Source organism: Pollicipes pollicipes, unplaced genomic scaffold (genome assembly GCF_011947565.3).
Source record: "Pollicipes pollicipes isolate AB1234 unplaced genomic scaffold, Ppol_2.1 Scaffold_4404;HRSCAF=5182_pilon_pilon_pilon, whole genome shotgun sequence".
In the NCBI taxonomy this organism is placed as follows: domain Eukaryota; kingdom Metazoa; phylum Arthropoda; class Thecostraca; order Pollicipedomorpha; family Pollicipedidae; genus Pollicipes; species Pollicipes pollicipes.
Genome location: NW_023596484.1, coordinates 700 through 70473, shown reverse-complemented (window position 1 = coordinate 70473; position 69774 = coordinate 700). Strand labels below are relative to the sequence as shown.

The window sequence follows — 69774 nt, the reverse complement described above, 5'->3', positions numbered from 1 at the left end:
AGCACCACACGAATGCCAAACCACTTTCGAGCGGGAACGAGTCGTTTTCATAAGTTGTGGTGCCCCTGCTAAGGGTGATCCAGTAACTGTGACGCACTTTCTCGCCTCCAGAGTCGGTGTCTGCTCCTGCTCTTACAGAGCGGCGTCAACCCACATGTCCCTGCCGCATCTATGCCAGCCAAGAGTCTGGTCAAACGCCCCTGGTCGTCATAACAATTACGGTAAGTTCGCTCATGGAACATAAACAGAGTCTTAATGACCGGACTATGGGTGTGGCTATCTCTGGACGACGTGCGCCACATGGCCAGTGACGCACGACTGAAGGAGTAGTCAAATAATTTACCGATAATTAGCACCTTGGATACTTCCGCAAGTGTTAACCAGTTCATGAATAGTGTCGAGGTGAGGACCACTGGCTTGTGTGCGTGCGTGCGTGCGTGTGTGCGTGGTGTGCGGTGTGGCGTGCGTGCGTGCGTGCGTGCGTGCGTGTGCGTGTGTGTGTGTTGGTGTTGTGTGGTGTGTGTGTGTGCGTGCGTGGGTGGTGCGTGGGGTGTGTGTGTGCGTGCGTGCGTGCGTGCGTGGGTGGGTGTGTCATGGGCTTTACGACGCACTCATCTGCTGAGGCTGTATGGCGTCGCCTGCCTCTCGCCCAATTTTGGTGAGCATGGCGGTAACTCTACCTTTTCTACCTGTCCATTCAAGGTCCCTGGCCCTGCAGGCATTCCATTGCACCTTGTACTTTGAACACCTAATGATCTGGTTCTGTTGCGCATGAGCGAGGTAAGCCACGCAGTTGTGATTCCAAAGTCCATTCGCGACATTCGGTGTTCGGTCCGTTTCCCGTCAAGGGTGTTTTCACGTGGGGCTTGTTCTCTTATTTCCCCCCTATGGACTCATATGTGCACTGATCTGATATCCCAGCGAGTCACTTCAGTATCTCCGGCGATTACACCTAGGGTAGTCAATTAGCGTGCGACAATGCCGCTCGCTCTTCCTGCTCAGGCGCCAGTGCCGTCACCTCCGCCCCGTTTCGGTCGGCGGTGGCCCAGTCCACCGCCTGGTTCCGTCGCGGCTAACGCCAGCCCTTGTTCCGCCCCCAGCGTCAGTGGCACGGCCATCACGCGCTGGGCGTGTTCGCACGAGAGGACGCGGCGAGCCTGCGGTGCCTGGCCGCGGCCCTGCGCGCCCCGGGCCTCCAGCTCTGGGGCACGCCCTTCACCGCCGACGGCGTGCCCCTGCACGTGGCACACGTGCTGAGGACGGCCGCCGAGGAACGAGGCCTCACGTGGGACGGGCTCGCGCCGTTTGACCTCTTCGTGCAGGAGAGTTGCCAGCCGCCGGAGCACGTGCTTGAATGGTAGGTCAGGTGTGGTCATAGCGGGACACAGGCGGCCTCCCGCACTCAGAACGGGCACGTGGGAGTGGCTAGGGTCTTCCACCGGGGAATCTGGCCACGGGGAAGCGAGTGGGAAGTGGCTGGCGTCAGGATTTTGGTGTCATTTCTTGGGCCGAAGGTAAGAGTTTGGGATGTAACCAGGACTTTCGTGGGATGGGATGGGATGTAATCAGTAACCAGGATGTAAGAGTTTGGGATGTAGCCAGTAAGCAGGACTCCCAGATGCTCCAATACACATTATATTCCGGGAGGCTGGCTGGCTGAAGCATGGGTCGGCCCGCCGGGCATGCGCATACGCAGGCTTACCCTTTCCTCCCGGACAGCTGGCTTGATCCGCCGCTGTGTGTAAGACAAGGGTCCCGTTATTCATCCGTGTCCGTATTCCGTTATCCAAATGGTATGTCAAGTTCCATGCGTCCACCTTTAGTCTTACGAATATGTGCATTATGTTGGGGAGACTGAACGAGCAGGAATAACCGAAGCCGAGCAACATACATATCTGAGTTCTACGGGAAGTGGGTTCTGGGTAGAGAACGCTTAAGTTTGCCTCAAAATAAGCTCACACCGCTCGCTGTTTTTGATGGCATAAGATGTTGTCATAGCTATTCAGACTATAAACGAAGGCATGCAATTATGCTATGAAGAAGTCTCGTTCTGCACGGATTGCGACTGATGGCTGGTAGATGGGGTGAAACGTCAGGCATGTTTTCTAGAGCTTAAAAGTAAGACAAACTACCCCTACACTGCTGCCTTGGCTCTGGGGGCGTGTAGCTAGCTCCACTGCTTTCCCTTCCGTTTCTACCCGCTTCTACTGTTGTGATGTGTTCGTTTTGAGGGCAGCTGTGATGTTTTACGCCGTCTTTTGGTGCGGTTATCAGTAGAACACGAGCTAAGTTATCAGCACAAAACAGCTCTCGAAACCACGATGCCATCCGCTGCGCCCACCCTCTGCCGACAGCCCAGCCGGTGTCGTCATCCGCCCGCTCAATGAGGGACATGTGGACCAAGTGAAGCGCTTCTGGGAGTACTCCGACCACGTCCCGGGCGTCGACGGCATCATCAGAGACGGCGTTTTACGGGGCCTTTCCGCCGGTGCGTTCAGCCACGGGGCATCGCCTCCGCCATCGTCAACAGCATCAGCTTCGGCAGTCGCGCCGATCTCGTCACAGACCTCCCCTCCGGTCTTGCCGTCAGCTTTGCCCTCTGCATCGCATCCAGCATCGCCTTCAGCATCGTCTTCAGCATCGTCGTCGGCAACATCTTCATTGTCGTCACTTGATAACGAGCGGCTGATGTCCTGGGCTGTGGTAGACAGGAACGGCGGCATCGGCTTCCTGCACACGCTGGCGACGCAGCGGCGGCGCGGCCTGGGCCGGCTAGTGCTAGCGCACCTGACACAGCTCTGCCTGCAGCACGGTCTGCCCTGTGTTGTGTGCACGAGACCCGTGAACACGGGCGTCATGCGCGCCCTGGCTGCGCTGCGGTATGAGCGTGCGTATTCGGCCGTGTGGGCCGACGTCGGTGGTCGAGGGTAGCCCCGACAGATGGGGCTGAGAGCGGTGACGTCGCGAGGTAGACTCGTCGCTGTGGGCGTGGTGGGAAATGTACGGTTAGCCTTGCTAGAGAATTCACAGGGTTATTCTAGTTTATTCTAGTTCAAGGCTTCTGATTCTAGTGGGGACATTGGTGACCGCTTGGAAAGGTGTTCGTAGTGCAGTTGTATGCGCCCTGCGCCCCTGCTGGGACGGGGCGCGGCACGTGGTCAGGTTCGCAGGCCGGCTCCGGCCGCGCGGCAGACGCGCGCCGCCGCCGCAGTTCGCACGGCCCCGGCTCGCGGCCCCCGCTGTCGGAGAGTCGCCGTTCGGAGAGCAGCGAATGCAGGTGCTTGCAGCCCTGACGGTGCGATACTAAAATACAGAGAAGATGTGGTGAAACACTTGGCGCCTCATTACAGAAGGGACGATACGAAGAGCGATTAGGCGTTGGATAATGGTGCGTAGTAGATACGCCAGTCAGGGCGTAAGAAAGGTATGTAGCTCAGGTCTGTCATTTCGACATTATACTGAAGTGCCGTGACACACATAACGCTGGTCATTGTTCTTGCGGGGGCTCTGCGTTCTTTCTGTAATATAGTCGCTGCCCACAGAAAGGACCTTTGCTTCAAAAGCGGGTTCCCGATGACACAAGTATTTTGATTGACTTGTGAGAGCGTGCATGATGCTCCAGAAAAATGTTTGTTCAAGTGACAAGTATATGACTAGCGTGTATTGCTTGTTGCCTAGTCTGTTGTTGGTTCTCCTGCTTGCATGCCAGCTTTTTATAGAATATCTGCTGACGTTTTACATGATATCTGCTTGCTCAATCAATGGCTAATAAAACACGCAGCAGAGTTGGTAGGGCTTTGCCACATTTGCCACGCTGTTGCAAAATAAGAAACACGCGCCGTTTTGTCCGTGATGTGGGTCAGGAACGGCCAAACAATTGCTAAATTTAGTAGCTTGGCTTTCCCTTTACCAGCAAAGAGTGAATCCAAATACGTGTGGTCCTCACATCATTGGACAATGCTGACAACTTGCGTAAATAACTGTATTCGCAACTACAGACTGGAATCTGGAAGACAGTTTTGAGACAAAGGAACCAGAGGTCGTAGACGTTAATTCAATTAATTTAATTTTACGCGGTCATTGAAATGGGTATGCGCAAGAGTGAGGTGTGTTATTCATCTGATACCCGTCCATTCGGCCCGGTCACGCGCGGACCAATGGGAATCAATAGGCAGTGCACTTTCACAGACGGTTGCGAATTGTCTAATCACGTATGCGATTGAGAGGCCGGAAGATAGAGTCAGCACTTTCTCGAACTGGAGAAGGCATGTCGTTTTTCCTCCACGTGGACTTCGCGCAGCCTCACGCCTCTAAACGTAGTCTCATTGACGTACGCAATATCTTGGCAAAACATCACTGAGGCACTGTAATTTTGGATAAAGCGATGGTGCACACTAAACGTTATGGGGACCAATACGTGCCATCAGTCGCATCTGCGCCATCCTAATCTCATTCTGCCGGCGCCCAGCAAACAAAGTTGAAGGTTCCGTGCAGATGTTCACCTCTCAGTCGCCGTTGCCGTTGACGATAACGTGCTTCAGCTGCTCCTTCGTCGGCCGGCCACCCGCTTAGTGAGCGTACTTCGTCGGTCGTCAGGCCTCCGGTATTCCCCGCTGCTGCTGCTCAGGCCGATGAATGCCGGCCGACCGCCAGTAACGCCACATCCCGGTTAGCTGCCTCGTCGGGCGCGAGTCTCACGCTGCCTCTCCGCACCACGCCCCGGCACAGGATAGTGACAATGCCATGATCGGAGGTGGCGCTCTCCGTCCTGAGGGAGGACATGCCGGACACCGTCGCGCCTGCCGGGGAGAGGCGCGCAGTACCCGCTCCCACAGCAGCGACGGAAGAGTGGCTACCAGGTCAGCGCATGGCTGCGACGGTGAATGGAACAATAGCGCGACTTTCGCGATGTCGCGCCACCCGCCACGATGTGGATGATCGCGCCACGATGTGGATGATCACGCCGCGATGTGGGTGATCGCGCCACGATGTGAGAGGGGAACCAGGACAATTCGAACGGAGGGAGGCTGGTCAGAGGCGTGTGCCGTGGAATGTCAGCGCCGACGCCACACGTGGGCGTCTTCGTCAAAACGGTCGGAGAACTTTGAACGCATGGGAGTGCGACAGTTGTGCCAACACGGATATATACTGATATCGCGCTGTGAACAAGTCTGTTTACATAACATGTAAAATTGTGATGTGCTTGTGGTCTGGAAATTTTTAGAGGCTGCCTTCGCTCAACCCACACTCTAATCTCCCAATAATTCACAGTAAGAAATTATTTAAGAGCTTTTTTGTTGCTAAATTTTCTCAGCCCCGTTTATTCAGGTGTGAACTCGAACATTTACTTCCTGACTATCTCACTCGCATATTTCTCAAGTTTATTTGCTTATCCACATCCCGAGACAAGAACACGACTGGCAAACCGCTCGTGCGTGTTCAGACGTCTCCCTCGGCCTGTGACGGCGACAGCTGACGCCGGGTGGCTCCGCCGACCCCCCGCGCAGTGGTCCCTCCGAAAGTGGACGATTCTCTCGGGATGTTCGCAACGGTCGCCTGTCTGTTGCTGCTGCTTTCGACGGGCGGAGCAAGTGCCGCGTGTCCAACAGACGCGCCCGTCGTGCACGGGCTCTGCTACTGGCGCAAGCTGTTCCCCACGAGTCACGAGGAGGCGGTGGTCTGGTGCGAGGTGGCTGCTCAGGACGCGCGCCTCGCACTCGTCCGAGACGCCGCCGCCAACAGAGCCGTGACGTCACTGACCTACGGCACGCCGGCCTTCATCGGCCTGACCCGCGACGGCGACATATATAGGTGGGCCGACGGAGGTGCCCTGGAGTACGCCCACTGGGCGGCTGGGCAGCCGGCGGACGGGTGGCTCGGCTGTGTCGTGACCAACGCCGACGGCAACGGCGGCTGGGGCACGGCCAACTGCACCGAAACACTCGACTTTGTGTGCTCGGCTCCAGCAAAGTCGACGCTGGACAACGTCAACTCTACATAGGAGTGGATAAACTCGGTCCGGGGAGACAGACCCGGGGATTAGCTGTTTGTTGATGTCTCTGAGATGGTAGAATACAATTGTTGCCGGACATTTTTGCAACACAAACTGCGCACTGCTGGTGTGCTGCGAGGGCATTATTAGGTATATGTTTTCGATAGTGCATCGCAACAAAAAAGAGGTGCAGATGGTTCATAAGTTTATGTATGCCAACAAGCAGAGTATAATGTGTGTATGAGGAGGGCTATGCAGATATTCCCCAGGTGTCTAAAAGTGAAGAAAATAACGGTTCACACACGAAGATAACATGAGCCCCATGGACTGCGCCTCTCAGATGCGGACACAGAATTTTGCCCTGCATAGAATGTTTCTTGAAACGGGTCACCTGTACTCTGAGGACACCCAGGAGGCACCATTGGCCATTAACAGATACACATGCGCATACATGCAAACATACATACATGTATATATATAGGTATCGATATAGATATAGATATAGATATAGATATAGATTAGATTATATATATATATATGTATATATATATATATATATATATATATATATATATATATATATATATATATATATACATATATAAGCAGTAAACATTTGATGGTCGGGATGGCAGCCGCTATCATTTTTTGATTCGTCGACGTTCCCATACAATTTTGAGTCATGATCCGGACACAAGGGCACGAAGCCACAGGAAAATAACAGTACATTTAACAGGCATAGCTGGACAGAGTAATGGCCGTAGGTAACATAATTATACTTAACTTTTCTGCCCGTGCAGCCCAAAAAAGTACGATTGGTTCACAAGGCTACAATTGCTATCCATCAGGGTGTTAAAATTGCGCGCAAATAAGTCGTGTTGAATTGTGTTAGTTATGACTGCTACCATTTATAGCGATGCATGTTAAATGTGCCTTTATTTCGTAGTACATTTGTACCCTTGTGTCCTGAAGGTGATGTGCCATTGTATCGAAACGTTGGTGAATTATATGAATGATAATGACTGTTGTCCTGGCCATTAAGTTTTCTACGGTTTCTTCCTATCTGAGAATTTGCCAGATGTGTGAACACACACACACACACACACACACAGACACACACACACACACACACACACACACACAACACACACACACACACACACACACACACACACACAACACACACACACACACACACACACACGCACACACACACACACACACACACACACACACACACACACACACACAACACACACACACACACACACACACACACACGCACACACACACACACCACACGCACACACACACACACACACACATATATATATATATACACACATATATATATATATATATATATATATATATATATATATATATATATATGTATAATGTATATATATAAACATATATATACGTGTATGTGTATGTGTGTATGTGTTATGTATGATTTTTTATTTTCCGTACGTTGCCTTAAACATTGTCTATTAGGTATAAAAGTAATTGGCCAAGAAAGCCGATAAACATGTGTACCTTTACGTATACTCTTGGCTATGAATCGTTTTGAATACATTGTAATAAATTCCCAAAAAAACACTACCAGGGATGAGTTTCTCAGAGTAACTTGACACCTAGCACTACGTAGTTTTTCGGTTCATGTCGGCAATCGATAAACTTCAAATCTTAACATAAAACACAAGCATGCCCCACAAGCTACAGCACCAGCAACACAACGTTCTTCTCATTGGGTAATGCTCACCACATTTGTCTTGATGCAAATATATTAATACACTGTATGTTGTATGTAACATGCATATGTAATATGTTAAACATAATACTGCCACCTTGATTTCAGTTACACAGGCAGAACTTATGATCCCCGTAGGAACTGCAAACGCCGACGCGTTGCCTAGATGACAGTTAGTCAGACCGATCCGACTATTGCAAGCTGTCTTCGTGTTTACACTGTCATTTTCTGAACTTTTAGACACCTGAGACATATTATTATGCCCCTCCCCACCCCATATACACACAACGCCTTGGTTGATAGCGTTTGTGACCTATTTAACATTTAGCATTTTAGCATTTGCGAGCTAACAAACCATCGGTACAACCTTATAGTTGCGATACATTGTCGAGGACGTATGTTTAGCCCTGTCCTCACGCCACACCGATAATGCGCAGCGTGTGCAATGAAAAAATGTCGAGCAAACATTTTGTTTTCCCAATCCAGAAAATTCAACAAGCACCTGAACCCGAGCTGGTATTTGTTCACTCCTACGTAGAGTCGACGTCGTCCAGCGTCGAATTCGCTGGAGCCGAGCACACAAAGTCGAGCGTCTCTGTGCAGTTGGCCGTGCCCCAGCCGCCGTTGCCGTCGGCGTTGGTCACGACACAACCAAGCCACCCGTCCGCCGGCTGCCCAGCCGCCCAGTGGGCGTACTCCAGGGCACCTCCGTCGGCCCACCTATATTTGTCGCCGTCGCGCGTCAAGCCGATGAAGGCCGGCGCGCCGTAGGTCAGTGACGTCACGGCTCTGTTGGCGGCGGCGTCTCGGACGAGGGCGAGGTGCGCGTCCTGAGCAGCCACCTCGCACGAAATCACGGCCGCCTCGTGGCCCGCGGGGAACAGCTCGCGCCAGTAGCAGAGCCCGTGCACGGCGGCCGCGTCCCTTGGACACGCGGCACTCACTTCGCCCGCCGCCAGTAGCAGCAACAGACAGGCGACGGTTGCGAACATCGCGAGAGAATCGTCCACTTTCGGAGGAACTACTGGGCGGTGGGTTGGCGGAGGCACCCGGCGTCAGCTGTCTCCGCCACCGGCCGAGGGAGACGTCTAAACACGCACGAGCGGTTTGCCAGTCGCGCGCTTGTCTCGCGATGTGGATAAGCAAATATACTTTCGCGGATAAGATAGATAGCGAGTAAATGATTGAGTTCGCACTGGGCAGACCAAAGCTGGGAATGAATAGCATGGACGACAAAAGCTCGGTTCCTCGTCGATCTGAGCCCAGGGGCCATTTCCCAAGCAAGGACGAAGTAGGGGCCCGCAATTTACATTGGGTACGGCCCATGCAATAGTGGCGGACCCTGTGTTAGTCAGGAGCCCACATCGCCTGACTGTGCCTGTAAGGTGTCCAAAGTCAGCTATGGGAACATTTACTGAAGCGGGAGGGGGGACCGGACCACGAATGTCGGAGGCCTATTTCGTTGGTCGGGGTCCCCTGAAAAAGAAAGGCGATGAGAGCTTATGATGACAGCCCGTCATGAGACAGTGGAAGGCCCTGTGTCAGTCAGAGCCTCCAGTACGGAAGGGGCCCCATGTCAGCTAAGGACATGTGAAGCCATATTAGAGTATCTGTGGCAAGTATGGGATCACCCACGCTCAAGGCTTCCAAATGATGTTTTTCCCCGATACCGCCCGGTCCCATGTAGTCCAGTCTGGTCCGGTTATGTGGTCGTCTTACAAATGCTTGAGCACCAGGCTTCCCTGTCCGTTGTAGCCGCAGCTGGATCCATTCGAACATTGTCGAGCCCCTCCCGTTCTTTTTCGATCGGATTCTACCCCGGCATTTCCCTCAGCGTAAAAAGATGTTCATGCGGCGCGTGATGCCACCCACTTATGCTCTTTTTAACATTTTGCCTGTGTTTGGCATGTCGGTTACATTGATTACAGTTTTTGAGTGATTTCATTCATACATGTGGGTTGTATCGCCCGCGACTTGATCATCCGCGGGACTAGCGGCCTCAGTGAACCCCATACCTCCAATCACGTTTCAAAATGCAGCAACTTGGAAAGCACAGCACGAAAGTGAAGTTTCCATTTCAGCTGAGCGAGGGAAGGGGGCGGGAGCTTCAAGCCCTTAACTTAAGATCCAGCCCTTCCGACCGTAGGAGGAAAAAGTTGTGGAAAGGGATAAAACTTCTAAAATTTCCTCCAAAGTTCAAAAGAAGTCCACTTTGAGGCGAATCATAGAGGTTAGGTTTCATCTGGTTTCACGATCCGCACTTACTTTGAGAAACTACGCCCCTGGCACGGTACTTTTTCGTTACTCCGGCGGTACGCGGTACAGTACTTTTCGGAACATTCATTTCCGCTTATTTGGTACCCCAGTAATATCATTAACGCAGAACGTCATACAAAAAAGGGTAACCAAACCCACGTAGTCGAAACAGCCGAAAGCAATGGCCTGCAGCGAACTGCAGTTCGTTTGGCAATCACGTCATCATCAGCTACCACGTACATAATTCACCTACACTTCCTAGAGAAGCCGTATCCCATTCATCAACACTGGCGTTGAAAAAACGGGGTTTTTGGGCGGACGCTAGTAGTACCGGTATGTGGCAGTATATGAGCTGGGTGATGGTAGGGATAGTATGATTTTCTGAACTAACGTCCTTGGAGCAACGCATTGTCCAATTTTCAAGAAAATCGTGTCATTGGAACCCATTTTTGGAAGGCCTGAAAAGTAAGTGACGTCTACTTATATAGCACCGCCGCTTCTCCATCAACCACCAGCTTCGACCCATCAGCGGTCCGTAAAAACTCATTGAAAAGACGAATTCTGGCTTTGATCCGCCGGGAATGGGATGGTCATGATACATCAGCTGTGTCAGTCTGGACATCAGTGTGGTGTCATCAACTTAACAAATTAACAGTGCCGCAGGCCAACGGTTGCCGTCGTTGCGTAATTAATGTCTTTGAGGTAAGATGATAACATGGCTTTTAGATGTCTCTGTTTTATGCTCATTTATGGCATTTCAAGTCTTAAACATCAATTGACCTACAATGTATTCTTGCAGTATGAAGTGTAAGTGTTGATGACTGCAGATCTTGTTTTTGTTGTCACTCACAGCTAATTCTATGAATTTGGTTTTGAATATTTTGAGCCAAAGTTGTGCTAGTTAATTCATGCAAATAACAACTCAAAATTATTGGTGAGCCAACTCAAGAATCTGGAACAAACTGCAGTTTTACATAGCCCTGTAGTATTATTGGCACCTCACGCTTTTCATTGTTTACAGGTCAAAGCCGAATCAATGCACCGATTCAGGAGCTGATGACAAGAATTGATTATCAAAATGCTGAAGTCAGGCTGGCTGCTCACCTGTGTGGTGCTAGGGACAAGCATTTGGATGACCTTTGGCAAGACCTGTGTAAAGGTTCCAGGCCATGTTTGCACCTGCAAGCTGGAAAATGGAACACTTATTAGCTTGGATGCCATCAGTGGATCAAAAAGCCCAGTGTATGTACATCTTCATGAATGCATTCAGATATGTGTATTATTTGATACATACTGGCCTAACAATGTGTAAATTGCATTTCCTTCTCAGGGTCTTCAGTCATTTCAGTCATTGTTTATGTGTTTATAACCTGTTGGAACAAGTGACCTTGATTGAAGTAAAAACCTGGTGGGAAAATTTGTAGGGATAATTACTTATGTTTTTCTGCTGTCTGTAAACTCCCGCTTTAGTACACTCTGGCCTTTTCACTCCTTCCAACCTTGAGACCCAACCACCATGCACAGGTTCCAGGCCAGGGCACATGCATGATGGTGATGTAACCCTTGTGTAACATAATTCATCAGACATGGTTTGATTTCCTTCTTTTGTGTGTATAACAAGCACAGGGGCTGCTCATAACTTTACAAACTTATTTTTGTCTATTTTCAACCATTCTTTCCCCTGTTTGCATACTGCTTATGTTGCAGAAAATGCTCTTCCTCCCAGGTTACTCAGCATCATTTTGTGTGAAGTGGAACACCTTAATAAGGTTATATTTGTTCAACTCCTAATTGAGCTATAAGTGGGAAGAGAAGCATGTTTTGCTTGCATGCCACAATGCCTGCAATACCTGACTTCAATGTCATGCAACATTTTATAAAACCTGAGCATGATTCACATCCACGCTTGACCATAATGTTGCGCTGCCACTGTCAAACTTATGTTGAGCTGCTATTGAAGATGGCCATGTTGTAGGCCCGACAGGTCTGTGGAGGTCGCACACAAGTTCAGTTTTCCTTCACCTGTGGAGGCTTGTCGACACTCCACGTGATCCATTTGTCATCGCCTTTTCACGGATATTGCATCATGTTCACGCTCACTAGTCTGCCAGTACCAGGCTACGCCACTCTGGAAACACTTTTTTACATTTCAGATCCCCTTCCCTGAATGACAAATGGAGCATACTTCGGATGATCATAACGGATTGCCTCGCTAACATGGTTTCTGCGAATGACGCCCAGTTGTGAGCCTCTCGCAAAACTGCAGTTTCAAACAAGGTTGAAATGGAAAAAACATTTTTCCGTTCAATAATATGTTGTGGAACAGTTTCTTATTTTGAAAATAAGAACCTGACAGCGGAAACCCACATTTAAGCGGTCAAAATCCGAGGAGGAATCACGTTTTAGGGGTAGGTTTGGTCAACGTAATGAGCTGAGCTCTCGGACGCTGGATATGAGGAACCGTGCAAGCTCGGCTGGAGTTCCAGGAGCCCAGACGTTAGCTCATCGCCAAGATGGAGGAGGGGCGGGGGGTTCGAGCCCCTTCCTCCCCACCTCACCGGCGGTCCCATGATCCCACTGGACGCGACGTGATCCCTGGACGTGAAACGATCCTAACCTTGTCGGCACGCCCGTAAACCCCAATCATCATCGTCACGTCCATGCTCCGCTCATGGTTATGGTTGTAGGCGCTATGGCTCGTGGTGCCCGCCCTTCCTGCCAGGGTGAGAGGCAGCGACGCTGTATAGCCTGAGCAGCTGAGGGCGTCGTAAAGCCCCTGTGGCGACGCAGATCGCTAGGTCCACATTTAGCTCGTGGTGCTGGCCACTGCGCGTGAGATAATCTGTTGAATAATTTTTGGAGCATGCGTGTTGGTTATGGCCAAGTGTGCATCGTACCCTTCCATCGAGTTAAAGTCTGTGACTAAGGGGGCGTAATGGCCGATTAGTTTGCTTAGACTTCCACGTGAGGCCTGGCTTCGAATCTCGGTTACACCATGCCCCTGAGCGCTGTTACGGCCAGTGCAGTCGCTGCGGCTTCATGAAAGGAGCGTGACGACGTGCGTTGTGCCCCTTTTGTAAGAAGCATGTGACCTAATGGTTCATATCATAGTGCAGGTTTACCATCAATTTCTGGCTTATTGCCTGACTTTCTGTGTTCATTGCTTGGTGTCGTCGTCCTCCCCCCGCCTTAAGTTCGAGGCGATCGTTCAACTGGCCGCCATACGCCAAATTCTCCACCGCCGCCACGCTCGCGACGCCATTGGCCAGCCTTTCCGTAACGTCATCGTCTGCCTGCCGTGCTCCAGGTTCGCGGACGTCGAGGAGGTGAATCACACCAGCGCCGACGGCCGGCAGTACCTGTACTACTACGACCCGTGTCGCAGCTTCGCCCTGCCGCAAGCCAACGGCGTCTGCACCGGAGTCTCGGTAAGAGCCGCAGCGTCTAGAGACGTCCCGTCGTGGCGGGGCGACTTGCGACCGGAAGGTCTCGGGTTCGGTTCCGGATCGCTGCATATTTCACGGGCGTTTAAACGTTCCACGGCGCGATTGCGACGTCAGATCATACGTGTCGTGTTGATCTCTGTCGCATGGGCTAGGCGGGTGTTGACGCACGTTCCCCGATCCTGTAGTTCAGAGGGTCAAACAGGGGGCAGGAGCAGATTAGGTTTATTTGTACCTTGAGCCTGATAAAAGTTCCCATTGTAATACTGTGAACCAAACAGTGTGGTACCTTAATTTTATGAGGCAATGATGGCTGTTGATAGTTACCGTCCCTTCAGTCCTGTGCATTGAGCATGCGCAATAGGACAAAGGTTCACCAGATGCTTTGAATTATTCAAGGCAAAAGGTACTGTATGAAAGCCTTATGGGGGCGTCCGTCCCCATAACTCAGGCGATTGGAGCGCCTGCCTGGCCAATCCAACCACCCGCGGCGGGGGGTATAGTCGGGTCACTCCAGAGGCTCGCCATTTTCCCTGCGACTGGAATGACCTACAGCCAGCGACAGAGGTCGCGCTAAGGGTCAGGTGATGGCAGAGGTTGACGCGGACCGTGTTGGGCATCACGGCGCGTTTGCCCTTGGCGGATAAACTCTGCTGTTGACGCCGTAATTTCACAGTCTGGGATGGGGTTGCGACTGCACACAAGGAACACTGCTCAGCGCGGGCAATGGTCCCTTAAAACCATCCGTTCAAAAGTGCGGACAAAAAACTGCCTTGCAACACACTGTGAGGAAAAGTCCGTGAGCGGAGGCCATGCGGCGGCCGGCGACGCGCGCGGCCGGGCTGGCGTGGGGTTGGTGATGGACACGAGACGTTCGCTTGTGGTTTGAAACAGCGGTCACTGGATGTGGGCGGACCCTGACTCGGTGTAGAGCGGTTCGTTGTGTTGTGCGTCTCAGAAAAGTCTGACATCTTAAAGGGGCGTGCTGCCGACCAAACACCAAACCGAAAACGGTCCCGGAGATCCAACCTTCGCCTCCGCCTCAGGTGTGTCAGAAGGACGTCGCCAGCAACGCCTACTACAACCTGGGCGAGCTGGGGCGACACCAAGTTCGGCTGGGACGAGACGCGCGATCTGTTCTACATCAGCTACAGAGGGCTGTGACGGCCAGGACTGCAGGTCTGATGCCGCTGACGGTCGTCAGCAGCTCCGCTGACGGTCGTCAGCAGCTCCGCTGACGGTCGTCAGCAGCTCCGCTGACGTCGTCAGCAGCTCGCTACGGTCGTCAGGCAGCTCCGCTGACGGTCGTCAGCAGCTCCGCTGACGGTCGTCAGGCAAGCTCCGCTGACGGTCGTCAGCAGCTCCGCTGACGGTCGTCAGGCAGCTCCGTTGACGGTCGTCAGCAGCTCCGCTGACGGTCGTCAGCAGCTCCTCCGCTGACGGCCGTCGGCCGAGTCCCCCGCCCACCGGGGGAGCATGTTTAAGACGCAGTGTGCATTGTTAGCAGATGTGTCTTCTCCTATGAACGCCTGATGGCGCAACGTGCCTTGCAGTTTTCCCACGCTGTGATGCGTAAATGACCTACGTGATTGACAGTTGTTTTCTGGTTGTGTTTTGACCATAACGCGCGCACTACTTCGGAAACAATAGTTTATATGGTGAAACGCGGCGAAATGCGTGTCATTCGCTGCATGCATGAGTCTAAAAACCTGTCATGTCTCGTCTGTCGGTTGCATATATTGTTTCAGTTTAATTAAAGTGCCGTTCGTGTTGCAGACGCACCAACGTGTCCTTGCGGTGCGACTGGTCGCGCGGCGATCCCATGCTGGAGGTGTTCCGGCAAAACGGGGGCACCCCTCTGGAATACGTGAGTGGATCGAGTTAGATCGTTGCGTGATGACCACTGATGCGGCTATTTCACTTCCTTTAACGACATGTTAGGGGGAGGGGGGGGGGGGGGGGGCGCTGCGAGGCGAGCCAGTTGTCCACGCTGCTGCCGCCGTGTTCCATCACGGGGTGGCAGGAGTTGCGCTCACACCACCATCCAGATCCATTCCCTTCATTGTGTTCATATGGCCGTGCTCGGCATCGTTTTCCGGGTAGACGTGGGCACCGGCAGAAGTCATCTTCAGGCCACTGATCAGTCCGCGGCCCTATAACGCTGTCTTTGTCGCTAGGACCGCTACTGCTTGCTTCCCTCCCACAGGGCAGTGCGAGGTCCTAAAATGCCGCTTTAATTGCTAGTGACGCTATCACGTATGGGCGTGCCCTAAAACCGTGCTCATTTCTCACAAGTCTCACAAGTCGTCATCATCGTGCCCACAAATCATAATCGATATACAGCACCTCTGCACGTCCGACTTCGTTTGTGTGGGCTCGCTCTTCCTGAGAAGTGTTAACACTTGCGCCGACGGTGTGGAGCACGTCAAGAAGTGTCCTTCAGGCGCCGACGCCCGCCAGGAGGCACGGACGCCGCCCATCACCCCCTCTCACCCCCCCCCCCCCCCCCCCCCCACCCGGTGGCAGAACATGACGCTGACGTCGCGCTGCGCGTGCCCGGCCGGCTGTGCCGAGGAGCGACACCCGACCCGACTGAGCGGCGGCGCCGTGTTCCTCATCGTGCTGGTGGCTGGCGCCGGCTTCTACCTGCTGGTCGGCGTCGCCTACCGCAGGATCGTGGTGGGCGCCACCGGCTGGGAGGCGCTGCCGAACAGGAGGTTCTGGGCCAGCCTGCCCGGCCTGGTCCGGGTGAGTGGGGGTGGTCGCCCCCCCTCCCTTCAGGGAGGGATGGCCGGATGTGACGTGGAGTCCGTCTGGCGCTGCGGTGTGCTGGCACAGGGTTGTCAGGTTGAGTGATGTGGTGAGTGGAACACTCTTCGGGGTGGAGTCTGAAAGGAAGACCTTGAGCGGACGACATGACATGAAGGCGAAAATGACTCTATTGCCAGCTCATAGTGACATGGCGTATGCACGCGCTTCTCATCTGGTGTAAATACTCTGTCCTGCCCACCCGACCCCTTCCTTTCACAGAAGGAGACCCTGTCGCCCCCCCCCCCCCCTCCCCCTCTTTCCCAAGGGAACGGTTGTGGCCGTGGAGCCACACGTTTTTGCAGGACGCTGTCGGGTACCGCATCACGTGTCCAAGGACTGACCTGGCGTGAGATCAGATCAGGTCTACGATCAGATTACATCAGATCACACCAGATCAGATCAATCAATCAGATAAGATCAGATCAGATCAGATCAGATCGGGGCCGCCAGTTGGCACGGGGTTAGCATCTGCACAACCAGTCATCATTGCCGATGCTTCTTAGGAGGGGTCACTGTTTCCGCTTGAGAGAAGTCATGCAAGCCTTTGCGAGGGGAGTGGAGGCGTGATGGGAGGGTGTCTTGGTCTTAGAGTAGGGCAGGTGAACCTGGGAATTATGGATGTCGGTGAGAGGGGAAAGAAAGTAGATGGAGCTGCACCGGAGGGCGCGAACGAATGAGTATGGGACGGGTGGTGAAGGACGGGGAGAGGGGAGGAAGAGGAGCGTGGTGTGAGATGGGACCGAAGAGGAGAGACCAGGGAGGACGAGAGAGAGGGAGAGGCAGGAGGGAGTTCAGAGAGGAGGCTCGGTAAGACGTAGCCACGGATGTAAGCCGAGGGGGTCGGGTGGGCAGGGCGTAGTATCAACCCTGGATTCGGGAGGATGTGTGTACGCCATGTCACCTGCAGCTGATAATCGGGCCATGTTGGGCCATCATTCATTATACACCGCTGTCGTATCAACCCTGGATGCGGGAGGACGTGTGTACGCCATGTCACCTGCAGCTGATAATCGGGCCATGTTGGGCCATCATTCATTATACACTGCTGTCGTATCAACCCTGGATTCGGGAGGATGTGTGTACGCCAGGTCACCTGCAGCTGATAATCGGGCCATGTTGGGCCTTCATTCATTATACACTGCTGTCGTATCAACCCTGGATTCGGGAGGGTGTGTGCACGCCAGGTCAGCTGCAGCTGATAATCGGGCCATGTTGGGCCTTTATTCATTATACACTGCTGTCGTATCAACCCTGGATTCGGGAGGACGCGTGTAACGCCAGGTCACCTGCAGCCGACAATCAGGGCCATGTTGGGCCTTCATTCATTATACACTGCTGTCGTATCAACCCTGGATGAGGGAGGACGTGTGTACGCCAGGTCACCCTGCAGCTGACAATCGGGCCATGCTGGGCCTTCATTCGTTATACACCGCTGTCTTCATCATGGACCTCAAGTAGCTTGGCACGCCGACCGTTTTCAGTCCTCGCATCCAACGCTCTCGTCACCGCAGCAGACTGTTTTCCCAGGACGGCGTCACGTTCTGCATCACCTGCCGAAGGGCCGACACCACCTACGATCAGATCTGAAGGCACCGGCCGGCAGGCCCTCAGCATCGGCGCCTCCAGTCACCGCTGCCGACGCGCCGGCGCGGCGGTGCTTCCGCTGCCGGTGCCGGACGACCAGATGGTCGGAATGGCCCACCTGTGCAACCAGTCAACCGCTTTACGGCATCAGCGAGGAGCGTGACAGCGCGGGAAGCTTCGACGTCGGCGGTCTTGAGAAAGTGCCTTCGGGAGTCACCGGATGTGTAGGTTATGTTGGTAATGCTGTGGGGCACGTCGGGCGCGAGTCTGGGTTCATATGCGTTGGGATGGGCTCCACCCTCCTCTTATGTGCGGTACGGCCACGTGATATCTGCTCGTGATGAAGCGTGCGGCTTAGTCCATCCTATGGGACAACCGGTATGGGGAGTGCGCGTGAGCCGTTGGAACTCACTGGGCCGCCAGTGTTGTGTGCGGCCCTCGGCCGGTTGGGTGTGAGTTACGTCGCTGAACGCGGGCTGCCGCGTCGCCAAGATGTACGGTGAGACGCGGCCTGCGCCTCGAAGGCGATGGACGAGGACTGGACGCCAGCTCAGGAGATGCTCCGCGCCTCGGAGAAATCGCACGCCGTTGTCGAGGGCGTAAAGGGAAGCAAATGCCCGGTCGCATGTAATCGCCGCACGTATGTGTAGTGCGGAGGTGGGCACTGACGTTTTCCGTGCGGGGGTCGCGTCGCTGAGCGTGACAGCTGACGGCCACAGGTGAAACAGTCGGACTCGCAGCTCCCTCGCGGGAAGCCTATAACTTGTCTTCGTTGGCCGGATGTTGATTGGGGGATTTATGGGGCGACTCGTTGCCGTGACGTTCGTGGGATGTGCTGGCGGAGCGACCTTGACCTCCAACGGCTTTCCTGTGTGGCGCGAGTCTGGTGTTCGTAGCGTTCATCAGTACCGAGGCTTGTTGAGTGCCTTGCAACGACACTGTGATGGCGTTGTTATTCGCAGCATGGACGCGAGGCTTTAATAACTGCGAGCATTCCAAGCGAGGGAAACCGTCTCAAAAACATCCATCACATAATCTCTGTTTTATGAGGCTCAAATTGCAAATAAGATGCAACCCTTGTGACGATCTCTATGCTAGCAATGAGTGCACAGAGTTATGCACCCAAGACAATAAATATGGCTTGGCAAAACAATAAATATACCGGTGTGGCACCATGTAGGATGATGTGCCCTGTGTCCGCCTGATGGCGCAGTTTATGTGGCTTCCTGAGAGTGGTAGCGTTTGTTCCGTGGGATTATCGCCTGACGGCTCGCGAAATGTGGGTCTTCCTGCTGACGTCACTGATCTGAATTGCAGTACGCATGCGTAATCTCCGTGCTCTCAAATGGGAATGTTCGTGAGGTGGTGATTTGCGAATGCGGCCTGCTGTTTTGTGTAGTTCTGGCGGTATTCTGCGCGTACCATACAAGCGTTTATTACAATTTCGTCTTCGTGTTTTGTTTTTGTGTTGGCACCCTCTTGGCGAATGAGTAGTCACCAGGCACCCTAGCCCTAACCCCTCCCGCGAGGACGCCACCATTCCTGCGTGGCGTTGTTAAGAGCTCCTTTGATCCTGTGGGCGCATCTCGAGGAGTCTATTTGGAAAGATTACTGAGCTGGGCATAGTTAATGAGAAGTTGTCATATTTGGACCAGCTTGTTTGCATGGAATGGTATATTTCTGGGTCACCTATAGCCCTTCCTCAGCCTTGGTCAGACGGTGGTATGAGGATCGCAGGCAGGCACGCGTGGAAAGGTGTGCTGCTGGCGTGAAGCCAACGGAGGGTATACGAAATTGAGTAAGCCCGGACGCAGTCGGCGGATCTGGGCCAAATCTGAGTCGTGCATGCAGGTAACCATGTCCGGTTCAACACATGACGTTTCGTTGCATTGCCTGTTACGTATGTCGAAACATCGTACAACTACCGTGAAAAATGTCGCAAATAACTCGGAATATTGCACTTTTCAGTTACCGAAGAGATATACAACATCCGGGTTTTATGTTGATTTGGAGTCATGGACCGCTGAGGGATTTTTTTTGGCTTTAAATCTCACGGTATTTGCAATGTTGCAATTGCAGCATTGCTAATTACATCGTATAACGCGTCGTTGAAACACGAAGCTGGAGGAATTGATACCACAAAACTGCCCAGAAAACTATTTTTAATGCGATACCTGTCAAACAGCAAACGCTGAACATACCGGGTGCTTGTAATTTTGATATCTGTAACCGCGTTGTTGGAGTGCACTGAAACGTCCAACAGATGTCTCCAGTGTTCGCACGTAGGCAGAAAATCTCCCCTCCGAGGTTTGACACGGGGTGCGGACAAGAGCGTGGTGCGACGCTGACGTGGGCCTGTTTTTTATCCGGAGCTTATCGCAGGGCCAGGCGCGCCCGTGCCTCGTGAGCCAACTCCAAACCGAGACATTACACATGGCCTCGAGAACAGCAGGGGCGGAGTGGACATGATGCCTATCATCGCTGCCAGACCATACGCTGCGGGCAGAGCTGATCAACTGGAGGGCGTACAGGAACGTTCGGGGTGGCTGTCTGTTTAGCATACCACGCTGGGCTATGCCAAGTAAGAAACTAGCTAGAGTTGAGCTCACCACAGGGTACCATTTTGGCGAGCAAGAAACTAGCTTAAGTTGAACGAACTAGAATGCATGATTTTTTAGAACTTTAGGCTAGTTTCCGGTATTTGCTCCATCATCCCATTTTTTAACATAAAGGTAGAATGGTCGTTCGTCTTCACCGCCTCCCACCCCGCCCCCCCCCCCTCACCCACTATTTTAAGGCAGGTCCTTTGCAAAGGACAGGGGTCGTTACAAGCTTGATGTACAAGAATATACCGTGCGTATTGGATTAATGTTAAGGATACGTGTACCGCATTGAATTATTCAAAGACTGGAGTGACTACATTGGATGTACCTAACACTACAGCGCAGGACGTACGTGAGATTGCGATTAGTGACCCCGCACGCCGCACAATCCGCACTAGATGGGACGTGCGAGCACCACGGGCCAGTCTTTCAGCATCCGCCATTCAACGCACGTCGCACCAGCGGCGTACTCGGACGAACTTGACCCGGACCACTGACCTTGAAGGTCAAAATCGTGCTCAAAGACGGGGAACTCCATGCCACCAGAAAATTACCGGCCAGTTTTAGACTTCGCAGAGCCAGAATATTCACCACATCACAGTTGCCGAGCAGATATTTACCATCCCTTGCATAACCTTTTTACTCGGAGAACTGATAATTGCAAAATTACGCAGGCACGTGACACTTAAAGGCTTCTTGACTACAAATCATGCAGTGAGCGGGCTCGTTGTCGTGTGAGGCAGGATACGCTGAGAGACGTAAAATGAAAATGGTGTCAATGGTACCTTGCCGGCGAAGAGAGATCTCTAAGGGCCGGCCGAAAAACGGCGAGGCACCGCCTCCGAAATTTCTCCATGTGTGCAAAATGAACTCGTCCAAGCGATCACGACGCTAGCGATTTAGCCGGACAGCCAATGAGCGAGCCCTCATGGGTTCTTAATGCCGAAAAGATAATGACGCCGACGGCACGGCTGGGGCTCACTGGTGTTCCGATGTCTGGATAACACCTCCGTGGTCTAGGGGAAAGATGCTGGACTCGTAATCCAGCGGCACTGGGTACGAGTCCCAGAGTGGGCGCATTGTTTGACCCGACTGAAATGGAAGGGCCAGCTGGCAAGTGGCCAACGAGGTTCAACTCAAACCCGAGGCGGCCGTGTCGCAGCATTGTGCGGCACGTAGAACCCTCCGCATTCCTGTCTGGCCAAAGGGCGGAGGCAAAGTCAGCTGTTGAACTGGACGGCATGCTTGGGTGGTGGGTTCGGGTACACGCACCAAGCTATGCTTAGCAGGTACTCTGAATCCGAAGTCACCCATACAAACCATTTGGGATGAATTTAAAAAACACAAAAAAGCACAAAAAAACGCCGATACCTCAGAATCCGCCTCTGTCCTCGCGGGGCCGCCGTGCAGCAGACCCGGAAACGTCTGGTTGACGGCCGAAGGGTCGATGGTCCGGAGAGCGTGGCGCCAGATGTTGGTTACAGCGTCGACAGTAACGGCTGACAAAAACGCTGGCGGCGAGCTCGGCGCTTCGAAGTCAATGAGAGAAAACGGAGGGAGCCACGGCGAGGCGGCTGGCCGCAGGCAGAGCCAGGGGGCGGCGCCTACAGAGAAGAGCAAAACCAGCGCGACCGCAGCGTGGCGAGATGGAACTAGCTTGGCATGTGCCCTCGCCAGCGCACTCTTGCCGGCTCTCGGTGGACGGCGGCGACCGACCATCTTCAGTCAACACATTAATAAATTAACAGCGAATCGAAGAACAGAACAGTTGAACAGTCAAAGTCTGCCCTCTTCTGGCCGTATCTCTTCACCATCCCCCCATCCCCCAAAGTACACCCGCTTCTTCCCGTGGCGCAACCTGTCTGATCGTGACCCCGGCGCTTGGCGCGATGCCAAATCACCCCTTAGTGAACCTCAATGACGATAATCATACTTACATAAAAGTGCGATTATTTCATTACACCTGATGCTTGTTTCTATATTTTCACATGTGCAGCATTCCCCTTAAGCCATATACGCGCCACAGGCTCCATTCTTTCGTTAGCATTGCTGCGAATCATCGAACCAGGGACTTCTAACAGAACCTAGTGCTCTTCCAACTGAGCAAACCGGATATGACTTGCCTCCTCCTTGTCCTTTCCAGTTAGTTCAGCTTGCCAAGCACTGGACTCCCAATCAAATTTCCTTTGTTAAAATCCCAGCAATTCCAAGGACACAATCAGTCCTAATTAGGACTGTGACGCGTACATGGCTGAAAAGCAAACGCCATTCTCAGGATTCGACAACAGCTTACGATTGCAGGAGAGTTAAACGGCCGAAACTTTGCGAAAATACTAACACGACATTCCACTAGGCAGGCACAGTAGTCCGAACAACTACTCACCCCGTGGTGCTGATAGCTCGTCTCAATCCCTCCATGAAGGTCTACAGTTGGGGATAAAATCCTAACCTTCCCGCATCGCTAATCCTGGTGCCCTCACCTTCCGTCCCAAACTCTGGCTGCGCCCCTGGCGTGAATAGATGGCCCAGTGCGTCAGATTTCTGCCTTCTAATCTTTACTTTGCAGTTCGCACGGCAATTTCATCGTGATGGCACGTGGTTGGCGATAGTCTTCTAGACGTGTGATAGTCTCCTAGACGATAGACTGATGCGATAGATAGATGGACTGATGTGACTGATGGGCGTGAATAGTGTGTTAGATACAAGGTATCGCGAGCGGAGTTGTATACACGTGAAGTTCCCACCAAAAGCACGAGGGCTCTTGCTTGGATATCGTAAATTAAACGGCATCCCTTGAATAAGGTTTGCTGTAGCCGCTACCAGGATGAACAGGGGACACATTAAAACGGTGGACGTTGGACACTGAGGCTTGCAATGTCCTCACAGGTTTTCAGTGTTGACATTTACAAACTTAAAGTTAGGGTTAATTAAAGTCAAGTTGCCAACCAGATATTTATCAAACTCTGCATGACGTATTTCATTTGAAATGCTGATACATGGTAAAATTACGATCACATGTAATACTGCTTGGCACTGGATTACAAATCATGGATTGAGCAAGCTTGTCTTGTTTGAGGCAGGGTAAGCAGGTAGTCATAAGGACCCCGACGCCAAATGGAAGCGCCATCAACGGCTCCCCGCTGGAGAAAAGAGACGGCAAAGGTCCGGCCGAAAGCCGGCCATATATCGTTTCCAAAACTCCCATATTTTTTGCATGGACTCGTCCATGCGATCAGAACGTTGGTGGCTGATCCGTTCAGCCAGTGAGCAGGTTTTCATGACTTCCTAGTGCTGAGAAAAAAAATCACGATAAGGCATGATTTAATACCGCGCATTGAAGTCTCCCTATCAGTGACGTCATCCTACTGTCAAGGTACGATGATTTGAGAATCACCGAGAGATTTTACTTCTGGGCCGCGGCTTCGGCCGCAGCTGGCGTAAGCACGAATGTGCTTCGTTGGGGGTTGGGTGTGAGGGTGGCGGGTGTAAGGTAAAAAGCTGTTTTCGTTATATTGTATGGCATATAAAGCTGATTGATAGTACTAGAGTCGTTCATAAACGCCTGTTGGAGCTACTGATATCATTTTTGTACTGTTTTTGTGCTAAATTTTGTTGATCTAGGCAGTTTTATGCAGTGCGAGGCCCAAGGGTTTCGACATGGTTTGGGCGAAGGTTTCTGACGGGGGCTGTGCCGGCGGCAGGTGGGGGGCGAGGCGGGCCTGCGCCGGCGTACACCGTTGATGCTGACGAGGTCCGACCAGCTAGGTGTGTAACAGGTGTGAGGTAAATAGTTTTTATTGCCATTGTATGGCACTTAGAGTTGTATTGAGGTTCCAAATAGACTTGTAACTGTCTTGCATTTTTTCTTATACCAATGTTGTAGGAGCCTTGCACCCAGTTCAAGTGGTTAAGGCATCAAGGAAGTAGGAAGTTTGTACAAGTAAAGGCTCATTGTGCACCTAGTTTAGCATGCCTCTGGAAAACAGAGCTGGTTTCCAGCATGAGTTTAAAGTTTCAGTGATGTTCATGAGTGTCATCAGTGTGAATATTAGAATTGAGTGAATGTTTTGTTATCACAAAGAGGAAAACTATCTTTCATTGAAGTGGGCTCAGGTTAGATATGGCCCAAGTGTTGGGTTAACTGCCAATAAGTCATTCTAATATTTCATGTTGCACAAGTTTTGAGTTGTCTGCTATCCTCACCTCTCTTTAACACTTGCTGGGAGGCAGGTCAATTCCCCCCCCCCAAGATAGGTTGTATGTAGTAAATTTTAAACAGCACCCATGTCAAACTTAACTTAGCTTTAGACAGTTTAATAGCAGATTGGATACAATCAGAAATCAGATGCACCATGTAAGTTTGATGGCCTTTGGCAGGTCAATGTCAGGCTGTGTCTTACAGCAAAGGCAGTTTCAAGGGAATCATTCAATTTGTTGTGACAGCTGTCTGCTAGTGTTAGATAAAATCATGTGTTTCTGAGGTAGTTTCTTCAGGAAAGATGAAAATTACATGCAGGATTGTAACAAATGTGATTTACCTTGGGCCAGGAATGAAAGCCAGACTGGGGTCTGAACCAGCCTATTTTTTTCTTGAGAGTCTGCAGAATGGGTAGTTTCAGGTGCTCACTTCAGATTTATGACTAGCAAATACTGAAACATACCTCTTCCATGGACTTATTTAAGGTCAGAGTAGGTCAGTTACATAAAGTAACCAGGTTAACATTTTGCTCAGGAACACACAGCTTGGTGTAATCCTTGAGGCTCATTCAAATGCACAAACTATAACATTATATTATGATATGGGTTACCATAACCCTCTATAGGTCAAACAAGGCCACTTACCTTAAATGGACACAAGTGACTGTTTGCTTGAAATAGGTATCAAAGCTCAGGATGGCTACATGAGGAAGTATGGGGGTACTGCATGTCAATCTCAAGTTTGACCTTGTTTGACCTTATTTGACCTCAAGGTCACACTAAAAACTAATAGAGTTAGAGACATCAAAATCACAGTGTAGGTTCCAAGGAATGTCAAGTTATTTCACAAGTGAGCTGATATAGATGCCAGCCTACACTGTGACCTTGGTGTCTCCAACTCTATTAGTTTTTTAGTCTCAGGAGGTGTCAACTTGACCCTAATCTGAGTGAAGAGTATTCAAGTGGCCATGCTGGCATGTGTTAATCCATGGGATGTGCTCACTGCAACCTGCTACACCTTCATTATGTTCCAGGTATCCAAAGAAATGAAACGTAGCTCTAAATGGTTCCTGCTTACCTTTGTTGTTGCTTGCAGCCTTCTGTTTGTTTCCAGAACTGGAATGGAGGACAGGTGAGTTAAAGAATATGGCTTTCATGTACATACATATGGATACATGCACACGCACACGCGTACGCATACGCACGCGCACGCGCACGCGCACGTGCACATGCACATGCACATGCACATGCGCACGCGCACGCGCATGTGCACATGTACATGCACATGCACACGCGCACGCACACGCGCACGCACACGCGCACGCACGCGCACGCGCACGCACACGCGCACGCACACGCACACGCGCACGCGCACACACGCACACCGCACACACGCACACACGCACACACGCACACACGCACACACGCACAACACACACACACACACACACACACACACACACACACACACACACACACACACACACACACACACACACACACACACACACACACACACACACATATATATATATATATATATATATATATATATATATATATATATATATATATATATATATATATATATATATATATATATATATACAAAATGGTGGTGACCAGCACAGTAAGATAGTTGCAGAAATTAGACCGCATATGCAAAATATGAGCATGTTATGATGTGGACAGTTTCAATTGCATCAGTGCAGACCTTAAGGTGGACTGCAGAATGAAATGCATACAGATGATGGCGCTGGTCATCTCCACCGCAGGCAAACATGTAACTATAGGTATAAAGACACTGACCTCTCCCGTGATCGAGCCACACACATACTGATGGTGGTGATGAGATCACCCATGGTATAAGCTGTGTCTGTGCCTGCAGGTGACGTGGGTCATGTCCTGGCCTCCGCCCCCAGTCCTGCCCTCTCCTTCACCCCCATCCCCGATCCGCACTCTGACCCCGCCTGTGACCGGGTCTTCAGCCTGTCCGACTCGCGCCCCTTCTGGGAGGCGGCGGACGCGGTGCTGCCGGGCTGCGGCGCCTCCGGGCTGGGCGCCAGCGGCGCGCGCGCCTGCCTGCGGCGCCTCGCCGGCACGCGGCACCGGCCGGCGCACCTCGTCCTGGTCGGCGACTCGCGCGCGCGGTCGCTGTTCGAGCAGCTGTCCGCGGAGCTGGAGCTGCGGCCCGAGGGCCGTCCGGTGGCTGGAGCTGTTTCCGGACGTGGTCAACGCCTCGCACCAAGTCGTCGGCAACCCGGTGCTCTGCACCGAGGGCTTCAAGCTGTTCGACTCGACGGGCACGCGCTGGCGGAAGCTCGCCTGCAGCCTGGTGGCGGCCAGCCCCCTCATGCGCGTGGAGTTCTTCTGGCGCGCGCACGTGGACGACGCCTTTTTACACTTGCTGCGCACGCAGGCCGACAGGTGCGGCGGCGGCGGCGCCTGCCCGGACCTCGTGGTGCTGACGAACGGCTACTGGTACGCAAAGCCGTTCTTAGACCTGGAGCGCGCGCCGCTGCAGGAGCGCGTGCAGCGCTTCCTGCGCGACGTGCGGCCGCTGGTGCTGCGCGTCCGGGCGCTGACGGCCCTCACCAAGGTGGTGTGGAAGCTGGACGGGCCGGAGATGACCGAGAGCGGCGGCAAGAAGTCGCTCATCGGCGGCGTCGTCCTGACACTGAACGCCATCGTGCTGGAGCTGCTCAGCCAGGTAGGCGGTCCTCCCCCGGGGTCGTCCTGGCACTGAACGCCGTCGTGCTGGAGCTGCTCAGCCAGGTAGGTGGTCCTCTCCCGGGGTCGTCCTGGCACTGAACGCCATCGTGCTGGAGCTGCTCAGCCAGGTAGGTGGTCCTCCCCCCGGGGTCGTCCTGGCACTGAACGTCGTCGTGCTGGAGCTGCTCAGCCAGGTAGGTGGTCCTCCTCCCCCCCCCCCCTCGGGGTCGTCCTGGCACTGAGCGCCGTCGTGCTGGAGCTGCTCAACCAGGTAGGCAGCCCCCTCCCCCCGGAGCGGGTACCGAGCATCAGATCCTTGGAGGCGGTGAGAGCAGACGCGTTTGTTGTCACTGCTTCGTGTGCTACGCCAGTGGGATTATTTTAGCTTTTGTCAGAGCAGGCGAAGGTACTCCCCCCTCCCCCGCCGCCATCCCGTCTTCCATGACGTAGGCGAGCTTGAGGATGGGACCTAGGATAGCTAGCGTGGAGAACCATGACCCCCAGGAGAGTAAAAGAAACGTATTCCGGCATTTGCACCTCAGGCTGGCGGGAAAAATTCGTGTTTCCTGACAGGAAACACGTGACGGCATGCTGGATCCTCCATGTTTCCTGTCATAACCGCACGCTGGAGCTACCCTTGTCGTGTTGGCCGTTCAGTGGTTCTGATGGAGCAGATCTTGCTATGCGTCCGTGCTATCATGACTACATGCATCCTGCAGTTGGTTTGTGCTCGGTGCGCCCCGAATGCGAACCCCCGAATCCATTTTCTAGTTAACGGTTTTCTGACGTGTGCTTGGCTGCGAATGCGCGTTCCGTCGTATCCGATTCATTCATCTGCTTTTGTGCTGGCCCAGACTGCGGCGACAGGCAGATACTTCTCCGGCACCGCCCGACCCCGACCCTGACCTTGACCTTGACCTTGACCTTGACCTCGACCTCGACCTCACTGCGCCACACCCGTTTCTGAGCAATGCTGCTTTCGGAGGACAGCTGTGCACGTAAAAAGGCAGTCGCGGCAGAACATATGTAAAAAGACAGTCGCGTAAGAAGTGGGTAAACACAACCAGGGCCTGTGGTTTTGGAGCGCTCATGTGGCTGAGCCTTGTGCCGCTCCGAGCGTCATTCCCCGTCCTTGGCGCACGTGGTGTTGCGTCCACGTGTGAAACGCTAGGCCATAAACTAGATTATATGCCAAACGTAGCGCAAAGTGAGCCTCCTAGATGAGCCTCTTGCTGGCCTGTGCTGCAACGTGTCCATTGCTAAACAAAAGGCCGCACCAACTTCCTCTGCAATAGCTTCTGCATTGACGCGATGTTAGCGCGTTAAAGGTGCATTTCATGTCGGTGGTGATCTGAAAAGGAGGCCCTGTAACACATAAGACTTGAACTGATATTACGCTGTTGGCATCAAGTTGTCATACATCCTACGGTGGCAGTTTACTCGATATGGCCTCATTTGAAGACGTCATGTTATCACAGTTGTCATAGCCCTGCGCGTGCATGGCATGTTGGTGACGAGCTAATGACAAGATCGTGATATTTCATTAGATGACCCGACATGACCCTTCCCCATCCGTGTGACCCCAATTGGCAGTGAGATGTAGTGAGATGTAATGAGATGTAATACCATAAGGTGCTACGGTGCCCTCATCACGAGCTTAAACCCTGCTGAGACCTTAGACCCCAGACTTGAGAGCTGAGACCTGAGACCTGATGTCGATCTGCACGCTTCCGCTTTCAGGGCCTCCAGCTTTGGAATCGTTAAGATATTACAGTACCGCTAACGCGAGCTGCATTACGTGGCCTACTGATTCTGAAGTTTTGAAATGATTGATAACAACGTCGCTAAGTCCTGTACCTCGTCTCACCTGCGCGGGTTAAATGTGCGGGAGCCGCAGCTCAGTTTTAGAGTTGGCCCACGGTCGTTTACAGGCAGCGCTGGTTCGAGCTTGGTCACCGACCCCGCCTTGAGCTTGGTCACCGACCCCGGGTTCGAACTTGGTCACCGACCCTGGGTGCGAGCTAGGTCACCGACCTCGGGTGCGAGCTTGGTCACCGACCCCGCGTGCGGGCTTGGCCGCCGGGCAGGGCGCCGTGATGCCATGGGATAGTGAATGTCATGATGGTGCTTGTATAAGCAGCTTATCGCCATAAGATAGTTACGCCTTTGCTGACCGTGGCGAGAAGGCCATGCCTCTGCGTGGGGAAAATGACACCAAATGACCTGACATGTTGGAGGCGTCATTAATTCCCCGATATTACCACCCTTGACAACGTGAAAGGTCGTCTAGGTCAAGATCGCCTCGGGTCAGATCTGCAAACTTCCACGTCATGTGACGGCAATCTTCTTACATCTGTTTGAGATGATCGATGCCCCCAACAGCACGCGCCGCCGTGACTCTGGTATTTTCTTTCCATGCACCACCTATTACCGTGCATGTATGTGCTATTGCGCTGATGGATGCTTTTCCAGGGCCAAATTGCCGTCCTGCCCCGAAATGACAGCGCGGGTACCGCTGTCCACGCGCACGCTGCACGTCCTGATGCCCAGCCCGCCTGACCTGCTGCAGGTACCCGGTGTGCAGCCATGGACGTCCGCCCTGCCGGATACCCTGCACTTCTACCACTCGGTCTGCCTGCCGCTGGCGGCGCAGCGCGCGCTCAACACGCAGCCCGTGCGCCACGAGTGCCTCGACGAGAACCACGTGGGCGCCTCGGTGCGCGCCGCCGCGTGCGACGTCTTGCTCAGCTTCGTGTGCCGCCAGGCGCACGAGCGCCGGCCGGGGCACTGCTGTGGGGCGGCGGCGCCGGAGCTGGGCGGCTCGTCGCCGCCGCCGCCGCCGCCGCCGCCGACGCCGCGCCGGCCCGGGCTGGGGACCCGCTGACCGGTCACTCAGTCTCGGCGTACAGCGCGGGCAGGACGGCCGGCGGGCGTCGGCGCCTCCGTCCTCCCTCGCGGTTCACCACGAGTGGGATTGAGTACCCCTTGGCGGGGCTCCGCCCGAGCGCCCGCACAACCCCGGAAGGGGTCTTCGTGGAGGGCTAATGGTTGGTGGAGGGCTCCCAGGTGCAGGTAGTTTTGCCTTTTCACCCTCCGCTCTCCTTCATCTGGCAGCCCTGAAAGGGTCTTGAATGGCGGAAGAGGCTTTGATCCATACCAAAGAAGAAAAAACGGACAGGGAAACATGGGCAGGGATCGTCGGATCGACGTTAGTCACATTGTCGCCGTCGGCGACAATGTGACTAACTAATGTGCCAATGTAACTAATCGGGGGTCGTGCCTTCGACAGGTCGACCATCGTGTTCTCCTCACAAAGCTGCAGTGCTATGGCGTTGTTCACCTCACGTACCGCTGTATGCCAGCCTGTCGCCGGGGCGCCCCGGACAGCGTCAGGCGCCTTTGGGGCTGCCAGCTTTCCGCCTGTCGGTGGAGGACCACGGTCTTGTCGCGTCATGAGTTGTTATCCAGGAGTCGTCCATCGTCGTCCGTCACTGCTCGGCACAACTGCAGGAAATTGACTGTGAAAGTCAGGGTGTTTACAGGGTATTGTAATGACATTGTTTGGCAGGTGATGTTTCATATTTTTGGAAGTGTTCTGCTGTGGCGGCGTTGTTATTAAAAGGAGTTTGTCCATCGCCGTCCGTCACTGCTCGGCACAACTGCAGGAAATTGACTGTGAAAGTCAGGGTGTTTACAGGGAGTTTGTAATGACATTGTTTGGCAGGTGATGTTTCATATTTTTGGAAGTGTTCTGCTGTGGCGGCGTTGTTATTAAAAGGAGTTTGTCCATCGCCGTCCGTCACTGCTCGGCACAACTGCAGGGAATTGACTGAGAAAGTCGGGGAATTTACAGGGAGTTTGTTATGACATTGTTTGGCGTATGATGTTTTATATTTTTGGAAGTGTTCTGCTGTGGTGGCGTTGTTATTAAAATAAGTGCACGGCTGTGGTTGCGTTGTTGTTTTTTTAACTTTTGTACGGTCGATTTGTATCGAATCAAGCGATAATCCACCTCTTTGGATGACTCGTCAATAAAATGATCTAAACTGAACTACGTATGATGGACCTCAAGCCAGAGTCGTTGAAACCACGTGATAACGCTTATCGCGCCCAGGTTGATGCTGTCTGCGTGATGCTGCCTTAACGCTTTTTCAGACACAACACGAATATTTCATGCCGACATGAACATTTCGCAGTTTGCGGCAGATGCCAAACGTATGACATCCGAATGGAACACGCGTAAGCTAAGAAATATTTGTATCGCGGTGTTTTAAGATGCGAAAATTATTGTGGAAGCCTGAACCTGCTCGTAATTTTTACTTCCAGCCACATTTGTTCGATATGGTACTCAGGTCACGGCGTTGGCTAGGATGGATTCGGCCTCGGCTGTGGCTCGATGTCCTCCAACTTTCCTCGGAGTGCCCTGTCCTCACGGGCGGGCGGCCGCTCATCAGAGCACTGCCCCACCGGTCGGGCCGGGCCGGGTTGGTCTGGAATGTGAGTCCGCCGGTGCCCGGGCGGAGCCTGGTCCGGTGGTCCGGTGGTCTTGGTCCTGGTCCGTCGGTGCCTGGTCCGGCGGCTTGGTGGGTGGTGCGTCGACCTACCTAAGCCGGTCGCGGGTTGAAATTGCCGTGTTGCGTCGCCCCGGCTGGGCTTCCTCACGTCCACGAGGTTCTGATATTCCACTAGCCAGACTGTGTGGAACGTGCCGGGGCCACGTGGGCCACTTTGGAACGCCTGGTCCGGGCTCTGTATCAAAGCTACTGAGGTCAAGGCGAGAGTCGTCTCCGACTGTGTACTTGATGCTGGCTTTGGAAACACCGCGTCGACCACTGTGGTTCGCAATTGGGACATCGCAAGCGGTCCGGCCAAGCTCAGTGGGGACATCCAGGTCAGTGATCTGGGACGGTTTCATCTCCAGGGTGGCCTGGCTCGAAGAACGTTAACAGCCGCGGCTGGATTGCACATAAGCCAGCCACGGCAAAGGTGCGAGAACGGTTAGCCTGGCTTGCTGTATTGGCATCATCGCTGATAGATCCCACTTGGTGCGAATGATGAGCTCGCACTCTGAGTCAAGGTTTCCGAATCCACACCGAGGCCCCGTTTTGATAAAATAACGTGTGTCGAAAACGTAGGCGTAAATAAAAAAACAGTAGATATTCAGTCTTAAATTAACGTGTAGTAGCCAAGGCGGCTGAAACCAGCAGGCGAGCAATGGAAAATCACGAGACGCGGGGGGCCACGCGAGGCGCATGCTGGATGGAAGTCTCCAATGACGTCACGTCAACGCTGAGCAGACGTGGCGCTAAAACTGCCGGACAATCCTACTTCCTTATACCGCCTTGATCCGGCCAGATACGGCGTCGTCCTGCTTGAGCACGTGCTGCGGGTTGGGGCCGTGGGGCGTGCGTCCGTGGATCTGATTTTCTAGTGAACCTGTAATACACTGCAGCGTCTTCGAAACGACTAGGTATGTGCTTAGTCTATGTCTTTGCCTTAATATTTACGAGACAGATTGCTGTTCGTACGGTTTTATTCAGTCGTAGCTTTTGAGGGTTACATTCTAGGTGTCGCCGGCCCAGGCCTCTCTTCTTAAAACGTCCTAAATCAACTACGTCTAGCTTGTAACTCGTACAAAATGGACAGCATTGGATGAAACAGGCATTGATGAGTACCTCCTGGTACCCTCATAAAGCTACATGTGCCATAAATGACAGTAAATAACTTTTTCCCTTTTGTCTGTTGCCATTCACGTGGCTATGTGGTGCCGAGTAAAGGTGATAAGAGCTGTTCTGAAAGGGTCTGCTGCAACTTCTGATACCACTGTTGAATAATTTGCATATTAGGTGTAGTTGGTTAAGACTATCACACTTGTCACACTGCTGCTTACCATGCTATAAGTAGATAGACTAAAGTAAAGTTAAATGTTAGTGAAAAAGAAGGCTAAGCTAGAAACTCTCCTGTGCTCTTGCTGGTGTGCTGTTCTGACTGCCAAAATGATGACAACAGCTCAAACAGAGCCTATGAAATTTTACCTTTCCTGCAATATTTTCAGTACTTTTTGAGAGGGTTGTGGCATTGTCTGTTTAGTGCAGCCATGTAAGTCCAGCCTGAAAAAAAATAATCCTCTGCATTGTATGCACTTTAGTGATATGGGCTTATTGATCCAGGAATATGTCTGGCAAAATGAGATAGTGCAATGTCTAGCTGGATTTTTTCACTTTGCTTAAAAAATGTTCTGGTTAGTTATCCTGGATTTGCACAAGCAACATCATACTATATGTTGAACATCATGTTGTTCTTTGTGCCCTAAGACAGTACTTATTATATGCCAAAATAGTAGCAATTATGAATTAAATGAAGGCTCTCAGATTTATGGCTTGCATGTCCTGGAATTGTTGCATAGACAATTTATTATGCTTGACATGTTAGCATTAGGGGCAATTTACTGGTTTATTTTATACCTACAATCCATTACACAATCTGTAATGTCAGACCTGATTTTGTCTGAGAGTGAGGGGTCAAATCATCAGAGGTCAAGTGCTGGCAAACAGGTCCAATGGTTTATACTGTGTCTGACCTGTGACATATGTGCTGGCAGCAGGTATTTATTTAAAGTGATCATGCATCAATTTGACAAACATCATTATCCTGTGGAAAAAAATTGTGTAATCATTTGTAGTGAATTTCTTAAGTCAAGATCACACCAGGTCAGGTAACCATGCCTGACCACTGCCAGACACATTACTCATTATTACTATTACTCCTGGATGACCTGAGCACAAAGGTTCTTATCATTACTGTAAACCAATATCCAAGTTTAAAAGTGGTAATTATTGATAGTTTATTGCCTTATATACAATATTGCATAGTTCAATGGGGTTAGATATTACCTGAGTGGCACCTTGCCCATACCCTTTTAACACATGTTTCCAAAAGAGACAGAATCTGAAGAAAGCTACATTTGCAACTTAAATTTTAGTTTTAACCTGGATGCCCTTTTTAGCCTTTAATTTTAGGATCAAAAGAAAAACATGTCACTCATACCAGTAGTTAGTCAGCTACTTACCATGATATAAACACCACTTCTGGTTAAATTCTGTCCCTGTCTTGTAGTAAGCCTAACCTTTGGGTTGCAGGTACACATACAACTCATATCTGGAGAAATCAGTCTCAGAGAGACAGCATGCTGCTCTTGCAGCATGCTAGTGAGATGCCTGGAGCAGTTCAGTTAGATGCTGACCTGGCTTGTGTCATATGCATGGGTCATTGTGGGTTCATCAAACTGCTATGCTCATAGGCATGCTACAGTTCCACTCACCATATGGGAGCAAGTGGGAAAACATGTCATGACAAATCTCACACCCAAGGCCAAGGACCGGTTGCAGCACCTCCAAGCCGCGACGTCCGCGTGTCTGCATCTGATCAGATCGTGATCGTGATCAGATATCTGATCAGATCGTGACTGTGATCAGATATATGATGAGATCGTGATCAGATATCTGATCAGATCGTGATCGTGATCAGATATCTGATCAGATCGTGACCGTGATCAGATATATGATGAGATCGTGATCAGATATGTGATGAGATCGTGATCAGATATATGATGAGATCATGATCGTGATCAGGCATCTGATGAGATCATGATCGTGATCAGGCATCTGGTGAGATCGTGAACGTGATCAGATATCCGATGAGACCGTGATCGTGATCAGACTATCTGATCAGATCGTGACCGTGATCAGATATCCGTCCATAGTCTGTGACCCATGTCCGCTCTTATCTCCAGACGTTCGTCCCCGCCCCGGGCGTGCTGCACACGGCGACCTCGCCGCAGGAGCTGCTTATCTAGAGGAGCACCGGTGCCCTGCGGTCTGCACGCGCGGCCCGGCGACATGGCGGCGACGTTCGGGATCACATCGGGGCGACGACCATTCGATTGCCGTGAGCGCCGGCGGCCGGGTGGAGGTGCTGGCCAACCCGTCCGGCGAGCGGTCACGCCCGCCGTGGTGCGCTACATGGAGAATGAGGAGGTGAGATGCGGTGTGGGGGAAGGTGAGATGCTGTGTGTGAGGGGGTAAGATGCTGTATGGGAGGGGATGATGTCCTGTGTGGTAGGAAGTGAGATGCTGTGTGGGATGAAGCAAGATGCCATGTGGGAGGAGGCAAGATGCTGTGTGGGTGGATGTGATTTGTTGTGTTTGTGAGGGGTGTGGCTGTATGTGGAGGGGGTGGGGCTGTGTGGGGGACGGTGGTGTGGTTGTGTGGTGTGTGAGGGGTGTGGCTGTATGTGGAGGGGGTGGGGCTGTGTGGGGGACGGTGGTGTGGTTGTGTGTGTGTGTGTGTGTGTGTGTGTGTGTGTGTGTGTGTGTGTGTGTGTGTGTGTGTGTTGTGTGTGTGTGTGTGTGTGCGTGTGCGTGTGCGTGTGCGTGTGCGTGTGCGTGTGCGTGTGCGTGTGCGTGTGCGTGTGCGCGTGCGCGTGCGCGTGTGTGTGTGTGTGTAGGGGATGGGCTGTGGTTGTGTGGCTGTAAGTCGGAGGCGTGTGACTGTGTGTGAGAACAGATGAGGATGCATGGGTGGATGTGAGGCTGTAAGTCGGAGGCGTGTGACTGTGTGTGAGAACAGATGAGGATGCATGGGTGGATGTGAGGCTGTGTGAGGTGATGAGCTTGCGATGGGAGTCACGACTGTAGGCGAGTGGCCGAGAACAAGTCTGTGATGAAATAAAACCATTTGTTTAAGAGAGTGCGACTGCAAGGACACTGCACCACAAGCCACCGCATCTGTCCATGCTGCCACACTGAGGTGGGCGAGGCGCTGGCAGCTCCGCCGTAACTGGCTCTCCGGCCGCCAGGTGGTGGGCACGGCAGCCAAGCAGGGCTCGGTGCGGCACGCGGCCGTGACGGCGGCGCGCGCCCGCTGCCTGCTGTCGGCGGACGACCGCCAGGCGGCGCTGCAGTCGCGCCTCTGTCCGGCGGACGCGGAGCGCGGCTTCCTGGTGCGCCGCGAGGAGGGCGCCGAGCAGGTGCACTCGGCCACGGACGTGCTGGTCACCCTGCTGAAGCACCTGCACGACGTGGCGCAGCGACAGGTGGGGGCAGGCCCTGTTGTGCCCAGTCTCACGTACCGACGGGGCGTTTCCCCGTCTGGTGGGATTGAACCCCACAGCAACTTCGCTTCTGGGCCTCTGCCCTCCTGCTTCACACTGCCTGTTAACTCTCACAGTGTTCACTTTCTGCTCTAACCCCCCCCCCCCCCCCGGCTCTTCAACACCACCATTGCATTGTGGTCCCCGTCTTCCGCCGGGGAAGTTGGCGGGAGAGGTTCGGACGCTGAATGATCTAGTTTGTTGGTTGCATCGCCGCTTAACCTCAATAACGGCGATGCCCACACGCGGCCAGTGGAGTGCGACCTTCGGCGCCGGCAGCCCGCTGACCGCCGGCTCCCGACGACCGCCAGGTGGGCCTGGACCAGACCCAGTTCGACTCGGTGCTGGCCGTGCCGGCGTACTTCTCGGCCGACGAGCGGCGCGCGCTGCGCGAGGCGACCGAGGCGGCTGGCTTCCACGTGCGCCAGCTGGTACTAGAGCCGGTGGCGGCGCTGCTGGCGCACGGCGTCGGCCAGGCGCCGGACGAGGCCGGCGTCAGCGTGTGTCTGGTGGTGCGCGCCGGCGGCGCCACCTCCGACGCCAGCGTCCTCCGCTCGTCGTCAGGCATGTACTCGCTGCTGGAGACCGTGCACCGGGCCGACCTCGGCGGCGACGCGCTCACCGACCTCGTGGCCGACTTCCTGGCCGCCGAGTGCACGGCCAAGTGGAAGACGGACCCGCGCGAGTCGCGCAAGGCGCTCGCCAAGCTCCGCTCGGCCGCCGAGGTGGCCAAGCACGTGCTCTCGTCGATGGCGACGGGCGCAGTGCTACGTCGAGTCGCTGCTGGACGGCGTCGACTTTGGTTGTCAGGTGACGCGCGCGCGGCTGGAGAGCGTACTGGCGCCGGCGCTGCAGCAGTGGGTGGAGCTGGCGCGTGCCGCCGTCGCCGGCGCCGGCGTCGACGCCGTCGACCGGCTGGTGCTGGCCGGCGGCGCGGCGCGCGTGCCGCGCCTGCAGCGGCTGCTGGCGGCCGCCTTCCCGGCGGCGCGGCTGCTGGCGGTGCCGGCGCTGGACGAGCTGCTGGCCGAGGGCGCCGCGCGCCAGGCGGCGCTGCTCGGCCAGCAGCCGCCGGACGAGCGGCCACAGACGGTGGCCGTCGCCGCGCGGCCGCTGTTCGTCCGGTTCGGCGCGGCGGCCGGCGGGCTGCTGGCCGTGCCGGCCGGCGCTCCCGTGCCGTCCGTGCACACCGTGGAGCACGTGACCGAGGCGGCCGGACCGCTCCAGGTGATGCTGGAGGAGGGCGCGCCCGAGGGCGAGCGCACGCCGCTGGCCAAGATGACGGTGAGCCGGCCGGCCGGCGCCCGCCTGCTGGCCACGCTGGTGCTCCGCCGTCAGCAGGGGCTCAGGCTGCGGCTGGCCGACGCCCAGACCGGCCAGGCGCTCGTGGCTGACGTGCCCGCCTGCGGGTGACGTCACGGGTCGCGGCGTGGACAGTGACGCGGAGGGTGACGTCACAGTTGCGAAGGGCGAGCTAGGCGACGGCGGTGTTGGACGTCTCGGTCATTGGCGGTTGCGTCGCGGCGACGTGGCGTGGTGTCGCCGATGTTTGGTGACGTCGCGGCGGTGGAGGTGTCCGGCATGATGGAGAGGGGACTGGCAATCGGTGCACGGCACGCGGAGCCCCAGCGGCAGGCTGGCGACAGGCTTGTGCGCGGAAGAAGGCACTGCTGACTGTGTGGATGAGCGCTGATGTGGGGGGGGGGGGGGGGGGGAAATGGCCCGCTGGTCGTCGATTGGGTATTTCAGGACGTGGTGTGGACAAGCTGGCTTCGGTTGCGTGCTGTTTCGGCATGGGCGCCAGCTCCGCTGTTGTCGAGCTCCCCGCAGAAATTAAGCGCGTGGCAAAGTGTTGTAATACACAGATGTTTGACGTGGCGTGCGTCCTCCAGCGTTCGGACGTCGCGGCCTGTCCGCCGCGGTACCCACGCTCGGGGTTCGGTGTTTGCGCGCTGGAGGTACGCACCTTCGCCGCCCGCGACCCGTCCCCGGGAGCGTTTGCTGTTAAGTGTATTGTGCAAAGCGATGCAGGGGCCATCTCGCACGCGGGTGTCGCTGCACCCGGCGGGTGCCGCTACACCCGGTGGGTGTCGCTACACCCGGTGGGCGTCCGGTGGTCACTTGCGCACAATCACACAGCAGGATCCTTAGTGACCAGCTTTTGTCGAAGCTGCATCAGAACCTGGGTCAGCGTCCTATCATGTATTTCTGCGTCGCCTCTCCGCCTCTTCCAGTTTGGAGCTTCAAGACTGGTGCGAGGCGAAGCAAGGCACTTGCGAGGCAACGTACTACAAAACGGTACAAAAAGACCCTTCACAATAATGCGTTTGCCACATCAACGAGGGAGTCATGGCAACAACGTGGCCACATTCATTGGCTGGAGTCGCTGTCATTCGCAAGCATCGGAAGAAGCTGAAGACAATACACAGAGCGTGGTGTGAACGAGAACTCCTCGATGCATGCACGTGCAATGGCGCGGCTGTCGCTTCTCAAAACGCCCGGCAATGTACAACACAATAAAGTACCACCGAAATTTGAATGCGACCTTCGGTCAGCGAACACGTCCTGGCGAAAGGAGCATGTCAACAATATCGCCAGCAAATCAGGGACCTTTGAAAGACTTAAAATGGCGTGCAAACGCAAAAGAATGCGTAGACTCGAATCCATTACTGACACGGGCGCAAGCGGCGCAGCCCGGGGCGGAGGCTAATGGGGGCCTCCCCCGTCAGGTTCGAGCGCAGTGCCTACTTAGGCGCGAATAAATGCAAGTCGGAGTTTTGGTGACCATGAAAACTGATGGTTTTCATCTCAATACACGCCAACATGACGCCACACGTGAGTCAGCAGCCGTCATTTAGTAACACGTCTCTGATGACCGAGCTGGTACGTAGGATACGCAGCTGACATAATAGTTCGAGGCAACAGAACAAAATAACATACGTACGTCATCGATGCGCTAGATGCCGTACCTATAATCGTTTTTTGAGTCTGCTAGTATCTCCGAACTGCGTAGTTACCGTCAATGTGGCTGGGATCATGATAGCCCTCTCCCGTTACAGATTCTGGCCGCGCCGCTGCGGTCACATATATTATGAGACATGATATATCAAGTTCCCGCATCCCTGGTACAGAACGGCACAGAGATCGAATAACCTGATCTACAAATATCTTGATCATAATGGGCAGACACAGGCAGCGCAATCTGCTCGCCCCGAACGCTACATTCGTAAGATAAGAACAATGGCTCTCATCCAAACCCCGCCAGCGAGACGAGTCGAATTCCTACACAGAAAAACGCATGTAAACTACGTGCGCCAGCCCGCTCACCCCTCCTAGAGTCCGCTCTCGGAACTGCGAGGCTACAGAGGCGGGGGTCAGAGCCATCGCGTTCTCACCCATACCGCACCGGATAGCATGGGTGTCCGGCTTCGACAGTTGGTTTCTCGGCTCTCGACGCATAGACCACGTAGTCATTTAACTCCCACCCACCCACCACCCACCCACTTCTTAGGGAAGGGGTGGCATATGAGGTGTACAAAAGAAGTCCCTCTGCCACGAAAACCTGAAGCCTCGATGCATAGAAAGCTGCTCATTGCGGACACCAATAGTAGCCTTGTCGGCAACGCACTCCACACCTGTCGGCGTCTCGCAAAGCTCTGCTTGTGTTCCCACCAACAGGTGGCACCAGTATCCCTCGGACGCAATACCCAGCGTCAGGACCACCGATGTCTCTGGACGCAGAGGCTGCCGCTACAAGCCCAGCCCACTCCGTCAGCATCGCCGACAGAAGCAGAGGCACGAGCTGACAACAGACGCGCTGGTGATCGCAGTTTTCCTAGCATGATAGCACAGGCCACCCTGTGTTCATATCGACGCCACAGGGCACAGGTCACCCTGCGTCCATATCGACGCCACAGGGCACAGGTCGCCCTGCGTCCATATCGACGCCACAGGGCACAGGTCACCCTGCGTCCATATCGACGCCACAGAACAAAGCCGTCCATTCACCGGTGCGAGAGACAAAGTCTGCTGGCACACAGTTCGGCTATGCCCGTCACGAAGATCGACACGATGAAGAGGATGTAGGAGACGCCGACCGTGTAGCTGGGCGGCAGCTGGTAGGCCACGCTGCCGATCTCGGCCATATGGAAGCCCGCCGGCAGGATCACCGCAGCCAGACAGAGAAAAATCACTGATGGAAGAGGGCAACTAGTCAGTGCCTACTGGTCAGTGCGTAACTAGTCAGCACAGCTAGTGCTGGCAACTATTCTTTCCTTCACCACTTAAAAATTGCATGAGCCTGAAAGAGGGGCGACACGATCAAGCACGAACTAATATCTAGTCTCATGCCAAGCCAAGAGAATGAACAGGGACTAAGATCCAGCCCGGAAATGTGTAAAAGATCCTGCGAGAACCAAGATCAAGCCCAGCATCATGTCAAGGGATCCAGCCAGAACCGAGATCCAGCCTAGAACATGTTGAGATCCTGCAAGTACCAATAAACAGCTCAAGATGAAGCTGAGATCCTGATCCTGATCAAGTATTCAGGCATCTTTTTTCGCTTAAGAGTACCATCATGTAGCATGACTTTTCAGCCCGTGCAACAGTGGCTGGTGCCGGCGGGCGCGGCGCCTCACCGGCGGCGAAGCCCAGCCAGCGGGCGGCCAGCTGGAACTGGCTGCTCCAGTGGCCCAGCACCAGCGTCAGCAGCGTGCTGGAGACGCAGAGGCAGCTGCACAGCAGGCAGACCAGCGCCACCAGCCACTCGGCGCAGAGGCGCGGAACGAAGCAGACCTCGGGCCGGCCGCGCGTCGTCTGGCACGACCACAGCAAACCCAGCCGGATGCTCCCTGTGTGGACGACAGAGCAGTCTCAGTGGTTAGTGGTGAGACATGGTGGCTGGCCAGCATCAGTTCTGCACTGAGTAGAAGACAGATGTCAATGCAGAGACAGGAGTTAAAAATATCATTCTTGTGACAATGTCTTGCTTTAAAAATCAAGATTGACCATCATAACAATCATATCACCAAAGCAATAATCCCGAGGCAACTGGATATTTATCAAAATAAACCAACTTGTCACGAAACACTGCACTCATTCATACAGGCCTTCATGGAAATGGTCATTATTGACTGTTGAACACCATTCATGCACCATAATGCAATGAGGGCTTAGTGGTATTGATCTAGCCTGGCCTGCACAAGTTCCATTGAAACAATCCTGCAATATCTTAGGACAATCACAGTGAATGGTGAACAGGACAGGCTGGGCACCACAAATCATTGTCATGTGCATGCAAAAAATGGAAAAATCATCAGTGCTCCATAAGGACTTGCTTATATCCATTACAAAGTATAGGTACTGTGTGCAAACTACAGTCATAAAGTAGCAAACCATCTTTATTTTTTACATATCTTGGCTTATGCCTACATGGCAGGTTGGCACCTTAACACCTTAAAACTAGCTTTCATCAATTTAGTCTAAGCATTTGAGCTGCCTATAACTATTTTTTAACAATTTAGTCTAAACATTTAGATAGGATATATTTCAGCAATCAGAGCTTGCACTAAGCTGTGCTCAATGTCTGGACTTTGACCCATCATTCAATCAAGAAGCTTCAATTCAAGGGATTAATTTTGGGGCAAGTGTTAACTTTTTGCAAGAACTGACATGGTTTGCCTACTCTGTAACTTTACATGACCTGCAGTGAGCTCTTCCACTGTGAGCTATGCTATGAGCTATGAGCTAAGAGTCAGCTGCAGGTCACTCTGTCTATGAGCAAATGGCACTGAAGCAACTCAAACCCACCCACCTTGCCACACATAGGATGGCAGGCGGATGCTTTTACTGACTGAGCTACACAGGGGTGCACCTAAAAGAAGAAAACCTTCAGCTTCTGGGTCTTCAACACTGGGTTCAAAATTTTTTATGCCGAGTTGTTTGCCTCCAATTTCTAGGATCACAGGTCCATGTTAAGTAGTGCTCATCATATGAGCCCTGACTCTTATGGTCTGATCCTGCAATTCCAAGCAAGAGCAGATCTTGGTGGCAAAATTTTACAGATATGTAGTGCTTAGCATGACCATCTGACATAACTTGAACTATAGAGCAGCTGTTGCCACAGCCCACAGACCATACCTGTCTGGGCCAAATAGTGATCACCTAATGCAACCCAAACCTGCCCCACCACAGATGTGTGGATTGGAAGGCAGGTGTTCTAACCAACAAAGCCACAGGGATGAACTAATCCTATGATTATGATATTGAATGGTCTTGGAGAATGACCACAAAATAAAATGTGAAACACCACAACTAAAACAATTGTTTATCACTACAGCATTGCTTAACCTGTGCCTCCTGGCATGCTGAAGGTCATTAACATTCCTGCCATGTTCAGCTTTTTCCATTTACAACTAGCATTAAATGGCATACTCAGAAATCCATCGACAGTATCAAAGAAATGTGAAAAATCAGGACTTGACCCCTTTTGCACAAGTCTTACCTCCAATGTCAGACACAATCCAGTCAGGTGTAGCGATGCTCACAATAATCAAAACGTGGACGATCAGAAAAGTCGCAAATGCTACCAGACTTATCTTGTCCATCATGCACGCTATGATATATAACCTATAGTATTCCGTTCATGCCATTATTGTCATCGGAAATCTATGACCCATCTTCCCATTTTGTGCCGTTTGCTGGACTCGTCTCTGCTGCGGCTTTACTCGACTACAAATAAAGGAATTGAGCGGCACTGAAATTGGTAAGGCATGAACAGAAAACAATTTGAGCGCTTTATTTTCATAATTAAAAGGCATGTGATTTGAATTTACATTACATTCATGGAGTGTCACGCCTCTCGATCACACAACATCCGACAATCATATTTTCATCATCTTATCTTACTGATCAAGTCGTATAGTTATTTTGTACCTTGATGTGCCGAAAATGAATCCAAAAAGGCAGTCGATAAATATTTTATGAATAGAGTAGTCAAATATAAATTTACATGTTGGCTTTTGACAGATAAATACACCGAAATCGCCGGAAAATAAAGTATTTTTCACAAGGAAGGTCTTATTATCTTATTCTAAAGTGACGGATTTGCGACGAAATCGTCGAATGGTCACTCGTGAGCATCAAGTGACTTTTGAAAACAAGCACGCAGTGCGGGCGCGGGAAGCGCGTGTCGCGCTTAGGTAGTTTCTGTGATTGCTTACCCTAAATGAGAGGGGAAAGGACTCGGAACTACTCCCTTGTTTGTATATGTCATCAGTTTCGTTTTATATCACTGGCTACCGAGTGTTATTGAGCCTGCTGAAGAGTTTTTTCAGGACGTGAAGCGACAACTGAGTGCCAGAATACCAAACAGCATAAACACGTAGTTTCTGCATTTGGTCCATGACGCTGGTACGTAAATGGGTCTCAGTGCTTGCACATGGGAATGAGATGGTTTTTGATGTGAGTGGCATCACCAATTATTTTACTTAAGCCGTAAATGTCTCGTCTTCTATGTCCGGATTACATAAAATAGATGTACTGCTGGACATCTCTGCTTACGATGACATAAGGGCAACATTTTTTAGAAGTGTTCTCTTTGCAGCATTTTTAGCACTGCAATTTTTCTGCACACTGTTCAAGGGAATTGTAGTGTTGTAGAGGTAATTCCAAACAAAAATATTGTGACAATTTTTCAAGCAAATATGATAAAAAAGTTTGGCACAACAAAGCCTGGCTATGGTGAGCATGTGCACCAGGCTCATTTACTATGTCATCTGGGTGTTGGGTGAACCTGATTTTTCCTCACCAACACAATGCTGCCTAACATGGACTGCTTTACAGTCATTATGTAGAGTAAAGTATGTATTGAGTGTAGTAGAATCTAAGCTGGTGTTATGGGCAATATATAGAACCATGTTTTCTCAGTGTGGTGTGCTAGATCTGCTTTTTTGATGTTTTGTGTTCAATTTATGGATTTTGTTTGCAAATTTTCATATATTTTGGGGGGTAAAATATATCATCAAACATGATTTGTATAATTTTTGCTTGTTGTTTGCCCTGAAGCATCATATTTCCCTGCAACATTGACTGTGTATTAGATTTGGTGCTGACTGTGCCCTTATTATATATAAAATATATGCTTTTGCATCATTGTTGTTATGCCAGTGCTGACATGTTCTTGGTGGCACATATTTTTGCAGTAGGTACTCAGTGAGGTAAAGTAACAATGCTTCAATTTTAATATGAGTCTGTCAATGGAAATAGTATGCTGGCTATTCCATGTTGCAGTGAGGGAAGGGGCCTGAACACCTCCAGGTGAATGTGAAGATGCACGTCCTGTACCGTTCATGTACGTTCATGCAAGTCCGTGCACATTCCATGCACAACCAAACTGTTTGTACTTATATGACTAGTGATTAGGACTACTTCAATGCTTCATCATTTTATGGATATGATATTTGCTGTATTTGCTAGCCATTTTGCTTCCTTTTTGTGTGTCCAACACAATTCAAACTTTCAATAGCCATTGAGAAAATTTGTGTTGAGCTGTCATTGTTGTCAGGACTTTACAATGTCCTTGCCTACTGAGGCTACATGTTGTATGCCTCTCACCCTGCAATAAAGATGGGCTTCACTGGAGATGAAACTCTGTACCAAGTTTTAAGTTTCACTGATGAACAGTTTAACCACTGTGCTATGATATCCCACTTGCTGGGCTGACTTCATCAATTTGCTTACATATATTGTCCCATTTGTCCCAAATATTGCATTGATGATAATTTAATGCAGTTTTCTTTAAATGCCTGGAAATTGTTTGAACCTCCATGTGTAAAAGTGGGAGGGTCTGTTGCGACTTTGGCAATGATTCACATGTCATCACAGGTCATGCTATTTCTTTTGTTTCAGTTCATTGCAGCTAAGATGGCATATTGATCAAAAATGAAAAAAGTTAATTACAACAATATTGGTAATGAACACAGGAACCTCCAAATCAGACCATCCTGACTGCAGGGCAGTTTAAATCAAATAGGTGCTACTTCCTGTGGTCCAGACTGGCCATTCAATAGGAAAGTAATATGCAATCATGGTCTGGATCAGACTGCATAGAAAAAAGAAGCACAGTTGCAACTAAGCATCACACCATATCATAGCTCATTATTCTCAAGGAGTATTACACACCATAAGGTCAAATTTGTATGATTATTTTTTTAAATTTTCTTGATAATGTGCAATGATAATTCAAACAATGATAGTATGGGTATAAATAGTAGGGTACACAAGTGGGCATTATATAGTTGTGTGAACTTGTGTTGCCTATCATTCCCACAGATGCCACCATATCCAGACAGAAAATGAAGAGACTTTGTAAGATAGCCCTTCTTGGGCTTATATTTTTGATACATGCAGCTGGGAGTTTTGGGAAAGGAGAAGATAGGCAGGATACTGACTCACTCAGAAGGAATGAGTACTACAACAGTAACATGGATGGAGATGTTACCTTGGAAGATGAGCAGGAAGATACAATTGAGGAAGAAATTGAAAAGCTGGGGAGTGACATTAAGGCATATTTCAAGCACAGCGACATAGAGAAAGGTCACATAGATAACACACAAAAAGAGCAGGTAAGTTTATGTGCTCCAGATATTTCCACTTTATCTTTCTTTAATCATCATCTTTAATGTCTTTAACATCATTTAACAACATCATTCTTTAATATCTTTAATATTTAACATCTTTAACATCTTTCATCATAATCTAACATCATAGCATCATCTTTAACAGGGTATCATGATGCACCACACCTGATCGCCGCTGCAGAGTGACGTCACGTCATTGGGGCTTTACGACACACTCAGCTGCTGAGGCTATATGGCGTCACCTGCCTCTCACCCTGGCAGGAAGGGCAGGTGCCGCGGGGAATCGAACCCGTACCTCTGGTTTCCCAGACGCACAGTGGTTATCACAGACGCATTAACCGCTATACTACCGGCACCTCACACTGTGGAGTACTAAAGCCCAGCAAGCCAACCAAATTCTAGCTTGATGGCTTCTCTCAGTCCACACCATGATGGAAGTGAGTGCTTGGATTATTAGCACTTGTGCTCAGAACCCTGAAATCTCAGCAGAAATACTGTACATTGTGTAATTGTTGAATTATATGTAACAACAACAGATAAGAAGTTATTTTTCTTTGTCCATGGCTAGGTACAATTCAGTATGCTGGTAAATGATCTACAGTAAATGTCAATATTGGACCCTGGGCCCAATAGGCTTTGTATTGTGTCAAGTTGTGTGCTGCACAGGACCCCATGGCGTGAACCTTATCAGGTGCAACAACCCATCCACCCTACTGCTTTACCCTACCTGTGCCCCATCTCACCTTGCATGCCGTCAAATACTGCACCCTCTCAGCCCAGCATGCCACCTTCCATATTGTACTCCACTCCACTGCACTGTCCTCTGCCCCTGATCTGACCTGCCTGACCTGCCCTGACCTGTTCTGACCTGTTCTGACATGACCTGATCTGAACTGACCTGATCTGATCTGATCTGATCTGACCTGACCTGACCTGACCTGACCTGACCTGACCCGTGGCCGCCACACCGTGCGCTGTGGGCACCTGACACAGCTGAGGAGGTGGCCTGCTGCCTGTCAGGTATCGGCTGTGATCCCGACCGCCGACGAGGAGGACCTGATGCTGGTCTCCACGCTGACGGGCCGGCTGTACGGCCTGAGCCGCGCCTCGGGCACCGTGCTCTGGACGCTGGAGCGCGGCCCGGCCGTGCGCGCGCCCGACACCCAGCTGCGCCAGGCCGAGTAGGTGCCCGGCATCACCGCCGCCGCCGGCAGCGGGCGGTCCGGGGCCGCCGCGCGCGCCCGCGGCTTGTGTGGCGGCAGCGCTGGTGTGGCGGTGCTTTGATGGCTGTCCAATGCCATGGACAGAGAGGCCATGGTGCAGCCCGCTGGATTGTGATAGTTGGGTGGTAGTGTGATTGTCATCGTTTCAGTGAAGTCTGCGAGCTGCGACGTTCGTCTGCGTCTGCCGTGCTGTGATGTTGTGACGTCACTGTGGCATCATCCCTGCAGGGCAGCGTTTCCACCGAACCGTCGGACGACAGGCTGTATGCACTGTTGTAACGTCACTATGATATCATCCCGGCAGGGCGGCGTTCCTGCCGGACCCGTTGGACGGCAGCCTGTATGCGCTGTTGTGACGTCACCATGCCATCACCCCGGCATGTATGCGCCCTTATGCCGTCACTGTGACGTCATCCCTGCGGGGCGGCGTTCCTGCCGGACCCGTTGGACGGCAGCCTGTATGCGCTGTTGTGACGTCACCATGCCATCACCCTGGCATGTATGCGCCCTTATGCCGTCACTATGACGTCATCCCAGCAGGGCGGCGTTTCCGCCGGACCCGTTGGACAGCAGCCTGTATGCGCTGTTGTGACGTCACCATGCCATCACCCTGGCATGTATGCGCCTGTATGCCGTCACTGTGACGTCATGCCTGTGGGGCGGCGTTTCTGCCGGACCCGTCGGACGACAGGCTGTATGCACTGTTATGACGTCACTATGACGTCATTCCAGCAGGGCGGCGTTCCTGCCGGACCCGTTGAACGGCAGCCTGTATGCGTTGTTGTGACGTCACCATGCCATCACCCCGGCATGTATGCGCTCTTATGCCGTCACTGTGACGCCATCCCAGCGGGGCGGCGTTTCTGCCGGACCCATCGGACGACAGGCGGTATGCACTGTTGTGACGTCACTATGATATCATTCCAGCAGGGCGGCGTTCCTGCCGGACCCGTCGGACGGCAGCCTGTATGCGCTGCTGTCACGTCACCATGCCATCATCCCGGCATGTATGCACTCTTATGCCGTCACTGTGACGTCATCCCAGCAGGGCGGCGTTCCTGCCGGACCCGTCGGACGACAGGCTGTATGCACTGTTATGTCAACGCTATGACGTCATCACAACAGGGCGGCGATCCTGCCGGACCCGTCGGACGACGGGCTGTATGCACTGTTATGACGTCGCTATGACGTCATCCCAGCAGGGCGGCGTTCCTGCCGGACCCGTCGGACGGCAGCCTGTACATGCTGGGCGGACCGGGCCGGGACTCGCTGCGGAAGCTGCCGTTCACAGTGCCGGAGCTGGTGTCGGCGGCGCCGTGCCGCAGCTCGGACGGCCTGCTCTACACCGGCAAAAAGGTAGCGCACCTGGTCGCGAGCTATGATGTGCGACACCGGCCTCCCGGGCTGATGTGGGCTGGACTTCACGCTAGTAGAAGGGGCCGGCCGGGGGCTGAGTAGAAACGCATGCGTGCGGTTAGAAGGGCGTTATATGAAGGTTCAGGGAGAGGTCTATTTGTACACCAACAAACGTGTACTCCGAGGAGGGGCAAGGAGGGTGCTCTCGCACACCGGAGGGTCGGTGGTATGGGGACCAGAGGGGACCATGCGCACCGGTAGAAGGTGCCGCACTGTGTATAGGACAGCTGTCACGCGGCACCATGCCGGTGCGCAGACACTGAATCCTGGGGAGAAGTATGGCTTGGGGCTGGTGGTGAGGCACGAGCCTCCCACAGTAACAGCAGGCACCGCTGGTGGTCGGGCCACGGCACTGCCGTCTGCACATGGCAGGCGATGGCGCCGGGGGCCATAGCGCCCAGTAGCCTTCTGTTCACCGGCAGAAGAGCGCCTCCGGCGGCTCGGCGGGCGTGTGTCCTGCTCAGCGGGTGGACGCCGGCGCGCGGGCTGAACTGTAGCGAGCACGTCCCGGCAACATGGCGGTGATGGCCACAAGCTCTCAGCTCCGCGCCAATTGCGGTAGTGTCCGTCATGGGCGTGATGCCGTGGTCAGCGCGCTAACCTGGCGTGGTTTGTCTTTTGCATTAATGCGTACAGCTGCCAGCGACGGACTCCTGAGCGACAGCGGGTATTAGGTGTCAGCGACAAGCCCCCACGTCACAGGCCCATCGGCGTGACATAGCAAGACTAGGAAGTGAGCCCGCTGTCACCCGACCTGACCCGACCTGACCCGACTCGACCTGGCATGCTCCGAGGGTGCCCGCTCCGAGCGAACTTAACCTGACCTGATCTGCCCTGGCGCTGGAGCTGGGCTGTCATGGCCCCGGCCGTGAAGTGGCCCGTGACCTGACAGCGCCCACGTGACGACGGGTGGAGTGACGGGACCGGATTTAAATGCTGACCTGACCTGACATTTACCCCTGACCTTGACCCCTCACCTGGCAGGTGGACGGCTGATTGGCTGTGGACTGGGTGACGGGCCAGGTACATGAGGGCCTGACCTTGACCCCTGACCAGGCAGGTGGACGGCTGGCTGGCTGTGGACTGGGCGACGGACCAGGTACATGAGGCCCTGACCTTGACCCCTGACCTGGCAGGTGGACGGCTGGCTGGCTGTGGACTGGGTGACGGACCAGGCACAGAGGCCCTGACCTCGACCCCTGACCTGGCAGGTGGACGGCTGGCTGGCTGTGGACTGGGTGACGGGCCAGGTGCAGGAGGAGCTGACATCGGAGGGCTCCAGCCGCTCGTGCCCGGTTAACAGCCCGCACACTGTCTTCATCGGACGTACAGGTACGGGCACGACGCGCCAAGTTCGGTTGGCCGTTACTTGCTTTGGGAGCGTATGAGGATGTGCGACTGACCGTGGGTAAGTCAACGTTTGTGGACTGTTCTGTCATGGAAGTATTGGTCCTGTTGGATATCGCGGTAAGCTTGTAAGGTGCGCGTCAGCCATGGGGCTAGGCCAGCTGAGCCATGGCTGCGGTCCGTGACGACGGCCGGCGGTTTTGCTTGCGCTTGCTGCTGGCTCCCGTTATTGGCATGTTGTCGGTGCTGCGCTCGCCCCCTCCCCCTGCTCCAGCTGCCGCGGCAGCAGCTGTGCGCCGGCGGTGCCCCCCCCCCGCCCCCCAGTCTGCAGCGGCCTGCCCCCTCGTCTCGACCTCGCCCCCTCCTGCGGCGGCGTCTGGCGCTGCCCCCGCCCACAGCCGCAGACGCGCGCCGCCGGTATTGATCCTGTTGACAATCACACCAGCTCGGCGGCCACACGGCTGCGGCAGCGTGTGGTGCCACAGGTGGCCGGCGGCTTATACCGCCGGATTTGTGGTGTTCAGCGTGTGGCTGTGGGCTGGGGGACCGGGGCAGAGTGGGGCGTCCTCTGGCGGCAGGCGGTCTCGAGTGTCGGGGCCGTCCGGAAGCGTAATCACTGCAGCGGTGATCAGCTGCGTCTTGTGGACAGCTGGCGGGTAGTCACCTCAAGGCGTAGGGCTGTTGAGACCGTGTTTTGGGACACGTGAGTGTCCACGGACATGATTTGGATGTGCCGATTTTGATTCGTGTCTCCCAGGCTTGACGCATGGGGCGATGGTGCTTTCATATTCCGGTGTTACAACTAAGCATTTAACAGTTGCAATGTTCCGCCGTACTGTGGTCTGACAATGAACGCGAGCCAATTTCGAACATACGAAACAACATAATGAGTCCGGCGCGGCGTCCCAAAAGCCCGCCGCGCCGTGATTGGTCGCATGGCGAGACGATCAAGCCGTTGGCAGCGGGGCTGGCGGCCGCCTCAGCTCCGCTGCCTTCCGGCTCCTGACCCCGCACGATGGAGGGCGTGACCCGGCGCCGCGTCAGCGAGCTGTGTAGTGACGTCATGCACCTGGCCTCCATGCCAAGCTCGCATTGGCGCAGAGCACGCGACGGAGGCAACGAGGAATCCGCACTGACGCCGACTGGACGCGTGGACAGGCGTTCGGAACCGTTTTCGGTGCAACGTTCGTGAGCGTAGCGGTCGGTCGTTGGTTCGCTATTGAACGTAAAAATGAGGCGGGCACCCCCGCCACAGAACCGCGGCCCCTGAAGCCCCGGGGGGGGGGGGGGGGGTCCGGTTTGCCCGCCCCCAACCGCAAAGGTCAGTAGTAGGTTGGCCACGATAAGCGGCCGTGCGGCCCGTGCAGTGGGAGTAGGACTGGTTCGCCGAGTTGTACCGGAACCTGTTCGGAGCCGCCAGGATTCCGGCTCGGCCACCGGCCCAGCCGACTGGCCCGGGGTCTCCCGCGGTCGGACAGCCGAAAACCGGCACCGCGGGCACGGGCGGCGTCAGGGGATCTGAGAGGGGGGCGGGGGCGGGTACACGAGTGTGTGGCACGTCTTGCAGGCGCTGATCGCTACAGAGGCGCCGGATGCGTGACAATGCGTGACGTGTCAGCCGCGCCCCTGTCTGAACGCAATAACTTCAGCGCACGGTGCCGGGATCTCGGCGGTTTCTTGACGTCCGATCTTGCCTGGCGCGTGAACGGCGTCACACACGCGTCACTGACGCCGTGGCCGTGACGGCCGGTGTAGCGTGACGCCGTCACAGACGGCGGTCGACAGCAGACGGACCTGTGTCCGAACCAGCACCGCTGGCACGCCGCCCCGAGACCGGGCCCCTGTGTCCAGACGGCGCCTGGGTTGTGCTGTGGCTCTGGTTGTTACATCACGCGGCGGCGAGGAAAAGTGGAAGCAGGTCCACATCTCGCCGGGTGCTGTTGAAGCGGTGGAGTTTTCCTATGCCACCCGCCCCCTGCCGCTGTCGTGCAGGGTGGAGCGATGCTGAATTGTTGACGTGGCAAGCCCAGCAAACGGCATACACAGCAGCTGACTGATTGACGTCATACCGGGCGAAGCGAGGAATGCGCTTCGGCGGGGTAACTCCGCTGGGTCACGTCCCGCAGAATGGGCGTTGCCGAAGTTACGAATAGGCTTACATAATCAAGAGCGGTCTGGTGGCGTACACTGCTGGTATCAATGGGAACCGTGTACGGCGTACACTGCTGGTGTCAGTCGGGACCGTGTACCGCATACACCGCTGGTGTCAGTCGGGACCGCGTACCGCGTACACTGCTGGTGTCAGTCGGGACCGTGTACCGCATACACCGCTGGTGTCAGTCGGGACCGCGTACCGCGTACACTGCTGGTGTCAGTCGGGACCGTGTACCGCATACACCGCTGGTGTCAGTCGGGACCGTGTACCGCGCACACTGCTGGTGTCAGTCGGGACCGCGTACCGCGCACACTGGTGGTGTCGGTCGGGACGGTGTACCGCGTACACTGATGGTGCCAGTCGGGTCCGTGTACCGCGTACACCGCTGGTGTCAGTCGGGACGGTGTACCGCGTACACTGCTGGTGTCAGTCGGGACGGTGTACCGCGCACACTGCTGGTGTCAGTCGGGACCGCGTACCGCGCACACTGGTGGTGTCGGTCGGGACGGTGTACCGCGTACACTGATGGTGCCAGTCGGGTCCGTGTGCCGCGTACACCGCTGGTGTCAGTCGGGTCCGTGTACCGCGTACACTGCTGGTGTCAGTCGGGACGGTGTACCGCGTACACTGCTGGTGTCAGTCGGGACCGTGCACCGCGTACTTTGTTGGTGTCAGTCGGGACCGTGGTGGTGTCAGTCAGGACCGTGTACGGCGTTCACTGGTGGTGACAGTCGGGACCGCGTGATCGCGTACCCCGCAGCGGTTCTCGGCTCTAGAGTAACATGGGAGCTCGCTGCGTGCTGTTCGTGCAACGTTCGGATTATAGCATGCAGGCATCGCATGATTTTCGCCTTTTTTGGGCAACCTGCCACTTAGTGCTGCTGGGTGGGTCACGAAGCGCGGTTCAGCCGTGGCTCGTGCCTCACCTGTCTGGCAGACGTGAACTGTGGCGCGTTAGTCTTCATGCACTCGGACAACGCCTCGCGCTGCGCAATCTTGCCAAAGTGTTTGATATGTATGAGGTATCATGTTCGTGCGGACATTGTTTCGAATTCAGTCACGCGTCTCTCAGCATGATGACGGCGGGGGCAGAACAGGCATTGCCCCGGGTAGTTTGTTTTGTTTCATCTGCAAACCTCCGTGTCCGGCTTGGCTTGATCGTAAGTCGAGCTGCCCCTCCTCCCTTCCCCCCCCCCCCCCGCTCTGCGCCCCCTGAAACCACGTGCGGATTATTGTGTCTCACTGAGACTTCCTCCCCCTTGCGATGGTTACATCGATCGCTGTCAGCATTTGAGGAAGCGCTCCCAAAATCGCCAATGGGGACAACGCCATGGTTTAAGGGGAGAGGGAGTTTAATCGTTAGACTGCAGCGAATGTATGAAGCTCCGTCTGACGGTATTCGGAGCATGTTGTTGACCGTTTTGTTACCAGTTATCCGCTACTTTTCGCCATCGCCACGCCCATCGCCACGCCGCATTTCGCCATCGCCTTCGCCGCATTACGCTCCGCTGCACATCTCTCTGGTGCATGCACGACGTCTTGACGCGGTCACTTCCTGTCGGCAGAGTACACAGTGTCGATGCACGACAGTAAGGCGGGCAGCCGGCGCTGGAACATCAGCTTCACCCAGTACTCGGCGCTGGAGATGCCGCCCGAACTGCTGGCCAAGTACCGTGAGTGGCGCCGGGCAATCTCCTGGGAAGTCTGCTGGACGTCCAGATAGAGTCTGCTGGACTCCAGGGGCTGCTGGACGTCCAGACAGAGCCCACTCGGTCCGAGCCTGTGGGCGAGGGTGATCTGCGCCCCTGGAGTGCCGGGGCTCTCCCAGAGCGCTGGGTGTCATGCGGCGCATGCCGTGTGTTGGCCGCACCCTCTCACGACCCCTGGTTATGAACCGTTTGGCGAATACGGCCCTTGCGCCGCCACCACTCATCGCAGCATGTACTCAGGTCTATTGTATACTGAAGATGGATTGGTTAACGTGTGAGTGGTCTTGCCGTCGTTAGCGTATCGTATTGAAAGAGATGACGGTGGTGGCTTATTTCCAACGGTCCCTCAATTTCTTGTCGACGTCAGGCTTTGAGCGAGTTGTGTATGTCGCTAATCGGTCCGTCGTAGGCACTTACTAGATCATAGTGACGTGTTTACCAACGCTTGTGCTAATGATCATCAATCACCAAAAGCTCAACAACACAACGCAACGCAACTTATCACCTCGTCGTCGTCAGCAAATGCAACCCCAGCACCTCGTCCATAAGTTCGTTCATGACTACAACTCAACGCGCCACGATTTATAATTTCCTAAGTCGATTCCTACTAACATCGACTCCGCCATGGTGACGTCTACACGGGGGGCTGCAGGTTCCCTTCTGTCAGCTCCGCCCTACCCGTGTCTATCAGGGCTGACAAGCCGGCGTTCAGCCGAGTCCGTGAGACGTGGCCGCGTGCCGCGCGGCGCGGGGCGGCTCCGTGACGCGCGCTGTGCCGCCGTGTGTTTCAGCGATGAACCATTTCTCCACCACGTCGTCGGGCCGGATCATGAGCTTCAGCCGGGAGACGGGCAGTCACCTCTGGCAGGTGAGTCCGCGGAGACGCAGCGACGGCCAAACACGCCAGGGACGTGGGGTAGACAAGGGACACGGGGACAGTCAAAGACGCCAGGGATATGGGATAGACACGGAACACCGGGACAGTCAAAGACGCCAGGGATATAGGGTAGACACGGGACACAGGGACAGTCAAAGACGCCAGGGACATGGGTTAGACGCGGGACACGGGGACCGTCAAAGACGCCAGGGACGTAGGGTAGACGCGGGACACAGGGACAGTCAAAGACGCCAGGGACATGGGTTAGACGCGGGACACAGGGACAGTCAAAGACGCCAGGGACATGGGTTAGACGCGGGACACGGGGACAGTCAAAGACGCCAGGGACATAGGGTAAACGCGGGACACAGGGACAGTCAAAGACGCCAGGGACATAAGGTAAACGCGGGACACAGGAACAGCCCAACACATCAGGGGGATGGAGAAGACATGAAGCATAGGGGCAGCCAAGCACGCCAAGGACGTGCGGTAGACAAGGGACACGGGGACGACAAAACACGCCAGGTCACTTTCACCGCCGATCACGTTTGGCTATTTCTGCTTTAATGCGGAAGTGGTGTGAAGGGTGGATCGTTCTGATTGCCTTTGACTAGTGTCGAACGGTGTTCGCAGCTCTGACAGCGCACAAATGTAAGCCAGTTTCATCGACCCGAAGCCCTCGGAGCCGCTCTCATTCCGTGACTGACCGGTGCTGTTCGTGTGACGATGCCTGTCGTGTTTCATACATGCCCACCAGCGTGTCCCGTCTCAGCCGCCAGATGGTGGTAGCGCGACAGGCGCGCGATGTTGTGGCCGCTGCCGGCTTGATGTAGCTCGGATGCGTAGTGGTTGAGTGGATTGGCGCCTTTGGATCCCACGTGGGGGCCCGGGCTGTGGTCCCCGTGGACGCATGGGTCCTGAGCGCTTACGTGGCGTCGACAGTCGTTGACGCTCTATGGAATGGCACGCGGCAGCGTGCGTCGCGTTCTCGGTACAAAGGGGCCTCATAACGCTCAACACGTTCGGCGAATCGATACCAGTCAACCACCACCTGTTGCGCCGGCAATCCGTTCATCTCCAGCCGATACTTCAGCGTGTCATTCACCACCTGACTTGCGGGCGAGTCCATCTGACGGCGCCGCCGCCGGCGTCCTCCCCCGCAGACGGAGCTGGACTCGCCCGTCGTCGCCGTGTACGCGCTGGCGTTCGACGCGCTCTACGCCGTGCCGCATACTACCGTGGCCACGGAGACGCTGCGCGCGCTCACCCATGACGTCATGGAGGCCAGGCAGCTCGTGTGAGTGGCCGCAGTGTGACGTCACGTCGTTGGAGGATGGCGTCACCTCCCGTTAGCTGTGTGCGGTCGTCACTGAGCGGCTGTTAAGCTTGGTGAAAGAGAAATGAAGAGTGTTACTCATGACAAGTGACCGTCTAGCTAAGCTTAAGGCTTAAACTTGTTCCGTGGAACCCTGCCTTTGCGTGGAACAGGCACGGCTCGTCCTGGGATGCTGCGTCTCGTGACGCGTCAGCTGGCTGGTGAGGGTCACGCGCTCCCGAAAGCTCTCCAGAACCCGATCGAGTCCCTGAGTCCCTCGTCGCGTCGTCTGCCGACTGACTCCCTCGCCCGTGCTCGCAGGCCCACCCTCTACATCGGCGAGCACAAGCACGGCCTGTATGCGCTGCCGTCATTGGTGGACGCGTCAACCGTGCACGTCATCACCAGCCAATCACGGCGCCCGCTGATCGACGGGCCGCGCGACGGGGGCGGAGACTCGGCCACCGGTGGCCAATCAGGGAGCTACTTTAAGCTGCACGACGAGGACAAGAAACCAAAACTGCTGCAAATTGGTAAGACAACGGCATGCAGTGTCAAATGCTGCACATACTTGGATCCACGCGAGTAGCGAACCCCTTTTGTGGTGATATGGGGGTCTGCTGATTGCATTTGGCTGTTACCAGTCGCTTCAAGTATCGCGTTATGTTAAGACCTTGTTTCATCAGCATAATGTGAGATCGCTGACATCGTCTGACCTTTTGATACATTACATTTTCTGAGCGCTGCCTGGCCCGCTTGCAGTGGGTGCGCCCGAAAACCCCGAATGATCGTCACCCATTACGTCGCCGACCGACATGACTCCGGACCCCTGTCGCTATAACACGGACCCCGGCCACTATAACACGGACTCCGGTCACTATAACGGACCCGAATCACTGACGTGTAGCACGTGATCCGGCCAGAGCTGACATCTGATATGGGCGCCATATGGCCGTTGTAGTCGGGGCGCCCCAAAACCCAAATCATCATCAGCTGACATCTGATGACCTCTGACCTTGGCCCAAGGTCACTGTGATGTGCCTTAGGCGCCCTGCCAAAGCGAAGCTCCAGTGACGTCATCATTTCACTATGACCCTCCTGCCAAACAACATTTCGTGAGCAAATACAGATTTTTGCGAACGTCATTGTGGGTCGGCGCTAAGACAGATCCCTTAACAAGAGGCGCCTCTGTGCGTGTGTAATGTGAACGTGACAGTCGACTGACGGCCGCCACGGACGCGGGCCCACGTGTGATGTCGACCGCCGCCACCCCGACGGGCTGGCCACCGTCACCGAGCCGTCATCCGGACTCCGAGCCGGAGCCGACCTCTGGTGACTTCTGGCCCTGATCTCGGGTCGCCAAGATGTGCCGAACTTCAGCCGGTCGGAGTTGACCTCGGCCAAGCCCGCCGTCGTTACCTCTGGCGACCTTTGTGACCTCTGGTGACCTCTGTGACCCCTGAATGACCTCGGACCCCGATCTCAGGTCACTACGGTGTGCCGAACGTCAGCCGGTCGGAGTTGACCCCGCTCAGCCCGCCGTCGCTACCTCTGGTGACCTCTGAGTGACCTTCGTCCTGACCTCAGGTCACTACGATGTGCCGAACGTCAGCCGGTCGGAGTTGACACCGCTCAGTCCGCCGTCGGGGGAGCGGGGTCGCGCCGCCCGGCCCAAGCCCAGCACGTACCTGCCGCCGGCCTGGACCGAGGCTCAGACGCAGACGGAGGCCGCCGACCGGTCCCGCCGCTCCTGGCTCTGGCTCTGGACTCAGGTACGGCACCGACGACGGGACGGGCCGTGGCAGCGGCAAAGCCATTGGCACTGGCAGGCGGCGGCCGCGGCGCCGGCGGGCAGACGGCGATGGCGGCGGCGGGTAGACGGTGGTGGCGCCGGCAGGTAGATGACGATGGCGCCAGCGGGTAGACGGCGGTGGGAAAGGCAGACAGCACGGACGTCATGCTGTTTCGCCGCGCGCCGTTCTGTGCTGTTGCCTGTGTTCGTCGGCGGTGTTGGATTCCTGCGATGGCTGCTAGATAACACGATCGGATGTGTGTCTCTGCGGCCGCGGTTGGCGGTGTACAGCAGTGAGTGATGGGGTCAGAGGGCAACTCGGATCCTCAGACCTGCGGTCAGCGTCGTTCTGCCTGGTATTGAACCGGCGGCAACCAGTCTGAGAACCCTATGGCGCATATAACCCCGGTCTGAGAGCCCACATACGGCGCAGGTCACAGTGATGGTATGCGCCAGCAGTGCGAGCACAGCGTACATTGACTGTCTAAAAACCACGACAGGCCATATGTGTAAATCTGTTCGTCTACCGTGGTTTGGCCTGCTACATAGAACTGATCTGCTGAACTGCTGCACCTGTGATGACCGTTGTTGACCTGATGCGCTTCGAGGTGACCTCTGGCCTCGTCGCGGCGCTCACGCCCGCGCCGTGCCGATCCCTGGTCACTCGGCGCGCTCTGGGATGACCTCTGACCCCAAACCGAACGTCGGTTTCAGCTCCTCCCCGCGCGGACCCACGATGACCCCCTGCCCCTGGTGTTGACCCCTGACCCGTGCCACCAGGCGCGCACGTTCTGACCCACGATGACCCCCTGCCCATGGTGCTGACCTCTGACCCCTGCCGCCAGGTGCGCACGTTCAACGTCACATTCCTGCTGTCGGCCGGCGAGTGGGCGGCGCTGATCTCTGACCTGACGGGGTCGGCCGACCCAATGACCTCGGCCGCCACCGAGCGCGCGCTGTTCGTGCTGACGGTGCTGGCGCTGGCGGCGCTGGCGCTGGCGTTGCTCCGACGACGGGTACGGGCGCTGCTGCGGCGCGGGAGACGCGAGGCCGTGGGCGGGCTCGCGAACCGAGGGTTGTTGACCTACGCCGTGGGGCTGGCGTCTGGATGGAGATCCCTCTGATTGTTTGACCTCGTGCGGGCGTTGTTTGTAGGTGTTAGATATGTATATTTGAGCTTCCATCGCAGTGTGTGCGCCGGTGCAGGATAGATAGAAGTAAAGAAGTGCTTGAAGCTGATGCACTGGTAGACCCATGCTATCCTTTAACCCGAATAGTATCGGATCTTTGCCCCGGAATATACAAGAGACCTGTTGTTGGTGACAATCCTGTGCGGCTGGGAAGGGGGGCATGAGCAGGCTGTCGACCATCTTTGCCCACCCGACCCAGCGGCATCACCTGCTCCATGACAGCACTGGCACACCCTTGAACTGTGGGCCCACTTCGGGGACCTGCTGGGGGCGCTGTCCCGGTCCTGAGGTTTCCTGCGGCTCATGTGTGTTTGTGTGAACCCTGTACTTGGGGATGCCTCGTTCGCGATCTCCTGATCCTCTGGCTGACTCTCTGTGATCCTGTCCTGGCCGAGCCCCGTGTGGCTCCGGTCCTTTGTGGTCTGTCTTATCCTTCGCTTGCGTGTCTGAACTTGAACCTCTGTCTGATCTCCCCTGACCACTGTACATCCTCTGTCTGAACTTTTATCCCCCGCAGACCTCCAGCCTGTCCGTTTATGACCCTGAGCATAGTGTGGCCCCTATCTGGCATCTGTTGGGGGGGGGGGGGGAAGGGTCAGACCCAGGATCGATCACACGTTACTCCGGTTCGACTCCCTTGGCAGCGCGGTTCTACTCCCTTATGAGCGCGGTTTGACTCCCGTGTGACGCCCCGCGCCGCCTGACCGTCGCGCCTGACCCCGTCAGGACCGGTCTCAGCGGCCGTCGTGGCCGACGGGGCCGGCCTCGGGCGCCGACAGCACGGGCTCGCGCGGCTCCCAACGTCACGTGACGGCCGACCTCGAGCAGCTGGAGGACGGCGTCGTCCGCGTCGGCAAGATCGCCTTCGACTCGGACGCCTGCATCGGCAAGGGCTGCGAGGGCACGTTCGTCTTCAAGTGAGTAAGCGGGACGGGACGGGACGGGACGGGACGGGACGGGACGGGACGGGACGGGACGGGACGGGACGGGACGGGACGGGACGGGACGGGACGGGACGGGACGGGACGGGACGGGACGGGACGGGGCCGGGGCCGGGGCCGGGGCCGGGTCCGGGTCCGGGTCGGGGCGGGGTGATGATGTCGTGGGCCGTCTGTATGCTGACCGCTGTCACCGGCGCGCCGTGGCCGGATGACCTGACATCTCTCGACGGACGCCGCCAACGAGTGAGTGAACGGCCGTGGCGTCGTGGGCGCGCCCGGTTGGCAGCCGCCGCGGGCCGTTTGAGGCTCGCTAGCGGTTTTCCAAGTTTGCATCCCAGTCTGCACGAGGTGGTGACGCTGGGTGATGCAGTGATGATGTGCATTACTGATGGATCCAGCGCCGGTGGCGTCAGTGTAGTACAGCACACTACCCACGGCGTGGTGCTGAAAAGCCGTGTGGGCTGTTCCACACACAGACGGACGTGCTCCCGCATGAGCTTGTTGAACTCTTCGCTCGTCGACAGTCGGTATGCGGGTGCCATTCGATTTCTATTGCAATGTATCATTGGCTGTTTCTCTTCAATTTGTCCTGCAAAATCGTCATCCCCTCAAGGTTAAGTGCATGTAACCCGTAGGTTGTTCATTTCATTAGTGAGGAGCGTTATTAACATAGATAAGACAGTTATAGTATAAGCCTTAGTCCACGGAGAAAGACCAGGAGACAGCTTACCCGAACCCAACTATATGTCCATTCTCCTGGTTTTTCTGCGAGGAATGAGGCTTATACTACTGCCTCATCTATGCATGTAATCAGGTATGATCCATGAGCTATGACATGCAAGGAACATCTGGAAACAAGCCGCGGTGCGCCCTGCTGGGATCTGACCACCTATCGATTGACGTCACGTTACGTGATATGATTCGACCCGAATATGATAGACCAGGTCACGACCTGACCTGACTCACCGAGGACATGAGCACAGCTGCACCAGGCTGTCGTCCGATCTGAGCATTTTTCATGACCCCGCCTTGACCCGGCCTGGCAAACTCCGGAATCCCACCGCGTCACCGTTCCGTGTCACAACCGGACCAAGTGCGACGCGTCCAGCACCCCGACCTGTCCGGACCTGGCCGCGCGGCCGTGCTCAATCTGACCACGACCGGACCGCGCCAGACCGCCTGACCTGACCGCCGTCGCAGCTCCACCTGACCTGACCTGACCCGACCGCGCGGCCGTGCTCAGTCTGACCGGACTGGACCGCGCCAGTCCGCCTGACCTGACCGCCGTCGCAGCTCACCTGACTGCCGTCGCATCTCACCTGACCTGACCTGACCTGACCTGACCTGCAGGGGCTGGTTCGACGGCCGTGATGTGGCAGTGAAGCGGCTGCTGCCGGACTGCTTCACGTTCGCCGACCGAGAGGTGGCGCTGCTCAGGGAGTCGGATCAGCACCCCAACGTCATCAGGTCAGTGGAACTGACACCGAGGTCATCAGGTCGGTGGAACTGACACTCCAGGGTTAGCTGGGCGGTGGACGGATGCCCCAGGGTTATCAGGTCAGTGAGGCTGGCACCCAGGGTCGTCAGGTCAATGGAGCTGACACAGCAAGGCCATCAGGTCGGTGAGAATGACACACCAGGGTCATCAAGTCAGTAAGACTGGTACACTGGGGTCATCAGGTCAGTGCAACTGGTACCCCAAGGTCATCAGGTGCGATGAACTGACATCTCGTCGTGTTCTGGTCAGTGATCGGGTCAGTGAGACAGTGGACGTCACCAGGTCACGGAGTGTTACCGGTTGGCTGCTCACCGACCTCACCCGATGACCTTTGCTTGACCTCCCATACGGAGGTCCCAGGGCCATCAGGTCTGGAGTATGGAGGCGCGGCAGACCCGCCGTCCGTGTCAAGATGTCGCCGTTCGTTATGTGTGGCAGGGAGGAGGGGGGGGGGGGGGGGGGGGGGGGGGGGGGGGCGGCGATGTAGTGGTTAACGCGTCTTCGTTAACCTCAGCGCGTCTGGAAAGCCAGAGGTGCGGGGTTCGATTCCCCGCGGTACCCGCCTTTCCTGCCAGGATGGGAGGCAGGCGCCGCCATATCTCAGCAGCTGAGTGCGTCGTAAAGCCCCAGCGACACAATGACGCACTTTTGCTGGCACTTGCAAACCAACAACATACTGTCGTTGGTATTCGCCTGGCGCTGGTTGCGGTGTCCGGAGTGGGTGCCGTGCGGCGGGCCTGGGCGGTGTCGTCGCTGGCTGACGCCGTCCGTCCGCCCCAGGTACTTCTGCATGGAGCAGGACCGCCAGTTCCGCTACATCGCGCTGGAGCTGTGCCTGTCCAACGTGCAGGACTACGTGCTGGGGCGGTACGAGGGGCCCGATATAGCGCCGCTCGCCATCCTCAAGCAGGCCACCGCCGGACTGGGCCACCTGCACCAGCTCAACATAGGTCAGTTGTGAGGGACTGGGCCACCTGTACCAGCTCAACATCAGTCAGTTGTGGAGGGGGAGGGGGTCTGGGACACCTGCACCAGCTCAACATCGGTCAGTTGTGGAGGGGGGAGACTGGGACACCTGCACCAGCTCAAAATCGGTCAGTTGTGCTGCAGACCGAGCACAGACGTTGACGCGTCCTTGAACTCACACCGTTATGACCAACGTTATCCGGTCGCGGCGCGGTTGGGCTGGCTGCTGTACGTGTTAAGATAAGATCGGGGATGGAATAACTGCGATGAGACGGGCACGCCGTCCTCGGCCGCAAATCCCCTACGTCACAAAAGTGGGCCGATGGGGATTACAACCGATGGAGTTCTGAATCACTCGATAAGTATGTGTCTCTGCCTTGATTGAGCTGTGAGTGTTAGGGATAACACCGCTCACCTGCCGCAGCGGCGCCCTAGCCACGACACCGCCCCTGCCGTCCCCCGGCGCCAGCTGACCTCCTTTCCTCTCTCCGCCTTCCGCAGTTCATCGCGACATCAAGCCTCATAACGTGCTGCTGGCGGCGCGCAGCGGCGGCCAGGCGGTGGCCATGATCTCCGACTTCGGCCTGTGCAAGAAGCTGTCGCGCGGGCGCGTGTCGTTCTCGCGCCGCTCGGGCGTGGCCGGCACCGAGGGCTGGATCGCGCCGGAGATGGCCGACGGAGAGGGGCGCGCGGTGAGTGTGGGGCGCAGGGGAAACCAGGGCAGGGTAGAACAGGACAGGGCAGGGCAGGACAGGGCAGGGCAGGGTAGGGCAGGGCAGAGCAGGGCAGGGCAGGGCAGGCAGGGCAGGGCGGGGCAGGGAAGGGCAAAGGGATGGATGAACCGAAGGGCGGCCTGGTTCAGCCGACACGCCTTCGGCCTGTGCCCGTGTCCCGCCGCTCGGGACGGACGGTCCCTGACCTGGGCGGTCAGCGAACATCTCAGGCGATTGTCACGGACGTGAGTCACCGCCGTCTAGTAATAGCCTTGTGGTCCGTGGCCCCGACCTTGACCCGGCCTGTGCCCCGGCCTCTCCGGCGCAGACGGGCGGGGCAGACAGACGTGTTGGGACCTTGGTCCGGCCTTGTTGCCACGCAGTGTGACCCGGGCCATTCTGCGACCCCACGACGCCCGCCCCCGTCCTCAGACGTGTTCCGTGGACGTGTTCTCCCTGGGCTGCGTCTTCTACTACGTGATGAGCGGCGGCCACCACCCGTTCGGCGAGTCGTTCAGACGCCAGTACAATATCCTCAGCGGCGAGTACAGGTCAGCTCCCCCCGCCCTTTCTCTCCCCGGAGTACGTGTCAGCCGTGCACGGGATCTTTGTGGCTGGTCCAGGTATTGAGCTAAATCCGATCTCTGGTGCATTTGGAGCATGTTATGCGCTTTTGGCAATCGACGTTGAGAGAAGGGTGGTCAAGTATAGGCTGGTTGCGGGTAGGTCGTAGTGAAAGATAATTGAAAGATTCAAGCATCTTTGATTTGTTTTCCTGGACTTACGCGAATGTTACCCGGAAGAATGGCGACGGCTATGATAACGAAAAAGATCAGTGGATGCAAATTAATGTGAGGAGCGGTGAACTAGTAGCCCAAAGCCGTTCTAACAAATACGCAAATGTCGACGAGCCGTGTGGTGTGAGCCAATGGCGCCGCGCCCTGTGCGTCACCGCTGACGCCGCCGCCGCCACCGCTGCCGACAGTCTCTCCCTCCTGAAGGACGTCACCGGCGTGTGTCTGATCCGACGCATGCTGTCGACGCCGGCCGAGCAGCGGCCGCTGGTGCCGGCCGTGCTGGCTCACCCGTTCTTCTGGCCGCCGCAGAAGGTGCTGCACTTCTTCCAGGTGAGCGCCGGCGGTGTCCGCTCCCGTGCGGCCCGACCCCCGGGCTGGCGGGGTCGGCCCATGGCCGTGCACGCACGAGGGGAGGGGGTGGTGGGAGGCCGTGCTCGCGAGGATGTGGGTTGAGGCTCGCCATTGGCTGTTTTTCGTTGGCTCCGTTGCGTTATGCGGCGTGGGAGATCGCGACACTGGTTGACGAAAATGGTGACGGGTGTTGTTAAGTGAACCGGAGTAGATATGGAAGCCTTTGGTACTCATAAAGCGGTTTTGAAATGCTGCTGTACCTCTCCCAGATTGTTCCGCCGCGCGCTGCGTGACTGCCACTTCATTCTTCTTCGCGAGCTTTCGTGGTTCGCTGTTGCAATTAAACTGAGTGCAGCATCTTGTGTCTGCCAGAAGAAGGTCCATAACGCGACTAGGCCAGACCTATGTGCCGGGCCACGTCGGCTTGACCTCGAGCGGCGGATGATGAACATTGATCGCCCGCATGGGTTGCATGCCGTCTCTACCGGTGCTCCTCCGACTCCTGTCCTTCCATAGGTGTAGTGAGTACCCCTCTGTCTTGGGATTTCGTGACTTCGGCGACCTCGGCGACCTCGGCGATGGGCGGGTGTAACCCTAAGGCATTTCTCCGCTGGAGTCAATCTTCCTCCCCTCCCAGGCGGACGATACCTGAACTGGATCTGTCCTTGACCGTACGACATCCCTAACCGACCCTGCCCTGCCGTGACCTTCTCAGTGACCTTGTGGCAGACCACACCTGACGCTGACCACCTGTTACCCCCTTGACCCTCCGGGACAGTCCGCGCCTGACTCTGACCCTGACCGTGACCTTCTCAGTGACCCCGTAACGCTAGCGGACTTACGCCTGACCCTGACCACCTGTTACCCCCTTGACCTCCGGACAGTCCGTACCTGACCCTGACCGTGACCCCGTGACCTCCTGGCATAGTCCGGCACTGACCGTGACCGTGACCGTGACCGTGACCGTGACCGTGACCCCGTGACCCACGCGCCGCCGGCAGGACGTGAGTGACCGGATCGAGAAGGAGGCTCCGGACTCTGAGCTGGTGCGCCGGCTGGAGCGGCGCGGCTGGAGCTCTCGGGCGGCGACTGGAGGGAGCGCATCGACCCGTTCGTGCTCAGCGACCTCGGCAAGTTCCGCTCGTACCGGGGCTCCAGCGTCCGCGACCTGCTGCGCGCGCTCCGCAACAAGGTACGGATCGGGCCGCGGCACTCCGCGACCGAGCCCGGTCAGGGGGAGGGTCGTACCTCAGCGGTGTTGATAGATACTAGGGATCAAGAGCTACTGGGGTCTTGAAGTGTGAACTAGCGCGCAGTCGTTGGAATATTGGGCCTACATTTGAGATGGCTGAATTCCTCTGTGTAGCGTATGTAACGATTTGGCACTGGGTGGCATGAGTACAGCGCGCAGCGTCGTGATCATGTCTCGTATGTGGCTCACCATGTGGGACATACGTGTTGTGATTCATGATGTGAGACACACGTGTTATTATTGTCTCGTGTGTGACTCACCACGTGGGATACACGTGTTATGATTATGCTCATGTGTCACCCATCATGTGGGATTCACGTGTCATGTGATTATGTCCATGTGTGTCACCCATAATGTGTCACGCATGTGACACACCTGGTATTGCGCGAGCCTGCGTTGGATGTCCACAGTCGTCCGATGGCGCTGTCCAGGCCACAGGGAGGGGTGATCACGTACGGATCGTCCCAGCTGCCCCTCCCCCCCCGAGCTTCTACCCTACTGCGACAACCATGCACATCGCAGCCACTGACATCCAGTGGCCGCTGCAGCCGTTACAGCGGCGGCTGCCTTGCGAAGAAGCACAGCCGTGGGCGGACGGCACCAGCGGCCTGTGCGGGAGAGGGCCGGCCGGACCGGACGTATCGTGACGACCCCCCCCCCCCCTGGCAGAGGAACCACTACCGGGAGCTGAGCGAGGAGGCGCGGCTGGCGCTGGGCGCGATCCCGGACGGGATTCGTGCGCTACTGGACGGGCCGCTTCCCGCGGCTGCTGGCGCAATGTGTGGTCGGCGGCGCAGGCGGTGCGCAGTGAGCCCATGTTTAGCAAGTACTACTGCGGCGAGTACGACTGGACGCTGGTGAGCAGGGCGCCTGGATGGATGTATCGTGAGCTGTATGTATCGCCGCTCCAGGCCGGAGCGGCGGACAGTCCGGCGACTGGTCCGCTGTCGTCTGCGGGGTGGTCCCTGCTGGGTCACGCTATGCCTCGGGTCGAGCATAGTGAAATGTGGACCATGCAGGCTAGGGCCAATTGAAGGTCGTACAAAGGCCATGGCCAACATTGGGCATGCAGGCAAGTGAAGGCCATTGTTCTTTAGATACGAGACAGGCAAGAGTGAGCCGCGCGCTGACAGTGCACGGAGTATGGCCGAATACGTGTCACACGCCGGGCCAGCCACAGATCTGTCTGACCACATGCGAGCCAACTGGCTACGTCTGCCTTCAAGTGTCTTGGAACCCCCAGCCAGCTGCCTCCATGGCTGGCTAGATATAACCTGCCAAACTTTAGCCGCGCCTCGCTAGATGTCACCACCGCTGGTACGCGTCGCCGCTCACTAGATGTCGCGCCGTCGTCAGGAGCCGGACCCAGACGCGGTGCCGCCGTGGCAAGCGCAGCCCCGCGCGCCGCTCGCCGTCGCCCAGCACGTCGCCGTCGCCGCGCCGCCGTCCGGCGCGCCGGGGAGGCCGTGGCGGCGGGCGCTCCGCCGGCGCCGGCGCCGAGGAGGCGCGCGGCCCCCTGCTGCCCGGCTCCCAGCCGGGCATGTCCCTCATCGGCGCTCTGCTGGAGACGGACGCTCGCAACCGGGTGAGGGTCGGCAGCGGGGAGGGGTTGGTGGGGAGGGTAAGGGCCACTTGCGGTGGGAGATGGTGGGGTGGGTGAGGACCACGAGCGGGGAGGGGATGATGGAGTGGGTGAAGGCCGACAGCGAGAGGAGATGTTTGGGGAGGGCGAGGGCCGACAGCGGGGAGAGGGGGTGGAGGAGTGAAGGTTGTAGACACGTCAGGAGTGCGTCAGGGACGTCCTAAAGCTGTCCATGGTTGGTTTTTGTTAGCTGATGATTAAGTAGCTTAGGTACTTTCAGCAAGAGTATTAAGTTGCAAACAGCTCTCCTCCGTGGCATCCTGCACCAAATGGGATCATTGCAGCAGAAATATGTTGCAACTCTCAGCCAATGTCCGCTTTATTCTCCTGCTGGAAATAATACCTTCCTTCATCCTTCAAATACCTTCACAGTACCCAGAGCATAAGTTCAGAATGCCAAGTTATACCCGAAATGAACTGCGAAACTTGACGGCCACGAGCCCATCACACGAGCCCATTACACGAGCCCATCTCACAAGCCCATTACACGAGCACATCACGGGCACGTCACACAAGCCCATCACACGAGCCAATCTCATGAGCCCATCACACGAGCCCATCTCACGAGCCCGTCCCCACAAGCCCATTCACGAGCCCGATCACGGGCACGTCACACAAGCCCATCAAACGAGCCATCTCATGAGCCATCACAACGAGCCCATCTCACGAGCCCATCCCACAAGCCCATCTCACAAGCCCATCAAACGAGCCCATCTCACGAGCCCATCACACGAGCCCATCTCACGAGCCCATCACATGAGCACATCTCACAAGCCCATCACACGAGCCCATCTCACAAGCCCATCAAACGAGCCCATCAAACGAGCCCATTACACACGAGCCCATCCACGAGCCATCCCGAGCCAGCCCACGAGCCCTCCCACGAGCCCATCCCACGAGCCCATCACACAAACCCGTCACACGAGCCGATCTCACGAACCTATGTCACGAGTCCTATCACACTAAGCCATCACACTAGCCCATTTCACGAGCCCATCACTCGAGCCCATCACACGCAGCGGTCTGTCACCTGTGCCGGTCCACCGCCGGCTGTCAGCGCGCGCCACCTTCCGGCGAGCTGCTCCACTGACCCGCCGATGGCCGCCGCCGCCAGGGAGCCGGACGCGCGCGAAGGTGGCAGGGCGCGCTGTCGGACGATGAATCGGCCGAGCGCGTGCGGCCGCGCCGACGTGGTCGACAAATCGGTCCAGGAGGGCGGCACCCTGGTAGGAGGAGGCCGACGCCATCCGGGGCGACGCGGCTCTCGGCCCCCGACCCGTCGCGGGCGGCGCCGGCTGTGACGCGGTGCGACGCGGACGGAAACGGGCGCGGACGCCCGCCTGGTCGCTGGTTTTGGTATGCGGCGTTGCCGATGATTGGGGCATAGCCCCCAACCGCCACCCACGCTCCCGCGGGCCTCTGACAAACCGGCGAGAAAAAAAAAAAACCCCTGGCGTGCGCCGTCGCAGTCTGGCGACGGTGGCGCCATCGCAGTGACCACTGACGCCCAGCTCCGTCGCCGCCGGCGCCGGCGCGGGCGGTCTCGCCTGCCCGGCGGACGCCAGCGCCCCCCGGCGGGGCGGCGCCGCGCGCGCACAGACCCTCCGGCCGGGGCCTGCGGTTGAAGGCAGGCCGTGGTGCCCGCGCAGCAGGCGGCCGTCGGGGCGCGGCGCAATCCGATGGCCTCCTGGGCGGACCGGGCCTAGCGCCGGCGGCTGGACGTGGAATCTCTCCAGCTGTGTGTTTTACGTGTGTGTGTTTGGTGTGGAGCTCCATCACTGTTGGCGCGCTCGCAGACATAGTTGAGCGCGCGCCGCCGCTGAACGCGAGTGCTTTACCGCCCGAGTCTAGTGTTGGGTGGAGGCTGTTTATGGCGCCACGGTTTTAGCTGGTAGTGACCGGGAGGACGGTAGATGGCGCCATCTACCCGCCATTCAGGACGTGGGATGGCGGGAGCTGCGAACCCACTTGGGCAATGTGTTTCGTGCGGCCGTCAGAGGATGGCAGATGGAGCCGGTACTGGCTGTGCAAGCTCAAATTGTCTGCATTCCCTGTAGCGCGCTGGGTGCGTTTTGAATCCACTACAACGCGTGGAGTGTTTTTAAACGACTGTGGATCGTGGGTGCCTTACAACGCTGACGTGCGTGCGTGTGTGTGTGCGCGTTCTTGACGTCCTTCATTGCCTCTCGCGGTGCGTGTTTTGGTGCCTGTCGTGTACAGGGGCGATGGGTTTTGTATTCCAGCGAGCCCGCGTGCTGTGGAGTGGCCGGGAGCCAGCCCGCCCTCCTGGTCACATTCGAGCATCGCGTGGTGTGGCGCGCGCGGCGGTGATCGCGGCCGCGGGCCGTTGGTGGTTTTTCGACGCGCTGTGTGGGTGGTGCCTAGCAGGATAGGGATCCGACCCGTCGCCGTTTCCGGTGCGTAATGGGTTGACATGTGCATTATTCGAAGGT

General features: G+C 55.5%; 5 protein-coding genes across 5 annotated transcripts in view; 4 read left to right on the top strand and 1 right to left on the bottom strand.

Annotated features, from left to right (window-relative positions):
• Positions 1–3125, top strand: part of LOC119097789 (serine/threonine-protein kinase/endoribonuclease IRE1) — a 39224-nt gene extending 36099 nt beyond the window's left edge. Inside the window, exons 28-30 of the mRNA XM_037220760.1 lie at positions 112–221; positions 1101–1357; positions 2355–3125. Coding sequence (XP_037076655.1) covers positions 112–221; positions 1101–1357; positions 2355–2931 — 944 coding nt within the window. The 3' untranslated portion in view covers positions 2932–3125. The remainder of the gene's footprint in view (positions 1–111; positions 222–1100; positions 1358–2354) is intronic.
• A 7356-nt stretch (positions 3126–10481) lies between these two features.
• LOC119097788 (uncharacterized) lies at positions 10482–19125 on the top strand. The gene is made up of 8 exons (XM_037220759.1): positions 10482–10703; positions 11023–11243; positions 13309–13429; positions 14491–14553; positions 14601–14623; positions 15221–15311; positions 15971–16192; positions 17783–19125. The coding sequence occupies exons 2-8, from the start codon at positions 11080–11082 to the stop codon at positions 17840–17842; spliced, it is 744 nt and encodes a 247-aa protein (XP_037076654.1). The 5' UTR covers positions 10482–10703; positions 11023–11079; the 3' UTR covers positions 17843–19125.
• Positions 19126–35355: 16230 nt separating this feature from the next.
• Positions 35356–37912, top strand: LOC119097787 (heat shock 70 kDa protein 14). The gene is made up of 4 exons (XM_037220758.1): positions 35356–35387; positions 36209–36445; positions 36814–37266; positions 37880–37912. Exons 1-4 carry the CDS (start codon positions 35373–35375, stop codon positions 37910–37912), a joined length of 738 nt encoding a protein of 245 aa, XP_037076653.1. The 5' UTR covers positions 35356–35372.
• A 774-nt stretch (positions 37913–38686) lies between these two features.
• Positions 38687–43377, bottom strand: LOC119097791 (uncharacterized protein C16orf52 homolog A). Its single transcript, XM_037220762.1, has 3 exons — positions 43002–43377; positions 41137–41349; positions 38687–40691 (listed from the first exon to the last, which is right to left on the bottom strand). Exons 1-3 carry the CDS (start codon positions 43105–43107, stop codon positions 40504–40506), a joined length of 507 nt encoding a protein of 168 aa, XP_037076657.1. The 5' UTR covers positions 43108–43377; the 3' UTR covers positions 38687–40503.
• Positions 43378–43660: 283 nt separating this feature from the next.
• On the top strand, positions 43661–67264 carry LOC119097795 (serine/threonine-protein kinase/endoribonuclease IRE1-like; the record flags this gene model as incomplete). Its single annotated transcript, XM_037220767.1, is given in 24 exon segments — positions 43661–43909; positions 45830–46122; positions 47158–47318; positions 48560–48716; positions 49988–50108; positions 53844–53951; positions 54779–54855; positions 56028–56161; positions 56501–56712; positions 57767–57951; positions 58817–58987; positions 59888–60078; positions 61453–61569; positions 62381–62550; positions 63068–63258; positions 63712–63830; positions 64265–64406; positions 65429–65495; positions 65498–65619; positions 66349–66408; positions 66410–66451; positions 66453–66536; positions 67036–67092; positions 67214–67264. Coding segments are annotated over 23 exon segments (3009 nt in total), but the record flags the coding sequence as incomplete, so codon positions are not given.
• Between the last annotated feature and the right edge of the window lie 2510 nt (positions 67265–69774).

Bases quoted from the DNA above. Each gene is read 5' to 3' on its own strand.
- LOC119097788 (XM_037220759.1), top strand. From the start codon at position 11,080: ATGCTGAAGTCAGGCTGGCTGCTCACCTGTGTGGTGCTAGGGACAAGC. The intron at 11,244-13,308 runs GTATGTACATCT...GCCGTGCTCCAG, and splicing joins AGTGGATCAAAAAGCCCAGT to GTTCGCGGACGTCGAGGAGG. The intron at 14,624-15,220 runs GTCTGATGCCGC...TTCGTGTTGCAG, and splicing joins TGTGACGGCCAGGACTGCAG to ACGCACCAACGTGTCCTTGC.
- LOC119097791 (XM_037220762.1), bottom strand. From the start codon at position 43,107: ATGATGGACAAGATAAGTCTGGTAGCATTTGCGACTTTTCTGATCGTC. The intron at 41,350-43,001 runs GTAAGACTTGTG...TCGTCCACACAG, and splicing joins GATTGTGTCTGACATTGGAG to GGAGCATCCGGCTGGGTTTG. The intron at 40,692-41,136 runs GTGAGGCGCCGC...CTCTTCCATCAG, and splicing joins CTGGCTGGGCTTCGCCGCCG to TGATTTTTCTCTGTCTGGCT.
- LOC119097787 (XM_037220758.1), top strand. The intron at 36,446-36,813 runs GTGGGGGCAGGC...GACGACCGCCAG, and splicing joins ACGACGTGGCGCAGCGACAG to GTGGGCCTGGACCAGACCCA. The intron at 37,267-37,879 runs GTGCTACGTCGA...CAGACCGGCCAG, and splicing joins CGTCGATGGCGACGGGCGCA to GCGCTCGTGGCTGACGTGCC.